Source organism: Triturus cristatus, chromosome 4_2 (genome assembly GCF_964204655.1).
Source record: "Triturus cristatus chromosome 4_2, aTriCri1.1, whole genome shotgun sequence".
In the NCBI taxonomy this organism is placed as follows: domain Eukaryota; kingdom Metazoa; phylum Chordata; class Amphibia; order Caudata; family Salamandridae; genus Triturus; species Triturus cristatus.
Genome location: NC_140586.1, coordinates 853,330,620 through 853,402,708, shown reverse-complemented (window position 1 = coordinate 853,402,708; position 72,089 = coordinate 853,330,620).

Genomic DNA, 72,089 nt, shown 5'->3' with positions numbered 1-72,089 from the left:
TCCTTTACAAAACTCTCTCGGTAAGTTTTTTACGTTTTTCAAATTTACAAATCTATTAGTAACAACACAAAAACACCACCATTGTCCGCTTCGCTAACCAAAGAATAGCAAAAGACCTTTTTCACAAGAATTCCGTCTTTCCCAAGAGCAGCGCTTACCTCTGCCCTACTACGGAATCGTTACTACCGTTGATAAAGTAGCACATCCCTCTATCATACCCTTCTAGCAAGCATTAGATAACTGTTTCTCCAGAATTAAGACACCTAGTTGGAGACCCTATGCTCCTGAGAAATAAGACCAGAGTTTCACAATTAACCGTTATGCCTTTTCATTTACGCACTTTCACACATAAATTGTAGTACATTCACACAGAATTCTGTCTTTCCCGAGAGCAGCGAACAGTCTGCCCTACTACAGAATTATAACACTCGTTAACAAAATAGAACTTCCCTCTACTTTGTCCTTCTAACAAGCTTAGAGAACACCTGCTACCTTTCCAGCGATAAGCGTTATCAGAGTACTTTCTGGCCTCCTGGCACCTAAGACCAAAATTTCACAGGTAACCTTCACTATCATACATACTTCTCTCATACAGAAAATGTCTCTAATGGCAACACATGACGATGCTACCGAATCGAACCCAGACAATGTGTCGTGCAACTTCAATCGTTACACGTTTCCCCTGTGTACCTACAGGACAACAACAATTCCGTCTTTCCTGAGCGCAGCGCTTACCTCTGCTCTACTACAGAACTGTTACAAACTTCTGACTTTCTACATCCCAGAAGCCGTGCAGACAACATAAAACTCGATGCGACTCAACATAGAGTGTTAATACATAAACCGCTACCAATCAATAATCAATATCAATAAGCAATGTACAAGCAATAATCACCTAAACCAAAACAATAAAAACCATCATCCTTCTACAAGAAAAACTGATGCAGCGCGGAATTTCAAATCCTCCCTTCATCACAGACCAAATATCACACTAACACATTCACTCAATGCATTCATTGGTGGGCCCATAACACCAACACTCACACTTCATTCATCCTTGATCTGCTCTTACGGGAGAGATGAGTGTTCCAAACGCTGACATGAAAGGAATACCTTATCACCTAAAGGAAATTTATTTACATAACCATACACTAAATATCCTTAGTCCAGCACATCTTAAAACTGAACCTCAAGATATTCCTTCCACTTAGTCGATAGATCAAATTAGTTGAGTTGGAGAAGTGATTTTATTCCTCTTTAATTTACATTCAAATATTAATCTATTCCCTTTCAATAAATAACCCAACACATTTGCTTGTTAATCCATTATATTGTTTATCTAATTAATGCAAGAATTTAGTTCCATCTAGTAAATTTATTAATTATCACACAAATCACAGAACATTATATTTTCCTATTCCAGCTATCGTTCGTCCTCTAAGTCAGCAGCTTTAGTCGTCAGCACGCTACAGTCCCAAAGTTCAAGTCATGGACCAGAAACTTGCAAATATCGATCAATGCCCATAGAATGTTCGGAAATCTGTAGTTCATCAGAAAATTGGGCAGCAATTCAGTCCGTCAAAGATTCAGGGAAAACAGCTGTCCTGCAGTGTCACCGTCCTCTCCGTCAGCATAACGTCAGGAAAAAAAGAAAAGGTTCTGCGCAAGTCACTACTCTACCATCATTTATAATATAATTAATGTCAAAATGTAACATTTGCTTAGTTTGGGATCTTCTGATTGGCTGGTTAAGATCCTCCGTTTCGGTTTCCCAAAGTCTATGATGTCACACCGTCAGGCATGATCCATCCGGTTATTAAAATTGTCCATTGTCAAAGCTCTTGGCAGAAGTCCAGTCGTGACCTTGTTCGGGTACATAGAGTGTAGGTCATCTTGAGGCCACTGGTACAGGAGCTTGGGACATGGGCACTCGGTCTGAAACCTCGTGGAATGGTTGCTGTCTCGTCGTGTGTGTCGGTCGGCCATTTTGGCTTAGGCCCAATCGGTCAACTTAAGCGAAACAAACACAAAAAGCAATTAAAACATGGAAATAACGAATAAAATGTTTAACCCTCACTAATTCCCCGATGTGTATGTAATTATCTAGCATAATAGCGACATTTAAAGCGTTTATATTCACCCAATGATGTCATCTGGTGCAACTTACAATTACGTCACAAAAGCAACATATATCATGCAATATTCTATTTTTCTAGTATTAGTCTGCGTACGTATATTATTTTACAAATTATTTTAGCCATGCAAAATGCAAATCCCATGTGTAATTCATACATTAGTATGGTTGATTAAGTATCACTCAAAACGCATTAATATTATTACAACTAATAGATTATTCTAATTAGTATGAACATGCAGAAATGGGGGGGGTGTATACAACATTTTGTACTACCCGCTCCATCAATCCCCCCTTTGGTGATTATATCACCACACCATCAAAATTTTGTATTTCTTTTATGGAGTTTTAAAGTGATTTCTTGCTTTTATTCATAACTCAGTTTCCCCTGTCTCTTCTCTTTTCGCTGACTTATACATACTCTCCTTAACTTCCTCTAATTCTATTTCTTCAAATTCTCTCTCTTGTTTCTTATCTTTTCTCCTTAAATTTTCTGACTTTTATTCTTTTTCCGACAGATACACCCTAATCTTATTATTAATACTATGAAAATCACACAGGTTAATGGAAATAAAATTTTACCTAAAAATATACTACCTAAATTTATTAAGAAAGCTGATATTTTCTTTCCAATTTTTTCCCAAACACCTTCAACCTCCAGTGGTGCAATTTCGTCATGCAGTTCAGGTATATTTTTAATATAAATTTTCAAATCTTTACTTTCGTCTTTAATGTAAGTACAACAATGTTGAACTTTCAGCATTCCACAGACTTCACCCTCTTTTGCCAATAATATATCAAGGGCAAGTCGATTTTGCATGACCATGGCACGCATGGCAACCATTTCAGTGTTCACCAATAAAAATCCTCCAGCGGTGCTTGTTGATAAGCGATCCACTACTGTTGAAAGCCTTCTAATTTTGTTTGCATTCAGAGATATTCCCACTGCTGGTATCAATGCTCCAAAGATGTCACCCACAAATTCTGTCCAAGATTCTCTCTTCCTACGTGCTAAATAACTACCTAAACTATGTACACCATCTTCTCCTCTATCCATATAAAAACTCTTCGGAAAAACCAGACCTACATAACATGTGCCATACCAATGGTCTGGCAAACAATAATATTCCCTGTTCCCGCAAATGAAATATAACCCAGGAAAAACGGGATCTTTTCCACCTTTAAATCCCCATCCACCCATGATTCGGTATGTATCATGGCACTCACTATTACCTACAAAATAATTATCATATGCAGTTTGATTCCTTCTAATACACAATTTACCTTTCTGAGGCCAATCTAAAGCAATAGTTGGACTAGCTTCACCTTTCAAGTGTTTTTCCATTTCTACATCCCAGACTGTCTTCTCCACCTTTCCTTCAGATGCCTTTCTTTGCATTTTCAGTCTCCTTTCTTCAACCATATCTAAAAATGTATTTTCCTCTTTCTTTAAACTGCAAGTCAAATTGTTTTTAAATATATATTCTAATGTTAGTTCTTTAGTCTCTAAGAAAAATTCACCTAATACCTTTGCAGGTTTTACCTTGTTTAGCTTGTTAATTGATGGTGGAAGGCGAGGTGGTCCAGGGTCAGGCGGAGGTGGGTCGGGAGGGAGTTCCATGTCTTGGCGGCGAGGTAGGAGAAGGACCGTCCCCCTGTGGTGGCTCTTCGGATGCGGGGGACCGCGGCAAGGACGTGGCCGGTCTATCAAAGCTGGCTGGAAGGTGTTGATAAGTCACTCCCTCCGATACAGAAGCAGGTAACTGCATACAAACGTAGCAGTCCCTTACGTCCATTGTCTTTACATATTCATACAACAATTTCAAAAACACATTATTAGAAAAATCGGTTATAGACCTGTCTTTATGTAAATAGTTTTTATCTATTCTAGTCAGAACTACCTTTTGAATCTTTTCTATATTAGTTTTGTTTTCACTATGTCCTTCTATTGTATCTATAGTAACCTTAAATGAGATCAGGAGAGCAAGTATGCTCCACAGAAGCATTAGTAATCCTGTACAACAATAACACATTTGACACCATCTTCTCAAAAATATACATCTACCCTTTCTACTATCTGTGTTTGCCATTTTTGTTAAAATGGACAGTGTCTTTTGACTTAGCCTCTTCTACTTCACAACTAGTTTGTCTAACCCAAGGCTCTAAGCACCTACTTCGTTCTATCAGTTTTTGTCTTTTTCCGTATTTTATTATCTTTCCATTAGCAACTTTCTGGTCTCATTCAGTTTGGCATCTCATCATCTTTCACTTTTCCCTCATGATCTGAATACAGAATGTCCTTAACATCCGCTTCTTCTCGAATATCGGACAAGATAACTCTCAGGATTTCCGATTCTTCATCCTCCTCAACCACTTCTGGTACAAGCACCTCTGGATTTCCTTGGCTATCCGCCTCTTCTTTTACTTCAGGCAGGGCCACATACGTCCATTCTGGTGACTTATACTTCTGGTTTGGTTTTCTTGTTCTTTTGCTTTCTTTAATTACAATGGTTTCTTCGTCTTTTGATTTCTCCTGACTCGTCACTTCATTTACCTGTTCAGCCCTTGGTGAATTTACTTGTGTCAGTCGATATCGCAATCTTTTTATTTTATTCGTCCAAACGTCGTCTTTTGCTGCTCTTTTCAATTTACTTCCTTTATCATTCTTTTCAGTTCTCCAAGCTCTCTTTCTTAGAACTCGACCTTCAGGTACTTTATCTTAGCTTTCCTCTGACTCTGTTTCAACTTGCTTTTTACTCTCAACAGCTTCTTTTCCACCACTTCTTTTGTTTTCCCTACTTCTGTCCCTCCTCGTATCTCCGGCACGCAATCTTCCTGCTGACTACTTGTCCCTACTTCTAACTGAATGTTGGAGTTCCCTACACCTCCTCGGGGGTCTTCAGCAGTAATCTTTCCCTCGTTCTCTGTATCTGGCACCTGTCCATCCAAATGTGTTATTTCAGGTGGAATTTCTCTCAATCTTTCATCTGGAACTTCTCTTTCAGTAATTTCTTTTATTGTCTCTTCACTGTAATTTTCTTTGTCTTTCCCTTGTCTTTTTATGTTTAAAACGTTTTTATTGAGACAAAACAAACCATGGGGGAGGGGGATAGGAGGCAGGATACATGGAATACAGTCAAAGAAAAAGGGTGCACCTCCAGAGGGTTGGCAATAGGTAGCGCGGTGGATCAGAGGGAAGAACACAGTAAATGAAAGCTAGAAATACAAGCTGTGGAATCCCCGCACGCGTATCCGACCCCCAGATCTAAGCAATAAAACCCCCCCCCATCAACACCTCAACAGAACACAATCCCCCCCCTCCCATCCCCCATCCTCCCAGTAACAAAACAACAACACTCCCCCCTCCCCCCCGTCCTATGGTCCCGCATCAGAGTAATCCTAACCAGGAAGCCCCGCACCCCCCCCCTCCCCGGGGGTCCCCATCTCACATGTAAGCTAGTCCGCCGGGGTCACCGGCGGCGTCAGCCTGAGAAGCCTAAGATACCTCGGGCAGGTGAGCTCCCGGAATTCAGTGGACAGCAGCGCTAGAAAGGGTTGCCATAGCTCTTCAAATTGGTCTATCTCCCCCGCAACCGTAAGCGACAGCTTCTCCATCCCCAGCACATGCCAGAGCCTATGCAACCAACCGGTGATGGAGGGGACGGTGGTTGTGCGCCAGTGGATTAGAATGTTCTGAACCGCAGACCCCAGCGCTATTGCGATCTGCCTACCCCTACGGGACTTCAGTGGGTACATTAGGTCATTGGGGAGGCCCAGCAGGACATACGCCGGGAGTCGCGGCAGCTCTATCCCAAAGTGCTTATCCACCTCGTCCAAGACTTCCTTCCAGTAGGCGGTCAGCACTGGGCAATCCCATAGAATGTGTGTAAGGGTACCCTCCTGCCCGCAGCTCCGCCAGCACCCCTTGTCAGTGTGTTTATGCATTTCAAACAGTCTCTCCGGGGTGTAGTACCAGTACGTGGACACCATAGTAAAGGTCTCCGTAAGGCCCGTGTGGTATGCAGAGTGCCGCGCCCGATACGCAATTTTGTCCCATTCCTTGTGGCTGAGTGTCCTACCCAATTCCCTGTGCCAACGCTCCCTCCCCGGATTGTAATAGTGGAACGGCGGGGGTTGTAGGTATTTGTACAGATCAGTGATCAGTTTAGCGTCGGAGGTCCGAGTAGCCAACCACCTCTCATACGGTGTAATTGGACGGGCGGCGGTGGCACGCACCTGGGGCTGGAGGGCCCAATGCCGAACTTGCATGTAGCGCAATCTGTCCAGCTCCGTCAGGCCGAACTCCTGGCGGAGTTGCTGAAAAGGAACCACTCCTTCCGGGCCATAGATCTGGAAGAGTGCCCTGCAGCCCGCCTGCACCCAGTGGGAGAAAACCCCTGGCTCCATCCCTGGGGAGAAGTCCGGGTTGCCCGCAATGGGCGTGAGCGGCGAAGGGAAGGTGGTGAGGCCCCGGGCCTCGCAGACCGCGTCCCACACACGCAGGGGGACCCGCGTAACAAAGGAAGCGTAAAGATTAGGGGGGCGATGCGCGCGGCGCAGGAATGGAACCTCTTGTAAGGTGCGGCCCGCCACTGCCTGGTCTTGGAAGAGCCAATGTTTGTCGGACTCCCACCTGCTCCACTCCACCAGATAGCGGAGCTGTGCCGCCTGAAAGTACTTACGGAGGTCCGGAATGCCGAGACCCCCCGCTTCCGGAGCAAGCGTGGAGAGGACCCTCTTCATGCGTGGCCTGCGGCCCTGCCAGACAAAGCGGGAGATGTCAGCCTGCATTTGTCGTATCCAGCCCACCGGGGGTTGGAGCGGAAGGGCCCGGAAAAGATATAGTATCTGGGGCAGCACCGTCATTTTGACCGCCGCGATTCGCCCCAGCCAGGACAGCAGGCCTTTGTTCCAGCGGCCAAGCTCGTCCTTGATCTTCCTGCTGAGTGAGGCATAATTGGCCGTAACCATCTCCGGTAATGTAGGCGCCAGCAGAATCCCCAGATACGGCACCGTGGACGAGGACCACTGCATGGGGAAGAGCCGCTGAAGATCCCTCCTGGTTTCCGCAGCCAGGGAAACGTCTAATGCCATCGACTTGCTCATATTCATTTTGAAGCCAGCTACCCCCGCAAAGGCGTCCAACTCTCGGAGGCAAGCAGGCAGCGACCTCCTAGGGTCGTCCAAAGTCAGCAGGACATCATCCGCGTAGAGACTGACGGTGTGGACGTACTGGCCCATCCGGACCCCGACAGCATCCGGATTATTACGAATCCTCTGAGCAAACGGCTCCATGTAGAGGGCAAACAAGAGCGGCGAGAGAGGGCAGCCCTGCCGCGTGCCGCGCTCGATGGCAAAGCCACCGGAGCTACACCCGTTTACCCGCACCGACGCTGAAGGATGCTTATAGCAATTAAATACCATGGTGCGGAACTTATCGCCGATTCCCAGTTTCTTGAGGACCCGCTCAAGATACGGCCAGTGAACTCTGTCGAAGGCCTTCTCCGCATCAACGGACAACAACATCCGCTCCCCCGAGATCCTTGAGGCCTTCTCCAGAACATGCGTCACCCTCTTGGTGTTGTCAACCGTCTGTCTGCCGGGCACAAAACCAGCCTGGTCCGCCTCCACCAGGTCGGGGAGGTGTGGACTCAGCCTGGATGCGAGAATCCCCGTGTACAACTTGAGGTCGACATTTAAGAGCGCGATGGGTCGGTACGAGCCGCAGAGGGCCCGGTCCTTCCCAGGCTTCGTGATTACCGCGACCGTCGCCCTCAGGAGATCCGGAGGGATGGCTCCCGGTTCGGAGAAAGAGTTAAATAGCCGAGTAAGGACAGGGGCCACGGCCGTGCAAAAAGTCTTGTAAAATAGCGACGTGTACCCGTCCGGGCCCGGGGCCTTGCCATGTTTCAGCCGCGCGATAGCTGAAATCACTTCCTCAACATGGATGTCCCGCTCCAGGTGGTCAGCCTGAGCCGGGTCCAGTACCGGGAGGGTCACTGACTCCAAATAGCTGTCGGCATCCCGTGGCGAGGAGGGCTCCTCAGCATACAGCGCCTCGTAGAAGCCGCGGAAGGACTCCGCTACCTCCGCGTCCCCGGAGACAACCCCCCCGTCCGCGCCCACCAATTCTTTCACAACGCTGCGCTGTTGCGCGACCCGGAGCCGGTGTGCTAGGAGCTTGCCACATCTGTCCCCCCCAGTGTAATAGGCATGTTTCAAGCGTAGGGCGGCGTACTCCGCCCTGTCAAGATCCAGAGCCGAGAGGAGCTTCCTCGCTGCCTTCAACTGCCTCCACACCCTCGGCGCCCCCGTACGGCGGTGGACCTGCTCAAGCTCCCGGACTTGAGCTGTCAACTCATCCCTCTTCAGTTGCCGCTCCTTATTCTCAGCTGCAGAGATAGAGATAAATTCCCCCCGGAGGACGGCCTTCAATGCTGCCCACTGTGTCGCCTGCGAGGTGTCAGTGTTGCTATTGTGGGTGAGATAGTCCTGTATGACCTCCCCGATGCGTTGCACCACCGACTTTTTGTGTAGAAGGGTATCCCGGAGGCGCCACACCCCCCGAGAGGGGGAGGCCGCCGGCCACTGGAAAACGCCGGTAACTGGGGAGTGGTCAGACAGGGTCAGGACCCCGATGTCCGCCGCCATGGCAGCGGCACGCATCGGTCCACTCACCAGGAGGTAGTCCAGCCGTGAGTAGGTGCGGTGTGCGTGCGAGAAGAAAGAGTAGTCCCTATCCGTGGGGTGCATAGAGCGCCAGAGGTCGTGCAAGTCCATTTCCGCAATCCGGGCCCTCCCAGCCTGGGACAGTTCCCCCGTCTGCGGGAAGCGCTGCGCCGATCTGTCCTTCACAGAGTCAAAGACAATGTTGAGGTCTCCCCCCAAGATAATGTGTCGGTCTGGGGAAGCAGTGACATCCACCAGTGCGGAATCTAGGAAGCGCTCTTGGTGATCGTTTGGGCTATAAACGGAGCCGACCGTAAATGCTATGCCTCCCAGGCGCATGCGATACGCAAGGAGCCTCCCCTTCTGTTCAGCACACTTATGCAACACCTCCCCCCGAAAGGAGCTCGCTAGGAGAATGGCTACCCCCGCCGTCTTGTTCGCTGCCGAGGAAAAGAACTGGGTGGGGAACTTAGCAGAGCGCATCCTATGGCAATCTCGGGGCAATAAGTGTGTCTCCTGCAAAAGGCAAATGTCCGCCTGCGTCCCCTCCAGCAACGACAGGATCGCTCTGCGCTTCACCGGGTTATTCAGACCCTGAACATTAAGGGTCACTACCTTTAGGCCCGGCATTCCTCACAGGGATCGGGAGCGCCATGCAATGGGCAGGGAATCAGCGGGTGGGGCGCGCGGGGCCGCAGCGCAGGACAAGCCAAAACAAAGCGGGCATAGACCACATCGGACGGGACCTTCCCAACCCCAAAACAACCCCCTCCCCCACCCAGAACACAACCCTGGCAACTAGCCACCCACAAACTCAAACACCCCATAGTCTCAGTCAAGCTCCAAAACGGGCAAGTCCGTAGAAAAGAGCGAAGTGGACGTCCAGCCACTCACCTCCAACCGCTCCCCCCCGCCCCGTACCAAGCATGTAAAGAAGCTGAAGACATCTCCCCCCGGAGTGTGTGTTAGGCCGTCAAGGCCACGCTAGAGGAGCCGGTCGAGTCCCCGGCCGCCGCCCTCAGGGCGTCGGCCATGTCCGCTCTGATGGTAGGGGAGTCCGGGCGCCCCACACTGGTCGCTGAGCGCCGCCTCGTTGACCTCCGCCGGTTCCGTCTCTCCGAGGACCTCCACGATGGCGTAGCTCCCTCCTCCTCCGCCGTCGTGAGCCCCAGGACACCACAAATGTCTTGCAAGGAGCGTAGCTGGTGTAATACTCCGTTCCACCGAAAAATCAGGCGGAAGGGGTGACCCCAAGAGTACGGCGTCTCATGCTCGCGCAAAAAGTCAGTGGCAATCCTAAAGGACCTGCGTTTCTGCAGAGTGATGGCGGAGAGGTCCTGGTAAAGCGCCACCGGCCGATCCCGAAAAGTCAGGGGCTGTTTCCTGCGGGCTTCAGCCATGATACGTTCCTTTAGTGGAAAGTCGGGCAGGAAGGCCAGAATGTCCGGTGGAGGTGCCGATGGCTGGCGCTGACGGCCAACCCTATGCGCCCTGTCAATGCTGATGGGAAAGTCCGCAGCTTCCCCCAGGATCTCTCGGAACAGGGCCCGCAGGTAGCTCCCCAGATCGGACCCCTCGTCCGCAGTCGGCACGCCACGCACTCGGATGTTGTTCCTCCGAGATCTGTTCTCAAGGTCCTCAGAGTGGGCCTGGAGCTCCACGCACTGTTCCCGGAGGCGAAGAACGTCCTGCTGGAGGTGGACTGTCTCCTCCGCTCGCTGCTGGCCCTCCGTCTCCACCGCTTCCACACGCTCGCCAAGGCCCTCCACCTCCCTGCGCACTTCTCGGACCTCGCTGGCCACCTCCCGCTTCAGTGTCTGGAAGTCCTCCCTGAGGGAGCTGAACAGTTCCTCCATAAAGGCCCTCGTGATGGGTGGCTCCCCTCCCGTCACCTCCGCCGGAGCCCGGGAGGGCCCCGGCGAGGGCTGCGTCCTGTCCCGCAAGTGCTGGGCCCTGCCAAGCATGTCCGGCAGGGTACGGTCCCCTTTCTTCGAGCCTCCTCTTCCAGATATCGCTAGCTCCGCAGTCGGGCACCGATCCATGTGCCCCAGGGATGCTCAGCCGCCGGCCAGCACTCGATCTGGTTATCCCCCACGAGTGAAGTCGCTGCGTCACAGGTGACAAAATGGCGGCCCAGTCCGGTCACCGTCAGCCGCAAGAGCTTGTGGGGGACAACCAAGGGGGCCGCAGCGGGGGGGTCCCATCAGCACATCCCTCCGGTAGTCAGCCCAGCAGCAGCGGGGGTCACTTGCATCCAGCAGCCAGGACTCCGGTGACGGCTGCCACCACTGCTCCTTCGGGGACAAAATGGCGGCCGGGCGGAGCAAGCCAAAACGACCAGGCCCGGCGACACCACCGGGGCCCCCGAGGCACCCCACCGCAAAATCAGGTCCACCACCGGCCCCCGTCTGTCACGCACAGGGGCCCAGATAATCCAGCCCCATCAGGGAGTCCGCTGTATCTCGGCTAGGGGTTAAGGCCTCCGCCGTGCGAGGTGTCGCCGCCACCAGTCTGAGTGCCGGGGCACCCGTCTCAGGCCTTCCACACCATCGGGTCCCTTCCCGCAAGGCTCCTGCAGTCACCATCGAACGGCGGGCCAGATCCCCTCCAGATCGCAACTTTCAGCACCAGGCCCAGCCGAGGCGCCCGGACAGCTCTCCAATGCGCTCCGCCCCTCGGGCTCGCCGTCTTCGTTCCTTGATCTCGGTCGAACTTGTTTGGGGGGGTTCCCCCGAGGCGATCCGAACCAAAACCGCACCAATGTGCACCCCTGATGCTCCGCCACACTCCTCTCCCGCGCTGAGCCTCAGCGGGGGGAGAAAAGCATAAGAAAAGGGCTCTAGCTTGGCCGGGCCGGAGGAGCTACGGGAGGAAGCGTCCGCTCACCCCGCCATCTTGGCCACGCCCCTCCCTTGTCTTTTTCTAGAACATTGAGTTCCTTGTTCAGTCTCTGAATCTGAGCTGGTATCAGAAATGTATAACCTTCTTCTCAGGGAAATACTTCTGGGGACAAATGTTAGACTTGGTTTTGATTCCCCCCTTTCAGGGTTTTCTTTTGTTTTTGGCTCTCCGTCATCCGATTCAGTACTGGATTCTGATTCATCAAAATACTCATTTTCTGTGCTATCCACTGGATTTGGAATTCTCAATGTATGACTTGCATGAATCCAGTTTTTCAGTCCAGCACACTTTACAGCTGTTGTTGTGGTCAAAATGACTTGTCGTGGTTTTCCCCACCTTGGTACCAAACAGTTTCTTCTGTGTATTTTTATTCTCACCCAGTCCCCTGGGCTCAGATCATGGGCTTGCTTCTTTTCGAGGGTGGTGGCATCCGCTCCAACCTGATGAAACACTGCGTCAGCCAGGCGTTTAGAGTATTCCAACACCATGTCATCAGTTATAGTCATCAGCTTGGTGACTGGTATGAACACATGTCGCATCGCCCATCCCATGATAATTTCATGGGGGCTCAACCCTGTAGTTCTGTCTGGAATTGATCTAATAGTCATGAGTACCAGAGGCCAGACATCAGGCCATTTCATATCAATGAAAGGAAGGTGCACTCAACATAAGAGTCATATGAACCCATGATTAATGTCCATTCAATATTTCCAATGTATTCCAATTAAGTAAACATAGGCGGCAAACAGCCAACGCTTTTCGTCCCTTTGCCAAGGGACTTCTTCAGGGCTGTGAGAATAACATAAGAGAACACAATTTGTAATACGACAACCAATGAGAAATATACAATAACAAATACACAAACAAATGTACACACCCATGGATAACATTTAACCAAAACAAAACATTAATATTGTCAGTAATAACAAATACATAAAGACCAAAACTAAGAACAGAAATAACAAAGATACATATAACATGTTCACAAAGCAAACATCACATAACATATATTTGGTTTATTAAAATAAAAATTATATATATATAGACCTATTTAATAATTTATAGAATTTGTTTAACTGTTTCAAGAAAATAAAAATAGAAGAAACTTTTAATCCTAACAATGTTTGTTATAATAAGCCGTGAGCAGCAGAGCAAACTGAATTAAAACATTCAGAGTTTTAGGAAGTTAAGATACAAGAAGAATTCAGAACGATTATTTTCAATAAAAATTATTATATAATGAGAAAAAGGAAAAAAGCAAAGATCAAGACAGAAATAAAGAAAGAACAAGAAACAATATGTATAGCCCCAAAAAGTCGTGAGAAGTATAAAATCAATACCATTGTATATAAATCCAGAAATAGATACGATCTATATCAGTAACCAATCAAACACATTTTTTAAATAATAAATTATGTTGATAATCTCACCTAAAGATCAAAGCGATATGTCTAATCTTGCAAGTGCAACAGCTGAATAACCTTAGGCAAGAAGTCCAATTTCCACAGAAAAATCAAAGATTGTGTATCCAAGTCTGGAGGTCCAAATAACAGGTAAATGGACAAATGTCGATTATATTGCAACTGACACATTGCTTTATAAGAGAAGAACATTCTTAAAGCAAAGAAAATTATTTTTTTATGTAATTTTTTATATAAAATATATTTTTTTATATAAAGCGCGAACATTTATATTAGATAAAACAGCGGAATATCAAAGTATGTTGTCATAGCAAGCATCCGTCAATTAGACAGGGACACCAAAAATGCGTATAGATATAAAATTCTCACATGTCTCACGCCAACATAAATCCTGTGCAACCTCTAATAAGTTCCTTATATCGAATGAGTTAAAAAGCAGGTAATAAACCTGAAATCCAAAGAACCATGCGACAGGAAGAATAGCGGATTTCTCACCTGAGATAAATTCAAAGATCATTTCATATTCAAGCGGAGTCCAAGCATCAAAGAGCGATTATGTCACAAAGATTTCTAGGTTACTTTAGTGTCGATTTTCATTGTAATTTATATCTCAATCTGTGAAAAGGAGACCAAAAAATGCTATTTTTAAAAGCTAGTCCACCCATGGCCATTATATCCAAGTCCCCATTGATCATAAATACAGATTTTCTAGACATCCCGATTATTATCACTCTTTCAAAAAGGAGGTATATAGCATGGGGATTGGCAAGTGATCATAATATGGATTCCCAATCAAGTTTCTGAACATCGCTAGAATGAAATAACAACAGCACCCTAACCCTCAAGTTTAGAGTCACTTGTTGTTAAAACAAGCGGAAAGGTGCAATGCGCCAACATAATGACCAACATACAAGATTGTCCGCAATTCACAGCAAGTTTATAAAGGTTAACCCAATTTTAAAAATAATTAAAAAGAGAACCAGATTGATAGAATACTGATGATGATCATACAACTAGTACCCATATTCATAGCAATTTAAGCTAAAAAATTCACCAAAAAGCGCTATCCTTACTTTTTGGGAAAAACCATTATAAGCATAACGTAATAGCCGACTCGATCATTCACTTACGTGTTGCGGTAAAGACGACAGCATGATAACTGACTAGCAAACATTGCCCGCAACTCGCGGCATGTTTTTAAACGATATCCGAATACAACGTAGGGAGACACACTCTACATAAAGACACGCCATAGACAAACAAACATCAAAAGCGGACTGTGCGTGAGTAGTTCCAATACCATCACCATCTTATCATGGCCAACTTAAGACTCAAACATAGAGTGCGCATAGGATTAACAATATAATCTAATTGGATATGAACCTAGTAATTAATTATAAATAAGCATAAGATCAGGACAAAAATTTCCCAAGAATTTATCGATAGATAATATATACGCAGCACATAAACCACAGTCAGCTAAGTTCAAGAACTTATCGAAAGTAACGTCGACAGCCTAATAGCTAAAACATCACGCGTCATCAGCAAGTGTGGAAAATAGAAGAAGGACTTAACGCAGATTAGTCTTGGTACCATCGCCATCTTGGTATGGGCGGTTGGTATGCGAAAAATTAAGAACAATACAACGTACAAACAAGTATTATAAAATAATCTATTCAGATACAATCCTAAGCAATTTTTCTGAGAAAGAAACATGCAGTATTTGTCCAAAACACCAAGTACAAAATGATATTATAATGGGCAAACAATATTAGAATACGATGCAACCTACAAAATATTAATATTGCAATGCATGCTATTTGAAAGTGATCCTAATAAGACCTCTAAATATGGTCATACAAGTAATGCCAAAACTTACAGAGAACCCAAAACGAGTTACCAAAGAGAGTTCCTTTTTTCAGAGCAATCAGATAAGAAGACAGAAATAAGACAGAAATAAAGGAAGAGAGAATAAATGAAGAGAGAATAGAGGGGGGGAGAGAGAGGCACATATACTGTGTCAACATATCGAGTATATATATTTCAACATAAAAAAAACGTCAACACAAATAAGATAGTAAGGGCACCATCGAAATGAGTGTACCTCAAAAATATACATTCAGATAAATTCTCACCCAAATTTTTTATATATGTATCATACATAAGAGAAAACCGACTCTCTATGAAAAAACCGAATCTCTATGAAAAAAAGGGGTTTCTAGAGTCTAATGCTGATCCCAGTACTCATCCAAGGAAATAGTGGAGCTCTTTGTCCGTATTATGGCCCATCTGGGTGGCCCTTAGACGGCATATCCATTTTGCCTCTCTTTGCCTGACCTGGAGCTCCCTATTGCCACCCCTGTTGCCAATTGGAACATGGTCAATACCATGGAACCAAAACATACTATTATCTGGGTGTACTGTCTTATAATGTTCACTCAGGGGGTATCTGTCATCACCATTCAGTATCGCCCTACGGTGTTCCTGTATCCTAATTTTCAATTGGCGTACTGTACTCCCCACATAGATTATTCCACAGATGCATCCCATTACATAGATAACGTGAGTCGTATTACAGTTTATAAAATGGAGTATGTCATATGTTCTTGTTGTGTTATAAGAAAAATTACAGATTTTATTTTTGCCCGAAGGGCAAATATTGCACGCTCCACATGTGAAAAAGCCCTTTGGTTTTTTAGATAACCATGTGGCATTGTTGCTGGTAACGTAACTTGGGCACAAGGAGTTGTGTAAAGACTTACCCCTTTTGTAGGCAACGGAGGGTACATTTCGAATGGGATTTTTTAAACCCGGAATTTCCATCAAGACACTCCAATTTTTCTTAAGTATGTTATAGATTTTCCCACTATTAGTGTTATATTGTGTGATGAATCTAACAGTACTATTCGTCATTACTTTTTTCGATTTCTTTTGTTTCTCTCGGAGTGTGTCCTCTCTCTTTGTATGCTGAATTTTCTCTATTGTTTTGTCAAGGAGTTTATTCTTGTAACCTCTCTATAAAAATCTCTTCTTAGATTCTGCAATATTGTAGAGATAGGTAGTTTCCTCGCTACAATTTCTTCTTCCCATAGAGATTCGGGTTTTTTCATAGAGAGTCGGTTTTCTCTTATGTATGATATATATATAAAAAATTTGGGTGAGAATTTATCTGAATGTATATTTTTGAGGTACACTCACTTCGATGGTGCCCTTACTATCTTATTTGTGTTGACGTTTTGTTTATGTTGAAATATATATACTCGATATGTTGACACAGTATATGTGCCTCTCTCTCCCCCCCTCTATTCTCTCTTCATTTATTCTCTCTTCCTTTATTTCTGTCTTATTTCTGTCTTCTTATCTGATTGCTCTGAAAAAAGGAACTCTCTTTGGTAACTCGTTTTGGGTTCTCTGTAAGTTTTGGCATTACTTGTATGACCATATTTAGAGGTTTTATTAGGATCACTTTCAAATAGCATGCATTGCAATATTATTATTTTGTAGGTTGCATCGTATTCTAATATTGTTTGCCCATTATAATATCATTTTGTACTTGGTGTTTTGGACAAATACTGCATGTTTCTTTCTCAGAAAAATTGCTTAGGATTGTATCTGAATAGATTATTTTATAATACTTGTTTGTACGTTGTATTGTTCTTAATTTTTTGCATACCAACTGCCCATACCAAGATGGCGATGGTACCAAGACTAATCTGCGTTAAGTCCTTCTTCTATTTTCCACACTTGCTGATGACGCGTCACTATGGAGGATGCCCCTTCTACGTTGCAATTGTTAGACTTTTCATAAATATGCCGCGATTCGAGGGCTATATTTGTTTTAGCTATTAGGCTGTCAACGTTACTTTCGATAAGTTCTTGAACTTAGCTGACTGTGGTTAATGTGCTGCGTATATATTATCTATCGATAAATTCTTGGGAAATTTTTGTCCTGATCTTATGCTTATTTATAATTAATTACTAGGTTCATATCCAATTAGATTATATTGTTAATCCTATGCGCACTCTATGTTTGAGTCTTAAGTTGGCCATGATAAGATGGTGATGGTATTGGAACTACTCACGCACAGTCCGCTTTTGATGTTTGTTTGTCTATGGCGCGTCTTTACGTAGAGTGCGTCTCCCTACGTTGTATTCGGATATCGTTTAAAAACATGCCGCGAGTTGCGGGCAATGTTTGCTAGTCAGTTATCATGCTGTCGTCTTTACCGCAACACGTAAGTGAATGATCGAGTCGGCTATTACGTTATGCTTATAATGGTTTTTACTATTTTCCCGAAAAGTAAGGATAGCGCTTTTTGGTGAATCTTTTAGCTTAAATTGCTATGAATATGGGTACTAGTTGTATGATCATCATCAGTATTCTATCAATCTGGTTCTCGTTTTAATTATTTTTAAAATTGGGTTAACCTTTATAAACTTGCTGTGAATTGCGGACAATCTTGTATGTTGGTCATTATGTTGGCGCATTGCACCTTTCCGCTTGTTTTAACAACAAGTGACTCTAAACTTGAGGGTTAGGGTGCTGTTGTTATTTCATTCTAGCGATGTTCAGAAACTTGATTGGGAATCCATATTATGTTCACTTGCCAATCCCCATGCCATATACCTTCTTTTTGAATTAGTGATAATAATTTAGGGCTCTAAACTTGAGGTTTGGGGTGCTGTTTTTATTTTATTCGAGCGATATTTAGAAACTTGACTGTGTATTTGTATTATGCTCACTTTCCAATCTTCATGCTACATACCTCCTTTTTGAAAGAGTGATAATTATCAGGATGTCTAGAAACTCTGTATTTATGATCAATGAGGACTTGGATATAATGGCCCTGGGTGGACTAGCTTTTGAAAATAGCGTTTTTTGGTCTCCTTTTCACAGATTGAGATCTAAATTACAATGAAAATCGACACTAAAGTAACCTAGAAATCTTTGTGACATTATCGCTCTTTGATGCTTGGACTCCGCTTGAATATGAAATGATCTTTGAATTTATTTCAGGTGAGAAATCCGCTATTCTTCCTGTCGCATGGTTCTTTGGATTTCAGGTTTATTACCTGCTTTTTAACTCATTCGATATAAGGAACTTATTAGAGGTTGCACAGGATTTATGTTGGCGTGAGACATGTGAGAATTTTATGTCTATACGCATTTTTGGTGTCCCTGTCTAATTGACGGATGCTTGCTATGACAACATACTTTGATATTCCGCTGTTTTATCTAATATAAATGTTCGCGCTTTATATAAAAAAATATATTTTATATAAAAAGTTACATAAAAAAATAATTTTCTTTGCTTTAAGAATGTTCTTCTCTTATAAAGCAATGTGTCAGTTGCAATATAATCGACATTTGTCCATTTCCCTGTTATTTGGACCTCCAGACTTGGATACACATATCTTTGATTTTTCTGTGGAAATTGGACTTCTTGCCTAAGGTTATTCAGCTGTTGCACTTGCAAGATTAGACATATCGCTTTGATCTTTAGGTGAGATTATCAACATAATTTATTATTTAAAAAATGTGTTTGATTGGTTACTGATATAGATCGTATCTATTTCTGGATTCATATACAATGGTATTGATTTTATACTCACAACTTTTTGGGGCTATACATATTGTTTCTTGTTCTTTCTTTATTTCTGTCTTGATCTTTGCATTTTTCCTTTTTCTCATTATATAATAATTTTTATTGAAAATATTCGTTCTGAATTCTTCTTGTATCTTAACTTCCTAAAACTCTGAATGTTTTACTTCAGTTTGCTCTGCTGCTCACGGCTTATTATAACAAACATTGTTAGGATTAAAAGTTTCTTCTATTTTTATTTTCTTGAAACAGTTAAACAAATTCTATAAATTATTAAATAGGTCTATATATATATAATTTTTATTTTAATAAACCAAATATATGTTATGTGATGTTTGCTTTGTGAACATGTTATATGTATCTTTGTTGTTTCTGTTCTTAGTTTTGGTCTTTATGTATTTGTTATTACTGACAATATTAATGTTTTGTTTTGGTTAAATGTTATCCATGGGTGTGTACATTTGTTTGTGTATTTGTTATTGTATATTTCACATTGGTTGTCGTATTACAAATGTGTTCTCTTATGTTATTCTCACAGCCCTGAAGAAGTCCCTTGGCAAAGGGACGAAACGCGTTGGCTGTTTGCCGTCTATGTTTACTTAATTGGAATAAATTGGAAATATTGAATGGACATTAATCATGGTTTCATATGACTCTTATGTTGAGTGCACCTTCCTTTCGTTGATATAATCTTGGATCTTTATAGCATCAATCATCGACGGATGCTGGAAGTGGATGCACCATTTTGTGGATAAAACTAAATTTTGGGAATTTATGTGCTTAACCTTTGTCTGTCGTTGGTGGCTTTCTTCTGTTTTTATAAAATCAGGCCATTTCATACCTGTGGCTAAACACATTTTCCCTATCCTGTTTTTGATAGTACCATTCATCTGTTCCACCACACCAGAAGCTTCTGGGCGGTAGGCACAATGTAGTTTTTGCTGTACATTCAATGCTTCACAAATCAATTTTATGGTCTCATTATGGAAATGTCCTCCTCGGTCTGATTCAATTGTTACTGGGAATCCGAATCTAGGAATAAATTCCCTCAAAAGTAATTTTGCCACTGTCATTCCATAATTTCTTCTTGTTGGGAATGCATCTACCCATCTAGAAAACAGACAGACAATAACTAGAACATACCTCAACCTGTTACAGGGAGGCATCTCAATGAAATCCACTTGCATTCTGGTAAAAGGCCCTCCTTCTCGACCTATTGTTCCTAGGCTCACTACTGTCTTTCTTCCAGGATTGTATTGCTGACATATTAGCATTCTCTGACAAAGACTTTCTGCTACAAGTCTGAATTTTGCATTGTACCAGGTCTGCTCAAATGACCTGATCATAGCATCTCTCCCTATGTGTCCCTGACCAAGATACATCCGTGCCGTGGCAGACATCATGCTATCAGGCATAACTGGTCTTCCATCCCGATAGCCCCACACATGATCCTTCTCTCTTGGTGCACATCCTGCTTTTACCCATTGCTTCATTTCCTCATCTCCTGCTTCTTCCTGTAATTGTCTCACTTCTTCCCAGGTACCCACAATGTTAGTAAACATCAAAGAACAAGAAATCACTTTCTTCTCCTTGGCCCGGTTTATGGAATTCTGATTACGTGCGCAGTATTGAGCCATGTCGTTGGCATATTTATTGCCAGTGGCGATGTAATCACCACTTTGACTGTGGGCAGCACACTTCACAACAGCCAATTGCCTAGACAGCTGTATCGCCTCAAGCAATTTTCCAACCACTTCAGCATTCTTAATGGGAGTTCCACTTGATGTCAAAAACCCTCTCTTCAGCCATATTTGACCCAAGTTGTGTACGACTCCAAAACCATACTGGCTGGCAGTTATCACAGTCACTCTCACATTTTTCCCAATCTTGCATGCTGTAGTCAAAGCAACAAGTTCAGCTATTTGGGTCGATTTTACTCCTTTCAGGTAGGACGCTTCCATCACTGCTGCAACTGTGCATACCGCATATGCTGCACTCAACACTCCATCATCTGTTCTCAAACAAGACCCATCTACAAACATGACAAAATCACTTTCTGGTAAAGGTACATCTTTTATGTCAGGTCATGGTTTTGTACAGAAATCGAGTACATCCAGACAGTCGTGATCTGCTTCATCTCTGACTTCTACATTCTCAGCATCAAGCAGCAATGTTGAAGGATTCACATTCAAACATCTCACAAGACTTACACTCGTTGCACCTAATATGACTTTCTCATACTTAGTCAGCCGACTGTGTGTCATATACTGAGTACGACTCCTTATTAAAAGGACTGCCACACCATGAGGTACAAACACTTTCACAGGATATCCCATTACAATTCCTTCACTCTGTTCCAAACTCCGGCAGGTAGCAGCCACTGCTTTCAAACACCCTGGTAGGGCTACAGCTACTGGGTCCAGCATTGATGAGAAATATGCAATTGGTCTCCTCAGTTTTCCATGCTTCTCTATTAGAACAGAGAGTGCACATCCATTCCTCTCACTGCAGTACAACTCAAACTCTTTCTCATAATCAGGCATACCTAATGCAGGTGCTTCACACAACCCATCTCTCACTGCTGCCAATTCTTCTTTGTTCAAATCAATGGGATCTCTCACATCACTTCTTGTCAATCGTACCAGAGGTTTTGCAATCAACGAAAAATTGCTGATCCACTGACGACAGTATCCAACCATTCCAAGAAACATTCTCACCTCTCTTTGGGTCATGGGTACTCTCATTCCTTTTATGATCCTGATTCTGTCTATTGTTATCTTTCTCAGTCCATTTTCGATATTGTGGCCTAAATATTGTACTTCTTTCTTGCAAAATTGTAATTTTGATGGTGACACTTTAAGTCCCCCATATGCCAGATGAGTCAGCAAGGCTATAGTGTCTATCTCACAAGCTTTACGGGTTTTCGACGCCACAAGAAGATCGTCGATGTATTGAACTAACACTGAATTTTCGGGCATTTCTAGACTTTCCAAAGATTTCTTCAATAGCTGATTAAATATTGAGGGGCTTTCTGTATACCCCTGTGGAATTCGGCACCAAACCAAAATACGTTTGCCAAAACGAAATGCAAAAATCTGCTGACTGTCATGATGCAATGGGATGGAAAAGAAAGCATGGCATAGATCAATCACTGTATACTATTCTGCATCATGGGGAATCTGATACAAAATCACAGATGGATTTGGTACAATAGGACAGCAAGACACAACAATTTTGTTTATCTTTCTCAGATCTTGTACTATCCTGAACTTCCCATTAGGCTTTTTCAGTCCCATAATCGGTGAATTACATGGACTACTCATTATTTCTCTCAGAGTGCCTTGTTTTCTCATTTTCTCAATCACAGGAGTAACTCCTTTAATTATTTCAGGTGTCAATTTATATTGAGGGACATTTGGATAACTTAACCTTCCTTCACTGTTATTTTTACTGGATCTACATTTCTCATTAATCCCACATCTTCTCCTGTGAAATCCCAAACTTCCGCTTTTACAGACTGCTTCAATTCTTTAGGTAATTCATCAGGGTTAAATACAGCATAGGTTTCAGGAACCTCATTTTCCCTGTTTGCCATTGTCGTTTTATACAACACATCTTCATCCGGGGTCTCAAAGGCTATCCCATCAGGGGTACAGAATATAGTGCAATTCATCTTACACAGCAAATCCCTACCTAATAAATTCACAGGACTGGTATCGCACACGACAAAGCAGTGCATTTCGGAAAATTTCCCTATGCTAACTTTCACTGGCTCTGTAAGATAAGTTTTAATCTGTCTTTTGGATACACCAACTACTTGGATCGTTTCATCCGAGAGAGGAAGGTTCTTAACATCACCTGATCTGACAGTTGATCGAGTAGCACCAGTATTAACTAGGAAAGTAATACTTTCATTATTTATCTTCCCATCTACAAATGGGCCTGTCTGGTCTACTTCTAGAGTTGCGCCAAGTAGGCACTCTTCTTCCTCCCTTCGGCACCGTCAATAACCCTCTTCTGAATCACTCTCATCGCGTTGCAGCCAATACTGCGAAACAGCGCTAGCGCGTGGCAGCTTATTTACCTGTTATTCGTTGTAGAATCCTGTTTTGTTACTATATTTCTGGGAGTTTTTGCTCTGTGGAAAAGGTGGTTTTGGCACCTGATTCTGTTGGGTTACAACCTGCTGCTGTCGCTGCGGTTGACCACTCACCTCATTCTGCACCTGTGGATTCAATGATGCATTTTCATTGTTAGTACTTGGGGGAAATTTACACTCGGATTTCCAATGCCCTATTCTACAGCAATTGTGACATGGGAATTTCTTTTTAGCTTCTTCTATATTAAAATTTCCCTTACCTTTCCCAGGAATGAACTTTTGTCTCGGGCCAGTATTATTTGCTTGTTCCGCTAATTGAGATTCCTGCCTCTCTGCTACCTTTAGTTGTGCCCACATAGCCTTTTCTTTTAATTTTCGCTGTTTTGCTTCAATCTCATCACTGAAATATTTTGCATGTCTCAATACTATGTCTATTTTCTTAGTTTGCCAGTCTACAGTATGTTGTTTTATCATTTCACTAATCTCTGGACGTAGACCATATACAAATCTGTATACAAAATGACTTAAATCCTTTTTACTCAAATGTTCATCACCACTGAAGTGTTTAAAGGCTAAAATCAGCCTTTCGTAATATGCATGTACTGACTCTTTGCTTTCCTGATGTGTTCTCTCAATTTTCACCCAATCTGTCTCTTTAGGGGGTACTTTGTTTTTCAGAAAGGCAATAACCTGTTCATATTTCTTCATTACCTCGGGATCAGGAGCTCCAGTTTTTGGATCTCTAGGGTATTCCTGAGTTGGCCAATTGATCATTAACTTGCACTCTGTCCATAAATCTGCTGGTACTATTATGTCAAATAGACTATTCAGATTAATCCATAATACTTTAGACAACTTCACAAATCTGTCCACTTGCCTACACCACTCGACAGGCTTTTCGTGGGGAAATCGTTTGTAAAAGACAGAATATCCTGTCTTGTCCATGGAACATGCACATATCCTCCTCCTGGAATTTCTTTCATGGGGCAGTCTATTACTACTTTTTCTTTTTCTCTTACAGGGAATGCTGCAAGCATTTTATTTGGGGCATCATCTCGTTTTCGGTACCACCTGCTTCTCACATCACTTCTTGTCAATCGTACCAGAGGTTTTGCAATCAACGAAAAATTGCTGATCCACTGACGACAGTATCCAACCATTCCAAGAAACATTCTCAACACTCTTTGGGTCATGGGTACTCTCATTTCTTTTATGATCCTGATTCTGTCTATTGTTATCTTTCTCAGTCCCTTTTCGATATTGTGGCCTAAATATTGTACTTCTTTCTTGCAAAATTGTAATTTTGATGGTGACACTTTAAGTCCTCCATCTGCCAGATGATTCAGCAAGGCTATAGTGTCTATCTCACAAGCTTTACGGGTTTTCGACGCCACAAGAAGGTCGTCGATGTATTGAACTAACACTGAATTTTCGGGCATTTCTAGACTTTCCAAAGATTTCTTCAATAGCTGATTAAATATTGAGGGGCTTTCTGTATACCCCTGTGGAATTCGGCACCAAACCAAAATACGTTTGCCAAAACGAAATGCAAAAATCTGCTGACTGTCATGATGCAATGGGATGGAAAAGAAAGCATGGCATAGATCAATCACTGTATACTATTCTGCATCATGGGGAATCTGATACAAAATCACAGATGGATTTGGTACAATAGGACAGCAAGACACAACAATTTTGTTTATCTTTCTCAGATCTTGTACTATCCTGAACTTCCCATTAGGCTTTTTCAGTCCCATAATCGGTGAATTACATGGACTACTCATTATTTCTCTCAGAATGCCTTGTTTTCTCATTTTCTCAATCACAGGAGTAACTCCTTCAATTATTTCAGGTGTCAATTTATATTGAGGGACATTTGGATAACTTAACCTTCCTTCACTGTTATTTTTACTGGATCTACATTTCTCATTAATCCCACATCTTCTCCTGTGAAATCCCAAACTTCCGCTTTTATAGACTGTTTCAATTCTTTAGGTAATTCATCAGGGTTAAATACAGCATAGGTTTCAGGAACCTCATTTTCCCTGTTTGCCATTGTCGTTTTATACAACACATCTTCATCCGGGGTCTCAAAGGCTATCCCATCAGGGGTACAGAATATAGTGCATTCATCTTACACAGCAAATCCCTACCTAATAAATTCACAGGACTGGTATGGCACACGACAAAGCGGTGCATTTCGTAAAATGTCCCTATGCTAACTTTCACTGGCTCTGTAAGATAAGTTTTAATCTGTCTGTTGGATACACCAACTACTTGGATCGTTTCATCCGAGAGAGGAAGGTTCTTAACATCACCTGATCTGACAGTTGATCGAGTAGCACCAGTATCAACTAGGAAAGTAATACTTTCATTATTTATCTTCCCATCTACAAATGGGCCTGTCTGGTCAACTTCTAGAGTTGCGCCAAGTACGCACTCTTCTTCCTCCCTTCAGCACCGTCTATAAACCTCTTCTGAATCACTCTCATCGCATTGCAGCCAATACTGCGAAACAGCGCTAGCGCGTGGCAGCTTATTTACCTGTTCTTCGTTGTAGAATCCTGTTTTGTTACTATATTTCTGGGAGTTTTTGCTCTGTGGAAAAGGTGGTTTTGGCACCTGATTCTGTTGGGTTACAACCTGCTGCTGTCGCTGCGGTTGACCACTCACCTCATTCTGCACCTGTGGATTCAATGATGCATTTTCATTGTTAGTACTTGGGGGAAATTTACACTCGGATTTCCAATGCCCTATTCTACAGCAATTGTGACATGGGAATTTCTTTTTAGCTTCTATATTAAAATTTCCCTTACCTTTCCCAGGAATTAACTTTTGTCTCGGGCCAGTATTATTTGCTTGTTCCGCTAATTGAGCTTCCTGCCTCTCTGCTACCTTTAGTTGTGCCCACATAGCCTTTTCTTTTAATTTTCGCTGTTTTGCTTCAATCTCATCACTGAAATATTTTGCATGTCTCAATACTATGTCTATTTTCTTATTTTGCCAGACTACAGTATGTTGTTTTATCATATTACTAATCTCTGGATGTAGACCATATACAAATCTGTATACAAAATGACTTAAATCCTTTTTACTCAAATGTTCATCACCACTGAACTGTTTAAAGGCTAAAATCAGCCTTTCGTAATATGCATGTATTGACTCTTTGCTTTCCTGATGTGTTCTCTCAATTTTCACCCAATCTGTCTCTTTAGGAGGTACTTTGTTTTTCAGAAAGGCAATAACCTGTTCATATTTCTTCATTACCGCGGGATCAGGAGCTCCAGTTTTTGGATCTCTAGGGTATTCCTGAGTTGGCCAATTGATCATTAACTTGCACTCTGTCCATAAATCTGCTGGTACTATTATGTCAAATAGACTATTCAGATTAATCCATAATACTTTGGACAACTTCACAAATCTGTCCACTTGCCTACACCACTCGACAGGCTTTTCGTGGGGAAATCGTTTGTAAAAGACAGAATATCCTGTCTTGTCCATGGAACATGCACATATCCTCCTCCTGGAATTTCTCTCATGGGGCAGTCTATTACTACTTTTTCTTTTTCTCTTACAGGGAATGCTGCAAGCATTTTATCTGGGGCATCATCTCGTTTTCGGTACCACCTGCTTCTCACATCACTTCTTGTCAATCGTACCAGAGGTTTTGCAATCAACGAAAAATTGCTGATCCACTAACGACAGTATCCAACCATTCCAAGAAACATTCTCACCTCTCTTTGGGTCACGGGAACTCTCATTCCTTTTATGATCCTGATTCTGTCTATTGTTATCTTTCTCAGTCCCTTTTCGATATTGTGGCCTAAATATTGTACTTCTTTCTTGCAAAATTGTAATTTTGATGGTGACACTTTAAGTCCTCCATCTGCCAGATGATTCAGCAAGGCTATAGTGTCTATCTCACAAGCTTTACGGGTTTTCGACGCCACAAGAAGGTCGTCGATGTATTGAACTAACACTGAATTTTCGGGCATTTCTAGACTTTCCAAAGATTTCTTCAATAGCTGATTAAATATTATGGGGCTTTCTGTATACCCCTGTGGAATTCGGCACCAAACCAAAATACGTTTGCCAAAACGAAATACAAAAATCTGCTGACTGTCATGATGCAATGGGATGGAAAAGAAAGCATGGCATAGATCAATCACTGTATACTATTCTGCATCATGGGGAATCTGATACAAAATCACAGATGGATTTGGTACAATAGGACAGCAAGACACAACAATTTTGTTTATCTTTCTCAGATCTTGTACTATCCTGAACTTCCCATTAGGCTTTTTCAGTCCCATAATCGGTGAATTACATGGACTACTCATTATTTCTCTCAGAGTGCCTTGTTTTCTCATTTTCTCAATCACAGGAGTAACTCCTTTAATTATTTCAGGTGTCAATTTATATTGAGGGACATTTGGATAACTTAACCTTCCTTCACTGTTATTTTTACTGGATCTACATTTCTCATTAATCCCACATCTTCTCCTGTGAAATCCCAAACTTCCGCTTTTACAGACTGCTTCAATTCTTTAGGTAATTCATCAGGGTTAAATACAGCATAGGTTTCAGGAACCTCATTTTCCTTGTTTGCCATTGTCGTTTTATACAACACATCTTCATCCGGGGTCTCAAAGGCTATCCCATCAGGGGTACAGAATATAGTGCAATTCATCTTACACAGCAAATCCCTACCTAATAAATTCACAGGACTGGTATCGCACACGACAAAGCAGTGCATTTCGGAAAATTTCCCTATGCTAACTTTCACTGGCTCTGTAAGATAAGTTTTAATCTGTCTGTTGGATACACCAACTACTTGGATCGTTTCATCCGAGAGAGGAAGGTTCTTAACATCACCTGATCTGACAGTTGATCGAGTAGCACCAGTATCAACTAGGAAAGTAATACTTTCATTATTTATCTTCCCATCTACAAATGGGCCTGTCTGGTCAACTTCTAGAGTTGCGCCAAGTACGCACTCTTCTTCCTCCCTTCAGCACCGTCTATAAACCTCTTCTGAATCACTCTCATCGCATTGCAGCCAATACTGCGAAACAGCGCTAGCGCGTGGCAGCTTATTTACCTGTTCTTCGTTGTAGAATCCTGTTTTGTTACTATATTTCTGGGAGTTTTTGCTCTGTGGAAAAGGTGGTTTTGGCACCTGATTCTGTTGGGTTACAACCTGCTGCTGTCGCTGCGGTTGACCACTCACCTCATTCTGCACCTGTGGATTCAATGATGCATTTTCATTGTTAGTACTTGGGGGAAATTTACACTCGGATTTCCAATGCCCTATTCTACAGCAATTGTGACATGGGAATTTCTTTTTAGCTTCTATATTAAAATTTCCCTTACCTTTCCCAGGAATTAACTTTTGTCTCGGGCCAGTATTATTTGCTTGTTCCGCTAATTGAGCTTCCTGCCTCTCTGCTACCTTTAGTTGTGCCCACATAGCCTTTTCTTTTAATTTTCGCTGTTTTGCTTCAATCTCATCACTGAAATATTTTGCATGTCTCAATACTATGTCTATTTTCTTATTTTGCCAGACTACAGTATGTTGTTTTATCATATTACTAATCTCTGGATGTAGACCATATACAAATCTGTATACAAAATGACTTAAATCCTTTTTACTCAAATGTTCATCACCACTGAACTGTTTAAAGGCTAAAATCAGCCTTTCGTAATATGCATGTACTGACTCTTTGCTTTCCTGATGTGTTCTCTCAATTTTCACCCAATCTGTCTCTTTAGGAGGTACTTTGTTTTTCAGAAAGGCAATAACCTGTTCATATTTCTTCATTACCGCGGGATCAGGAGCTCCAGTTTTTGGATCTCTAGGGTATTCCTGAGTTGGCCAATTGATCATTAACTTGCACTCTGTCCATAAATCTGCTGGTACTATTATGTCAAATAGACTATTCAGATTAATCCATAATACTTTGGACAACTTCACAAATCTGTCCACTTGCCTACACCACTCGACAGGCTTTTCGTGGGGAAATCGTTTGTAAAAGACAGAATATCCTGTCTTGTCCATGGAACATGCACATATCCTCCTCCTGGAATTTCTCTCATGGGGCAGTCTATTACTACTTTTTCTTTTTCTCTTACAGGGAATGCTGCAAGCATTTTATCTGGGGCATCATCTCGTTTTCGGTACCACCTGCTTCTCACATCACTTCTTGTCAATCGTACCAGAGGTTTTGCAATCAACGAAAAATTGCTGATCCACTAACGACAGTATCCAACCATTCCAAGAAACATTCTCACCTCTCTTTGGGTCACGGGAACTCTCATTCCTTTTATGATCCTGATTCTGTCTATTGTTATCTTTCTCAGTCCCTTTTCGATATTGTGGCCTAAATATTGTACTTCTTTCTTGCAAAATTGTAATTTTGATGGTGACACTTTAAGTCCTCCATCTGCCAGATGATTCAGCAAGGCTATAGTGTCTATCTCACAAGCTTTACGGGTTTTCGACGCCACAAGAAGGTCGTCGATGTATTGAACTAACACTGAATTTTCGGGCATTTCTAGACTTTCCAAAGATTTCTTCAATAGCTGATTAAATATTATGGGGCTTTCTGTATACCCCTGTGGAATTCGGCACCAAACCAAAATACGTTTGCCAAAACGAAATACAAAAATCTGCTGACTGTCATGATGCAATGGGATGGAAAAGAAAGCATGGCATAGATCAATCACTGTATACTATTCTGCATCATGGGGAATCTGATACAAAATCACAGATGGATTTGGTACAATAGGACAGCAAGACACAACAATTTTGTTTATCTTTCTCAGATCTTGTACTATCCTGAACTTCCCATTAGGCTTTTTCAGTCCCATAATCGGTGAATTACATGGACTACTCATTATTTCTCTCAGAGTGCCTTGTTTTCTCATTTTCTCAATCACAGGAGTAACTCCTTTAATTATTTCAGGTGTCAATTTATATTGAGGGACATTTGGATAACTTAACCTTCCTTCACTGTTATTTTTACTGGATCTACATTTCTCATTAATCCCACATCTTCTCCTGTGAAATCCCAAACTTCCGCTTTTACAGACTGCTTCAATTCTTTAGGTAATTCATCAGGGTTAAATACAGCATAGGTTTCAGGAACCTCATTTTCCTTGTTTGCCATTGTCGTTTTATACAACACATCTTCATCCGGGGTCTCAAAGGCTATCCCATCAGGGGTACAGAATATAGTGCAATTCATCTTACACAGCAAATCCCTACCTAATAAATTCACAGGACTGGTATCGCACACGACAAAGCAGTGCATTTCGGAAAATTTCCCTATGCTAACTTTCACTGGCTCTGTAAGATAAGTTTTAATCTGTCTTTTGGATACACCAACTACTTGGATCGTTTCATCCGAGAGAGGAAGGTTCTTAACATCACCTGATCTGACAGTTGATCGAGTAGCACCAGTATTAACTAGGAAAGTAATACTTTCATTATTTATCTTCCCATCTACAAATGGGCCTGTCTGGTCTACTTCTAGAGTTGCGCCAAGTACGCACTCTTCTTCCTCCCTTCGGCACCGTCAATAACCCTCTTCTGAATCACTCTCATCGCGTTGCAGCCAATACTGCGAAACAGCGCTAGCGCATGGCAGCTTATTTACCTGTTCTTCGTTGTAGAATCCTGTTTTGTTACTATATTTCTGGGAGTTTTTGCTCTGTGGAAAAGGTGGTTTTGGCACCTGATTCTGTTGGGTTACAACCTGCTGCTGTCGATGCGGTTGACCACTCACCTCATTCTGCACCTGTGGATTCAATGATGCATTTTCATTGTTAGTACTTGGGGGAAATTTACACTCGGATTTCCAATGCCCTATTCTACAGCAATTGTGACATGGGAATTACTTTTTAGCTTCTTCTATATTAAAATTTCCCTTACCTTTCCCAGGAATGAACTTTTGTCTCGGGCCAGTATTATTTGCTTGTTCCGCTAATTGAGTTTCCTGCCTCTCTGCTACCTTTAGTTGTGCCCACATAGCCTTTTCTTTTAATTTTCGCTGTTTTGCTTCAATCTCATCACTGAAATATTTTTGCATGTCTCAATACTATGTCTATTTTCTTATTTTGCCAGTCTACAGTATGTTGTTTTATCATTTCACTAATCTCTGGACGTAGACCATATACAAATCTGTATACAAAATGACTTAAATCCTTTTTACTCAAATGTTCATCACCACTGAAGTGTTTAAAGGCTAAAATCAGCCTTTCGTAATATGCATGTACTGACTCTTTGCTTTCCTGATGTGTTCTCTCAATTTTCACCCAATCTGTCTCTTTAGGAGGTACTTTGTTTTTCAGAAAGGCAATAACCTGTTCATATTTCTTCATTACCTCGGGATCAGGAGCTCCAGTTTTTGGATCTCTAGGGTATTCCTGAGTTGGCCAATTGATCATTAACTTGCACTCTGGCCATAAATCTGCTGGTACTATTATGTCAAATAGACTATTCAGATTAATCCACAATACTTTGGACAACTTCACAAATCTGTCCACTTGCCTACACCACTCGACAGGCTTTTCGTGGGGAAATCGTTTGTAAAAGACAGAATATCCTGTCTTGTCCATGGAACATGCACATATCCTCCTCCTGGAAATTCTTTCATGGGGCAGTCTATTACTACTTTTTCTTTTTCTCTTACAGGGAATGCTGCAAGCATTTTATCTGGGGCATCATCTCGTTTTCGGTACCACCTGCTTCTCACATCACTTCTTGTCAATCTTACCAGAGGTTTTGCAATCAACGAAAAATTGCTGATCCACTGACGACAGTATCCAACCATTCCAAGAAACATTCTCAACACTCTTTGGGTCATGGGTACTCTCATTTCTTTTATGATCCTGATTCTGTCTATTGTAATCTTTCTCAGTCCCTTTTCGATATTGTGGCCTAAATATTGTACTTTTTTGTTGCAAAATTGTAATTTTGATGGTGACACTTTAAGTCCTCCATCTGCCAGATGATTCAGCAAGGCTATAGTGTCTATCTCACAAGCTTTACGGGTTTTCGACGCCACAAGAAGGTCGTCGATGTATTGAACTAACACTGAATTTTCGGGCATTTCTAGACTTTCCAAAGATTTCTTCAATAGCTGATTAAATATTGAGGGGCTTTCTGTATACCCCTGTGGAATTCGGCACCAAACCAAAATACGTTTGCCAAAACGAAATGCAAAAATCTGCTGACTGTCATGATGCAATGGGATGGAAAAGAAAGCATGGCATAGATCAATCACTGTATACTATTCTGCATCATGGGGAATCTGATACAAAATCACAGATGGATTTGGTACAATAGGACAGCAAGACACAACAATTTTGTTTATCTTTCTCAGATCTTGTACTATCCTGAACTTCCCATTAGGCTTTTTCAGTCCCATAATCGGTGAATTACATGGACTACTCATTATTTCTCTCAGAATGCCTTGTTTTCTCATTTTCTCAATCACAGGAGTAACTCCTTCAATTATTTCAGGTGTCAATTTATATTGAGGGACATTTGGATAACTTAACCTTCCTTCACTGTTATTTTTACTGGATCTACATTTCTCATTAATCCCACATCTTCTCCTGTGAAATCCCAAACTTCCGCTTTTATAGACTGTTTCAATTCTTTAGGTAATTCATCAGGGTTAAATACAGCATAGGTTTCAGGAACCTCATTTTCCCTGTTTGCCATTGTCGTTTTATACAACACATCTTCATCCGGGGTCTCAAAGGCTATCCCATCAGGGGTACAGAATATAGTGCAATTCATCTTACACAGCAAACCCCTACCTAATAAATTCACAGGACTGGTATCGCACACGACAAAGCGGTGCATTTCGTAAAATTTCCCTATGCTAACTTTCACTGGCTCTGTAAGATAAGTTTTAATCTGTCTGTTGGATACACCAACTACTTGGATCGTTTCATCCGAGAGAGGAAGGTTCTTAACATCACCTGATCTGACAGTTGATCGAGTAGCACCAGTATTAACTAGGAAAGCAATACTTTCATTATTTATCTTCCCATCTACAAATGGGCCTGTCTGGTCTACTTCTAGAGTTGCGCCAAGTACGCAATCTTCTTCCTCCCTTCGGCACCGTCAATAACCCTCTTCTGAATCACTCTCATCGCGTTGCAGCCAATACTGCGAAACAGCGCTAGGGCATGGCAGCTTATTTACCTGTTCTTCGTTGTAGAATCCTGTTTTGTTACTATATTTCTGGGAGTTCTTGCTCTGTGGAAAAGGTGGTTTTGGCACCTGATTCTGTTGGGTTACAACCTGCTGCTGTCGCTGCGGTTGACCACTCACCTCATTCTGCACCTGTGGATTCAATGATGCATTTTCATTGTTAGTACTTGGGGGAAATTTACACTCTGATTTCCAATGCCCTATTCTACAGCAATTGTGACATGGGAATTTCTTTTTAGCTTCTTCTATATTAAAATTTCCCAGGAATGAACTATTGTCTCGGGCCAGTATTATTTGCTTGTTCCGCTAATTGAGCTTCCTGCCTCTCTGCTACCTTTAGTTGTGCCCACATTACCTCGGGATCAGGAGCTCCGGTTTTTGGATCTCTAGGGTATTCCTGAGTTGGCCAATTGATCATTAACTTGCACTCTGTCCATAAATCTGCTGGTACTATTATGTCAAATAGACTATTCAGATCAATCCATAATACTTTAGACAACTTCACAAATCTGTCCACTAGCCTATACCACTCGACGGGCTTTTCGCGGGGAAATCATTTGTAAAAGACAGAATATCCTGTCTTGTCCATGGAACATGCACATATCCTCCTCCTGGAATTTCTCTCATGGGGCAGTCTATTACTACTTTTTCTTTTTCTCTTACAGGGAATGCTGCAAGCATTTTATCTGGGGCATCATCTCGTTTTCGGTACCACCTGCTTCTTCATTTATCCACGTCTCCCCATTTTCTCAACAAAATAATTATTTCCTTAATCTGACTTATCCGTCCTGTGGTGTTCAAATTTTCAATATCTTTTTCAGTGAAATCTATTAGATATGGTTTTTGTAAAGCTTTTACCTTTTCAATATCTATACCCCTTTCATTTGCTACTTCTTCTAGCCTTTCGTGCAGAGTTTTCGCTCTCCATGTAATACTTTTGCACAAAAATAGTAATTCTTCATCCTGATAAGTTTTTAATTTCTCACATCTATTGATTGGGATTCTTTGTCTTTTCTCTGCAAGCTTCTTAACCATTCACTTAATTCTTCGGTAGATGGACCTACTGGTTTCTCTACATTACCTTGTTCTGAATCCTCTTGTATCTCTAATATTGACCCCACTGTCGTTGTATGTCTTTCTGCTATATTCTGGCCTATAAATGGGTTACTTGAAATATTTGGTTCAATCATACTCATTGTCTGTCACCATGGATTTTCATTCTGGCTCTGTTTTGGCTTCTCAGCCTGTTTATTGCTATTATAAGGAACTGTTAAACAATGTTCGCTATCTTTCTGTTTATCAAAAATAGGTATCACAGGGCCTATCGTTACTGGAACAGTCACAGCTTCTAGATTTTTAGTCAATTCTCTTATCTTCTCAGTTAATTCTAATGTTGCTTTTGGTAATTCTGCCGAATGTTAACCATTTACCTTACTATCTGACTTTCTATCTACCTCTCTAATGGAATTATTTTTCTCTAAATCTTTTGACTTAATGATTCGTAAAGTCTCTCTCATTGGGGCACTTGGCCTCAACATTTCTGGTTCTGGTTGATACGGAGGTGGATTTTTATAAAACATGTCATCAAGAACATCATCCTCCGATTCATTCACTCCATGCCCTCTTGATTCAACATTATTTCTTTTTTCTGTGCATTTTCTACCTCCAATTTCTTCTGCAATTCTTATGGGAAATAGACCTTCACTCATACTCGCATTCCGCCACCTTACTCATTCAGTCATCATGATTCTCATGTCCATATAATCTACCAAACATGTACCTATATCTTTCGCCACTCCTCTGTCTCTCTCGGTCATGTATCTCATCTTCCCATTCTGTCAATGCTTCAGATTGTGTTGGTCTAGGTCTCGGTTCTAGATTCATCATTTTCTATCTCAAATTTCTCAAAACTGCTAAATTAAATGAACCATGCTCTGGAAATGCCCAGACTCCGACGTTCTTCGTATATTTTACCCAATTGTCTAACCAAATACAAGTATGATATCCATATTTCGCAACCATAAAGGATGCGTGGGTTTTCGGTGGAGGAAGTAATTATCTTTCCCTAGTCACAATCGGTTTGTCCTTCTTGAACCACTTCTTAATTTTCCCAAACCAGGACTTTTTCTCCTTTGCTGGTGGATCGTAATACATATTTGCTGTCTTTCGTGTATCGCTAGTCTCTCCTTACGACTGTACTGTTGTTTTTAACCAATCGTAGCGCGACTCACACTAACGCACCAACCAGAAGCGTCTATGACACTTCTGCAATTCCCCAATCCCAGCGCGACTCACACTAACGCACCAATCTGGAGCGTCTACGTCACCCTGTAATTCTCCACTCCTAACGCGGCGTACACTAACGCACCAATCAGGATCGTCTACGTTTCTAACCGACTGGACAATCCCAGCGCGATCTTTCTGACGTCAGCAGCCGCTACTCTTACTCCTGCTTCTACTGACCCCTCCTTTACAAAACTCTCTCGGTAAGCTTTTTACGTTTTTCAAATTTACAAATCTATTAGTAACAACACAAAAACACCACCGTTGTCCGCTTCGCTAACCAAAGAATAGCAAAAGACCTTTTTCACAAGAATTCCGTCTTTCCCAAGAGCAGCGCTTACCTCTGCCCTACTACGGAATCTTTACTACCGTTGATAAAGTAGCACATCCCTCTACCATACCCTTCTAGCAAGCATTAGATAACTGTTTCTCCAGAATTAAGACACCTAGTTGGAGACCCTATGCTCCTGAGAAATAAAACCAGAGTTTCACAATTAACCGGTATGCCTTTTCATTCACGCACTTTCACACATAAATTGTAGTACATTCACACAGAATTCTGTCTTTCCCGAGAGCAGCGAACTGTCTGCCCTACCACAGAATTATAACATTCGTTAACAAAATAGAACTTCCCTCTACTTTGTCCTTCTAACAAGCTTAGAGAACACCTGCTACCTTTCCAGCGATAAGCGTTATCACAGTACCTTCTGGCCTCCAGTCACCTAAGACCAAAATTTCACAGGTAACCTTCGCTATCATACATACTTCTCTAATACAGAAAATGTCTCTAATGGCAACACATGATGATGCTACCGAATCGAACCCAGACAATGCATCGTGCGACTTCAATCGTTACACGTTTCCCCTGTGTACCTACAGGGCAACAACAATTCCGTCTTTCCTGAGAGCAGCGCTTACCTCTGCTCTACTACGGAACTGTTACAAACTTCTGACTTCCTACATCCCAGAAGCCATGCAGACAACATAAAACTCGATGCGACTCAACATAGAGTGTTAATACATAAACCGCTACCAATCAATAATCAATATCAATAAGCAATGTACAAGCAATAACCACCTAAACCAAAACAATAAAAACCATCATCCTGCTACAAGAAAAACTGATGCAGCGCGGAATTTCAAATCCTCCCTTCATCACAGACCAAATATCACACTAACACATTCACTCAATGCATTCATTGGTGGGCCCATAACACCAACACTCACACTTCATTCATCCTTGATCTGCTCTTACGGGAGAGATGAGTGTTCCAAACGCTGACATGAAAGGAATACCTTATCACCTAAAGGAAATTTATTTACATAACCATACACTAAATATCCTTAGTCCAGCACATCTTAAAACTGAACCTCAAGATATTCCTTCCACTTGGTCGATAGATCAAATTAGTTGAGTTGGAGAAGTGATTTTATTCCTCTTTAATTTACATTCAAATATTAATCTATTCCCTTTCAATAAATAACCCAACACATTTACTTGTTAATCCATTATATTGTTTATCTAATTAATGCAAGAATTTAGTTCCATCTAGTAAATTTATTAATTATCACACAAATCACAGAACATTATATTTACCTATTCTGGCTATCGTTCGTCCTCTAAGTCAGCAGCTTTAGTCGTCAGCACGCTACAGTCCCAAAGTTCAAGTCATGGACCAGAAACTTGCAAATATCGATCAATGCCCATAGAATGTTCGGAAATCTGTAGCTCATCAGGAAATTGGGCAGCAATTCAGTCCGTCAAAGATTCAGGTAAAACAGCTGTCCTGCAGTGTCACCGTCCTCTCCGTCAGCATAACGTCAGGAAAAAAAGAAAAGGTTCTGTGCAACTCACTACTCTACCATCATTTATTATAAAATTAACGTCAAAATGTAACATTTGCTTAGTTTGGGATCTTCTGATTGGCTGGTTAAGATCGTCCGTTTCGGTTTCCCAAAGTCTATGATGTCACGCCGTCAGGCATGATCCATCCGGTTATTAAAATTGTCCATTGTCAAAGCTCTTGGCAGAAGTCCAGTCGTGACCTTGTTCGGGTACATAGAGTGTAGGACATCTTGAGGCCACTGGTACAGGAGCTTGGGACATGGGCACTCGGTCTGAAACCTCGTGGAATGGTAGCTGTCTCGTCGCATGTGTCGGTCGGCCATTTTGTCTTAGGCCCAATCGGTCAACTTAAGCGAAACACACACAAAAAGCAATTAAAACATGGAAATAACGAATAAAATGTTTAACCCTCACTAATTCCCCTATGTGTATGTAATTATCTAGCATAATAGCGACATTTAAACCGTTTATATTCACCCAATGATGTCATCTGGTGCAACTTACAATTACGTCACAAAAGCAACATATATCATGCAATATTCTATTTTTCTAGTACTAGTATGCGTACGTATATTAGTTTAAAAATTATTTTAGCCATGCAAAATGCAAATCCCATGTGTAATTCATACATTAGTATGGTTGATTAAGTATCACTCAAAACGAATTAATATTATTACAATTAATAGATTATTTTAATTAGTATGTACAAGCAGAAATGGGGGGGTATACAACATTTTGTACTACCCGCTCCATCAATCCCCCCTTTGGTGATTATATCATCACACCATCAAAATTTTGTATATCTTTTATGGAGTTTCAAAGTGATTTCTTGCTCTTATTCATAACTCAGTTTCCCCTGTCTCTTCTATTTTGCTGACTTATACATACTCTCCTTAACTTCCTCTAATTCTATTTCTTCAAATTCTCTCTCTTGTTTCTTATCTTTTCTCCTTAAATTTTCTGACTTTTATTCTTTTTTCGACAGATGCACCCTAATCTTATTATTAAAACTATGAAAATCACACACATTAATGGAAATAAAACTTTACCTAAAAATATACTACCTAAATTTATTAAGAAAGCTGATATTTTCTTTCCAATTTTTTCCCAAACACCTTCAACCTCCAGTGGTGCAATTTCGTCATGCAGTTCAGTTATATTTTTAATATAAATTTTCAAATCTTTACTTTCGTCTGGAATGTAAGTACAACAATGTTGAACTTTCAGCATTCCACAGACTCCACCCTCTTTTGCCAATAATATATCAAGGGCAAGTCGATTTTGCATGACCATGGCACGCATGGCAACCATTTCAGTGTTCACCAATAAAAATCCTCCAGCGGTGCTTGTTGACAAGCGATCCACTACTGTTGAAAGCCTTCTAATTTTGTTTGCATTCAGAGATATTCCCACTGCTGGTATCAATGCTCCAAAGATGTCACCCACAATTTCTGACCAAGATTCTCTCTTACTACGTGCTAAATAACTACCTAAACTATGTACACCATCTTCTCCTCTATCCATATAAAAAATCTTCGGAAAAACCAGACCTACATAACATGTGCCATACCAATGGTCTGGCAAACGATAATATGCCCTGTTCCCGCAAATGAAATATAACCCAGGAAAAACGGGATCTTTTCCACCTTTAAATCCCCATCCACCCATGATTCGGTATGTATCATGGCACTCACTATTACCTACAAAACAATTATCATATGCAGTTTGATTCCTTCTAATACACAATTTGCCTTTCTGAGGCCAATCTAAAGCCATAGTTGGACTAGCTTCCCCTTTCAAGTGTTTTTCCATTTCTACATCCCAGACTGTCTTCTCCACCTTTCCTTCAGATGCCTTTCTTTGCATTTTCAGTCTCCTTTCTTCAACCATATCTAAAAATGTATTTTCCTCTTTCTTTAAACTGCAAGTCAAATTGTTTTTAAATATATATTCTAATGTTAGTTCTTTAGTCTCTAAGAAAAATTCACCTAATACCTTTGCAGGTTTTACCTTGTTTAGCTTGTTAATTGATGGTACTTGTGAAAATATGTTATCTACATCTGAAAAATAATACTCTAATTTCCCTGTTTGATAAAATAAACTAGCTATTACACTACATGTTATTCCATAAGTTACTGGAAGGTGTTGATAAGTCACTCCCTCCGATACAGAAGCAGGTAACTGCATACAAACGTAGCAGTCCCTTACGTCCATTGTCTTTACATATTCATACAACAATTTCGAAAACACATTATTAGAAAAATCGGTTATAGACCTGTCTTTATGTAAATAGTTTTTATCTATTCTAGTCAGAACTACCTTTTGAATCTTTTCTATATTAGTTTTGTTTTCACTATGTCCTTCTATTGTATCTATAGTAACATTAAAGGAGATCAGGAGAGCAAGTATGCTCCACAGAAGCATTAGTAATCCTGTACAACAATAACACATTTTACACCATCTTCTCAAAAATATACATCTACCCTTTCTACTATCTGTGTTTGCCATTTTTTTTAAAATGGACAGTGTCTTTTGACTTAGCCTCTTCTACTTCACAACTAGTTTGTCTAACCCAAGGCTCTAAGCACCTACTTGGTTCTATCAGTTTTTGTCTTTTTCCGTATTTTATTATCTTTCCATTAGCAACTTTCTGGTCTCATTTAGTTTGGCATCTCATCATCTTTCACTTTTCCCTCATGATCTGAATACAGAATGTCCTGAACATCCGCTTCTTCTCCAATATCGGACAAGATAACTCTCAGGATTTCCGATTCTTCATCCTCCTCAACCACTTCTGGTACAAGCACCTCTGGATTTCCTTGGCTATCCGCCTCTTCTTTTACTTCAGGCAGGGCCACATACGTCCATTCTGGTGACTTATACTTCTGGTTTGGTTTTCTTGTTCTTTTGCTTTCTTTAATTACAATGGTTTCTTCGTCTTTTGATTTCTCCTGACTCGTCACTTCATTTACCTGTTCAGCCCTTGGTGAATTTACTTGTGTCAGTCGATATCGCAATCTTTTTATTTTATTCGTCCAAACGTCGTCTTTTGCTGCTCTTTTCAATTTACTTCCTTTATCATTCTTTTCAGTTCTCCAAGCTCTCTTTCTTAGAACTCGACCTTCAGGTACTTTATCTTAGCTTTCCTCTGACTCTGTTTCAACTTGCTTTTTACTCTCAACAGCTTCTTTTCCACCACTTCTTTTGTTTTCCCTACTTCTGTCCCTCCTCGTATCTCCGGCATGCAATCTTCCTGCTGACTACTTGTCCCTACTTCTAACTGGATGTTGGAGTTCCCTACACCTCCTCGGGGGTCTTCAGCAGTAATCTTTCCCTCGTTCTCTGTATCTGGCACCCGTCCATCTAAATGTGTTATTTCAGATGGAATTTCTCTCAATCTTTCATCTGGAACTTCTCTTTCAGTAATTTCTTTTATTGTCTCTTCACTGTCTTTTTCTTTGTCTTTCCCTTGTCTTTTTCTAGAACATTGAGTTCCTTGTTCAGTCTCTGAATCTGAGCTGGTACCAGAAATGTATAATCTTCTTCTCAGGGAAATACTTCTGGGGACAAATGTTAGACTTGATTTTGATTCCCCCCTTTCAGGGTTTTCTTTTGTTTTTGGCTCTCCGTCATCCGATTCAGTACTGGATTCTGATTCATCAAAATACTCCTTTTCTGTGCTATCCACTGGATTTGGAATTCTCAATGTATGATTTGCATGAATCCAGTTTTTCAGTCCAGCACACTTTACAGCTGTTGTTGTGGTCAAGATGACTTGTCGTGGTTTTCCCAACCTTGGTACCAAACAGTTTCTTCTTCTGTGTATTTCTATTCTCACCCAGTCCCCTGGGCTCAGATCATGGGCTTGCTTCTTTTCGAGGGTGCTGGCATCCGCTCCAACCTGATGAAACACTGTGTCAGCCAGGCTTTTACAGTATTCCAACACCATGTCATCAGTTATAGTCATCAGCTTGGTGACTAGTATGAACACATGTCGCATCGCCCGTCCCATGATAATTTCATGGGGGCTTAACCCTGTAGTTCTGTCTGGAATTGATCTAATAGTCATGAGTACCAGAGGCAAGACATCAGGCCATTTCATACCTGTGGCTAAACACATTTTCCCTATCCTGTTTTTGATAGTACCATTCATCAGTTCCACCACACCAGAAGCTTCTGGGCGGTAGGCACAATGTAGTTTTTGCCGTACATTCAATGCTTCACAAATCAATTTTATGGTCTCATTATGGAAATGTCCTCCTCGGTCTGAATCAATTGTTACTGGCAATCCGAATCTAGGAATAAATTCCCTCAAAAGTAATTTAGCCACTGTCATTCCATAATTGCTTCTTGTTGGGAAAGCTTCTACCCATCTAGAAAACATATTAGGCATCTCTGACAAAGACTTTCTGCTACAAGTCTGAATTTTGCATTGTACCAGGTCTGCTTAAATGACCTGATCATAGCATCTCTCTCTATGTGTCCCTGACCATGATACATCCGTGCCGTGGCAGACATCATGCTATCAGGCATAACTGGTCTTCCATCCCGATAGACCCACACATGATCCTTCTCTCTTGGTGCACATCCTGCTTTTACCCACTGCTTCATTTCCTCATCTCCTGCTTCTTCCTGTAATTGTCTCACTTCTTCTCAGGTACCCACAATGTTAGTAAACATGAAAGAACAAGAAATCACTTCCTTCTCCTTGTCCCGGTTTATGGAATTCTGATTACGTGCGCAGTATTGAGCCATGTCGTTGGCATATTTATTGCCAGTGGCGATGTAATCACCACTTTGACTGTGGGCAGCACACTTCACAACAGCCAATTGCCTAGGCAGCTGTATCGCCTCAAGCAAATTTCCAACCACTTCAGCATTCTTAATGGGAGTTCCACTTGATGTCAAAAACCCTCTCTGCAGCCATATTTGACCGAAGTTGTGTACGACTCCAAAACCATACTGGCTGGCAGTTATCACAGTCACTTTCACATTTTTCCCAATCTTGCATGCTGTAGTCAAAGCAACAAGTTCAGCTATTTGGGTCGATTTTACTCCTTTCAGGTAGGACACTTCCATCACTGCTGCAACTGTGCATACCGCATATGCTGCACTCAACACTCCATTATCTGTTCTCAAACAAGACCCATCTACAAACATGACAAAATCACTTTCTGGTAAAGGTACATCTTTTATGTCAGGTCGTGGTTTTGTACAGAAATCGAGTACATCCAGACAGATGTGATCTGCTTCATCTCTGACTTCTACATTCTCAGCATCAAGCAGCAATGTTGAAGGATTCACATTCAAACATCTCACAAGACTTACATTCGTTGCACCTAATATGACTTTCTCATACTTAGTCAGCCGACTGTGTGTCATATACTGAGTACGACTCCTTGTTAAAAGGAGTGCCACATCATGAGGTACAAACACTTTCACAGGATATCCCATTACAATTCCTTCAGTCTGCTCCAAACTCCGGCAGGTAGCAGCCACTGCTTTCAAACACCCTGGTAGGGCTACAGCTACTGGGTCCAGCATTGATGAGAAATATGCAATTGGTCTCCTCAGTTTTCCATGCTTCTGTATTAGAACAGAGAGTGCACATCCATTCCTCTCACTGCAGTAAACTCAAACTCTTTCTCATAATCAGGCATACCTAATGCAGGTGCTTCACACAACCCATCTCTCACTCGTTTAAAAGCTGCCAATTCTTCTTTGTTCAAATCAATGGGATCTCTCACATCACTTCTTGTCAATCGTACCAGAGGTTTTGCAATCAACTAAAAATTGCTGATCCACTGACGACAGTATCCAACCATTCCAAGAAACATTCTCACCTCTCTTTGGGTCATGGGTACTCTCATTCCTTTTATGATCCTGATCCTGTCTATTGTTATCTTTCTCAGTCCCTTTTCGATATTGTGGCCTAAATATTGTACTTCTTTCTTGCAAAATTGTAATTTTGATGGTGACACTTTAAGTCCTCCATCTGCCAGATGATTCAGCAAGGCTATAGTGTCTATCTCACAAGCTTTACGGGTTTTCGACGCCACAAGAAGGTCGTCGATGTATTGAACTAACACTGAATTTTCGGGCATTTCTAGACTTTCCAAAGATTTCTTCAATAGCTGATTAAATATTGAGGGGCTTTCTGTATACCCCTGTGGAATTCGGCACCAAACCAAAATACGTTCGCCAAAACGAAATGCAAATCTGCTGACTGTCATGATGCAATGGGATGGAAAAGAAAGCATGGCATAGATCAATCACTGTATACTATTCTGCATCATGGGGAATCTGATACAAAATCCCAGATGGATTTGGTACAATAGGACAGCAAGACACAACAATTTTGTTTATCTTTCTCAGATCTTGTACTATCCTGAACTTCCCATTAGGCTTTTTCAGTCCCATAATCGGTGAATTACATGGAATACTCATTATTTCTCTCAGAATGCCTTGTTTTCTAATTTTTTCAATCACAGGAGTAACTCCTTCAATTATTTCAAGTGTCAATTTATATTGAGGGACATTTGGATAGCTCAACCTTCCTTCACTGTTATTTTTGCTGGATCTACATTTCTCATTAATCCCACATCTTCTCCTGTGAAATCCCAAACTTCCGCTTTTACAGACTGTTTCAATTCTTTAGGTAATTCATCAGGGTTAAATACAGCATAGGTTTCAGGAACCTTATTTTCCCTGTTTGCCATTGTCATTTTATACAACACATCTTTATCCGGGGTCTCAAAGGCTATCCCATGAGTGGTACAGAATATAGTGCAATTCATCTTACACAGAAAACCCCTACCTTATAAATTCACAGGACTGGTATCGCACACGACCAGGCCGTGCATTTCGGAAAATTTCCCTATGCTAACTTTCACTGGCTCTGTAAGATAAGTTTTAATCTGTCTGGTGGATACACCAACTACTTGGATCGTTTCATCCGAGAGAGGAAGGTTCTTAACATCACCTGATCTGTCAGTTGATCGAGTAGCACCAGTATCAACTAGGAAAGTAATACTTTCATTATTTATCTTCCCATCTACAAATGGGCCTGTCTGGTCTACTTCTAGAGTTGCGCCAAGTACGCACTCTTCTTCCTCCCTTCGGCACAGTCAATAACCCTCTTCTGAATCACACTCATTGTGTTGCAGCCAATACTGCGAAACAGCGCTAGCGCGTGGCAGCTTATTTACCTGTTCTTCGTTGTAGAATCCTGTTTTGTTACTATATTTCTGGGAATTTTTGCTCTGTGGAAAAGTTGGTTTTGGCACCTGATTCTGTTGGGTTACAACCTGCTGCTGTCGCTGCGGTTGACCACTCACCTCATTCTGCACCTGTGGATTCAATGATGCATTTTCATTGTTAGTACTTGGGGGAAATTTACACTCGGATTTCCAATGCCCTATTCTACAGCAATTGTGAAATGGGAATTTCTTTTTAGCTTCTTCTATATTAAAATTTCCCTTACCTTTCCCAGGAATGAACTTTTGTCTAGGGCCAGTATTATTTGCTTGTTCCGCTAATTGAGCTTCCTGCCTCTCTGCTACCTTTAGTTGTGCCCACATAGCCTTTTCTTTTAATTTTTGCTGTTTTGCTTCAATCTCATCACTGAAATATTTTGCATGTCTCAATACTATGTCTATTTTCTTATTTTGCCAGTCTACAGTATGTTGTTTTATCATTTCACTAACCTCTGGACGTAGACCATATACAAATCTGTATACAAAATGACTTAAATCCTTTTTACTCAAATGTTCATCACCACTGAACTGTTTAAAGGCTAAAATCAGCCTTTCGTAATATGCATGTACTAAGTCTTTGCTTTCCTGATGTGTTCTCTCAATTCTCACCCAATCTGTCTCTTTAGGAGGTACTTTGTTTTTCAGAAAGGCAATAACCTGTTCATATTTCTTCATTACCTCGGGATCAGGAGCTCCGGTTTTTGGATCTCTAGGGTATTCCTGAGTTGGCCAATTGATCATTAACTTGCACTCTGTCCATAAATCTGCTGGTACTATTATGTCAAATAGACTATTCAGATTAATCCATAATACTTTAGACAACTTCACAAATCTGTCCACTTGCCTATACCACCCGACAGGCTTTTCGCGGGGAAATCATTTGTAAAAGACAGAATATCTTGTCTTGTCCATGGAACATGCACATATCCTCCTCCTGGAATTTCTCTCATGGGGCAGTCTATTACTACTTTTTCTTTTTCTCTTACAGGGAATGCTGCAAGCATTTTATCTGGGGCATCATCTCGTTTTCGGTACCACCTGCTTCTCACATCACTTCTTGTCAATCGTACCAGAGGTTTTGCAATCAACGAAAAATTGCTGATCCACTGACGACAGTATCCAACCATTCCAAGAAACATTCTCACCTCTCTTTGGGTCATGGGTACTCTCATTCCTTTTATGATCCTGATTCTGTCTATTGTTATCTTTCTCAGTCCCTTTTCGATATTGTGCCTAAATATTGTACTTCTTTCTTGCAAAATTGTAATTTTGATGGTGACACTTTAAGTCCTCCATCTGCCAGATGATTCAGCAAGGCTATAGTGTCTATCGCACAAGCTTTACGGGTTTTCGACGCCACAAGAAGGTCGTCGATGTATTGAACTAACACTGAATTTTCGGGCATTTCTAGACTTTCCAAAGATTTCTTCAATAGCTGATTAAATATTGAGGGGCTTTCTGTATACCCCTGTGGAATTCGGCACCAAACCAAAATACGTTCGCCAAAACGAAATGCAAAAATCTGCTGACTGTCATGATGCAATGGGATGGAAAAGAAAGCATGGCATAGATCAATCACTGTATACTATTCTGCATCATGGGGAATCTGATACAAAATCACAGATGGATTTGGTACAATAGGACAGCAAGATACAACAATTTTGTTTATCTTTCTCAGATCTTGTACTATCCTGAACTTCCCATTAGGCTTTTTCAGTCCCATAATCGGTGAATTACATGGACTACTCATTATTTCTCTCAGAATGCCTTGTTTTCTCATTTTCTCAATCACAGGAGTAACTCCTTTAATTATTTCAGGTGTCAATTTATATTGAGGGACATTTGGATAGCTTAACCTTCCTTCACTGTTATTTTTACTGGATCTACATTTCTCATTAATCCCACATCTTCTCCTGTGAAATCCCAAACTTCCGCTTTTATAGACTGTTTCAATCCTTTAGGTAATTCATCAGGGTTAAATACAGCATAGGTTTCAGGAACCTCATTTTCCCTGTTTGCCATTGTCGTTTTATACAACACATCTTCATCCGGGGTCTCAAAGGCTATCCCATCAGGGGTACAGAATATAGTGCAATTCATCTTAAACAGCAAAGCCCTACCTAATAATTTCACAGGACTGGTATCGCACATGACAAAGCGGTGCATTTCGGAAAATTTCCCTATGCTAACTTTCACTGGCTCTGTAAGATAAGTTTTAATCTGTCTGTTGGATACACCAACTACTTGGATCGTTTCATCCGAGAGAGGAATGTTCTTAACATCACCTGATCTGACAGTTGATCGAGTAGCACCAGTATCAACTAGGAAAGTAATACTTTCATTATTTATCTTCCCATCTACAAATGGGCCTGTCTGGTCTACTTCTAGAGTTGCGCCAAGTACGCACTCTTCTTCCTCCCTTCGGCACCGTCAATAACCCTCTTCTGAATCACTCTCATCGCGTTGCAGCCAATACTGCGAAACAGCGCTGGTGCGTGGCAGCTTATTTACCTGTTCTTCGTTGTAGAATCCTGTTTTGTTACTATATTTCTGGGAGTTTTTGCTCTGTGGAAAAGGTGGTTTTGGCACCTGATTCTGTTGGGTTACAACCTGCTGCTGTCGCTGCTGTTGACCACTCACCTCATTCTGCACCTGTGGATTCAATGATGCATTTTCTTTGCTAGTACTTGGGGGAAATTTACACTCGGATTTCCAATGCCCTATTCTACAGCAATTGTGACATGGGAATTTCTTTTTAGCTTCTTCTATATTAAAATTTCCCTTACCTTTCCCAGGAATGAAATTTTGTCTCGGGCCAGTATTATATGCTTGTTCCGCTAATTGAGCTTCCTGCCTCTCTGCTACCTTTAGTTGTGCCCACATAGCCTTTTCTTTTAATTTTCGCTGTTTTGCTTCAATCTCATCACTGAAATATTTTGCATACCTCAATACTATGTCTATTTTCTTATTTTGCCAGTGTACAGTATGTTGTTTTATCATTTCACTAATCTCTGGACGTAGACCATATACAAATCTGTATACAAAGGGCCTCATGTAGGTAGCGAAATACCGGTCGGTAACGGCCGATTTTCGGTAAATATGCCGTTACCGACCGGTATTCAGACAAGTGAGATGTAGGAGTCCAAAAACCACTTTTCGGTAAATATGAGGCGGTAAATACCGATTCATAGTTACCGAATTCTAAAATACCGATTCATATTTACCGAAGACACATTTAACGAATCGGTAAATATGAAGTGGTAAATATGAAGTGGTAAAAATCTAAAATGACATGTAGGAGCAGTCGGTAATTAAGAAATCCAGGAAAATCGGTAAATAAGAGTCGGTAATTAACACGGATGGAAAGCAGGTGGTAACCATCAACAATGCACATAAGCAATCCCAAAATGCAACAGCGTGGACAACATGGCCGCCATGTACGTCATTGCAAGGCGCCTACGTCTACAGGCAGCAGGACTGAGGGTGTGGCGACGGGAGGAACAAATCTACAGACAGCGCATCACACTATTCCAGCTGACTGATGCAGAGATACATGAGAGGTACAGGCTACACCCCGAAACCATCATGGACCTGATAAGGGACCTGCACCCACTCCTGGACCAGCCAACAAGAAGGGCGCACGCCATACCACCACATGTGCAGGTGCTCTGCAGCCTACATCTACTGGCATCCGGCAGTTATCAGGTGGTGACAGCTGCGGTGGGTGGTGTATCCCAGAGTTGCCTGTCCCGTTTCTTCAGGAAGTTCCTGGATGCCATGATGCAGAGAATGCACCACTACATAAGCTTCCCAAACACACAGGCTGCACTGCAGAAAACAAAAACAGACTTTTATCACATGGCACAGTTCCCCCATGTCATCGGCTGTATTGATGGTACACACATCCCAATCTGTCCACCAGCTGATACAGAGCACATCTACAGGAACAGGAAGTCCACCCACTCCATCAATGTGCAGGTGATCTGTGATGCAGGGAACATCATCACAGATATTGTTGCAAAGTTTCCTGGGAGCACCCACGACTCTTACATCTTCCAGAATAGTGGGATCTACACACGACTGAGTGCCGGAGAATTCCGAGAGGGATACCTGCTGGGTAAGTAACAGTGACGCCCCTTGAAACCTGCAAATCAGAGTGTATAGAGGCATGTACCTGATGGTTCCCTTTTACTCATCCAGGCGACAGTGCATATGCATGCCGGTCATTCATCCTCACTCCCTACCTACACCCAGCAACCCAGAGTGAGAGACGATACAACGTGGCCCACAAAACAACACGCAATGTGGTGGAGCGCACGTTTGGACTACTGAAGAGCAGGTTCCGCTGCCTCCACAAGAGCGGAGGCGCACGCCAGTACAAACCCATCACCTGCTGCAAGATAATTGCCACTTGTGCAATGCTGCACAACCTTGCCACGAAAAAAGGTACAGATGTGGAACTAACATATTTTGAGGACAACGAGGATGAGTCAGGCCAGCCAGAGGGCAGCGCAGCTAGAGTGCCAACTGCAATCGATGGGAGAGAGAGACGGGCAGAGATCACATGCAACTATTTCTGAGTAAGTGAGGGGACACAGCGAGTTGTGAGAAGTCATGACGTAGTTTAATGTGGCACCACGCCATGAACACATGAACAGGCCAATCTGGCAATATGCCATCTATACAATGAGTATGTCCAGGGTTACGTCACCCAATGGCAAGTGGATAAGCAGGGCCACATCAATGTTTGCGCATACGCGCTGCAGTGGTGGATTGCACGGCCTGTGCATCCTCACTAGAGCCAACCCCAAGCCGCCTGCTGCTCCTGCGTGCTTCGGGGACGGGGGGTGTGATGCTGCTGCTGGTGTCGATGCTCTCCGCAGCATCCCCTGCAGCAGTTGTCGACGCCTGACTAGTCAATAGCACCCCTAGTGCACTTGTCACCTGCACCATCCCCCGAGACAGGTCGCTGCAGCACTGTGTTAGGCCCTCCTGCATCGTCACAGAGCGCCGGCAAAGTAGGGAAGTCGCAGTTGCCAGACGGTTGAGTGCCCTGCTGGTAGTGTCCCTTCTCTGGCGTTCCCGGCGCCGTGCTTCGATGTCAGCATCTAATTTGCTGCACAACTGCTGGATTGACTGGGACATGTCCCGAATGCCCGCAGCCATGCCGCCAATGTTTGTGTCCATGTTGACTAAGCTTGTCTTCATCACCCGCATGTGCCTCTGGACTGACATAACTGCCTTTGATTGCAGGCGCTGTTGCTTCAACATTTGGCCCTCGAGCCCCAAGAAGACACCATGGCCGTCAGTGGGTGCTGGTGGACTCTGGACACGCGACCTGCGGCGCCCTCTTGCTCCCGTCTGTGCTGCCTGTGAGGTGTGGGGCACAGTGGGATGGCTCCCTTCCTGGGGCCCGGTGCGGTCTTCTGGGCCCATGCTGTCGTCTGACGAGGTGTCTAAGGCTCGTAGCCTGGCTGCTGGACGCCTCCTCATTCTCACACCTGCAAGCGGAGATGTGGCCGGTGAATCGAACATGAGTGGCGATGCTGGCTCTGGTGGTGGTGATGCTGGCTCTCGGTGAGGTGATGCTGGCTCTGTGTGCGGCGAGGCTGGCTGCGTAGGTGGTGCGGCTGCAAGTGGGCCTGCTCCCTGGTCAGAACTCGTGCTGGCTAGAGGTGATTTTTGTGGCCGGTGTGCCGTCTCCCCTGCAGCATGCCCTGCACTGCATGATGTCACATCTGTGGACAGAAAAAAAACATTGGCTCAGTGTCCCCGAAGGGCTGCATTGCAAGCGTCACAATAAATCATTTCACATTCCAATCTGTCCTCTGTCTCCTTGTGCCTCGAGTGCGTGACATGCCTTGTTGCCCTGTAACATTTACGTCATGGTTAGTGTTGCCCTGACTACATCTCCCGGAATGCATTGCCTGTCTGCACTGACACGTGTGGACTGCAGTGTGATTCTCGTTTCACAATGGGGGATGTGGGATAGGGGTAGGGGAGGCTACATTGCTGTGCTTTCGTCTTACCTTGGTGTGTTGCGGCTCTGGCAGAGCTGTCGGCGTCCCCAAGACCCACGACGCTCTCTTGCTCGAGTGTGGCCGCCACCAGCTCCTCCAGTTCGGTGAGGGCAGGTGCCCTGTTGGTTCCACCTCCGGTCTGGCTGGCCTCCTTCTGGATGTCGCCCATCTTCCTCTTGGTCACAATCCTCAGGTCATACCAGCGCTTTTTGAGGACCTCAATGTCCCTGTGGGTCACTCCCACAGCATTGACCTGCGCCTGGATGGCCAGCCATATGTTGCGCTTTTCGGCCTCAGGCACTTGCAGGGATTGCCTCCCAAACAGCTTCTGGTGCTGCTTCACCACCTCCTCCACCAGCACCTGGAGTTCCTTGGGGCTGAATTTGAGCTTCCTCCTCCTTTCCCCTCCGTCTTTCTGTGTTCTCTGGCTGGACATGCTGTTCGTTTCCCGCTCGCACATGCAACTGCTCCCTGCCTCTCCTCTGCACTCCAAGCCTCTCCAGGGTCGGCTAATTATGTACACCTGCCTGGGTGTGGCCACTTCGGCTAATTGTGTACACCTGCCTGGGTGTGGGCAGTTCCTGGTTGGGTGGGCTGTCGTTGCACAGGATTAGCTGTTTCGTCAAGTCATGTGATGTTATTTACCGAATCCGTACGTACCGATTCGGTATTTTCCGATTCGGTAGATACCACCTCGGTATTTTCCGATTCGGTAGATACCACCTCGGTATTTACCGATTCGGTAGATACCACCTCGGTATTTACCGATTCGGTGAATTCCGATTCGTATTTACCGACTGTTACCGAATCGGTAACTGTTACCGAATTTTTAACTACATATAACTTACCGGTTCTAATTTACCGATTCGGTACGGCTCGGTATTTAAGAACCGGTAAAATTTATTTACCTACATGAGGCCCAAAATGACTTAAATCCTTTTTACTCAAATGTTCATCACCACTGAACTGTTTAAAGGCTAAAATCAGCCTTTCGTAATATGCATGTACTGACTCTTTGCTTTCCTGATGTGTTCTGTCAATTTTCACCCAATCTGTCTCTTTAGGAGGTACTTTGTTTTTCAGAAAGGCAATAACCTGTTCATATTTCTTCATTACCTCGGGATCAGGAGCTCCGGTTTTTCGATCTCTAGGGTACTCCTGAGTTGGCCAATTGATCATTAACTTGCACTCTGTCCATAAATCTGCTGGTACTATTATGTCAAATAGACTATTCAGATCATTCCGTAATACTTTAGACAACTTCACAAATCTGTCCACTTGCCTATACCACTCGACAGGCTTTTCGCGGGGAAATCATTTGTAAAAGACAGAATATCCTGTCTTGTCCATGGAACATGCAAATATCCTCCTCCTGGAATTTCTCTCATGGGGCAGTCTATTACTACTTTTTCTCTTACAGGGAATGCTGCAAGCATTTTATCTGGGGCATCATCTCGTTTTCGGTACCACCTGCTTCTTCATTTTTCCACGTCTCCCCGTTTTCTCAACAAGATAATTATTTCCCTAATCTGACTTATCCGTCCTGTGGTGTTCAAATTTTCAATATCTTTTTCAGTGAAATGTATTAGATATGGTTTTTGTAAAGCTTTTACCTTTTCAATATCTATACCCATTTCATTTGCTACTTCTTCTAGCCTTTCGTGCAGATTTTTCGCTCTCCATGTTACACTTTTGCACAAAAATAGTAATTCTTCATCCTGATAAGTTTTTAATTTCTCTGTGGGGATAGTTCCTACTATTAACTCTTCCAGTACCATTCGTAATTTGGCCACATCTATTGATTGGGATTCTTTGTCTTTTCTCTGCAAGCTTCTCAACCATTCACTTAATTCTTCGGTAGATGGACCTACTGGTTTCTCTACATTACCTTGTTCTGAATCCTCTTGTATCTCTAATATTGACTCCACTGTCGTTGTATGTCTTTCTGCTAAATTCTGGCCTATAAATGGGTTACTTGAAATATTTGGTTCAATCATACTCATTGTCTGTCTCCATGGATTTTCATTCTGGCTCTGTTTTGGCTTCTCAGCCTGTTTATTGCTATTATAAGGAACTGTTAAACAATGTTCGCTATCTTTCTGTTTATCAAAAATAGGTATCACAGGGCCTATCCGTACTGGAACAGTCACAGCTTCTAGATTTTTAGTCAATTCTCTTATCTTCTCAGTTAATTCTAATGTTGTTATTGCTAATTCTGCCGAATTTTCACCATTTACCTTACTATCTGACTTTCTCTCTACCTCTCTAATGGGATTATTTTTCTCTAAATCTTGGGACACTGGTTCTGACTTAATGATTCGTAAAGTCTCTCTCATTGGGGCACTTGGCCTCAACATTTCTGGTTCTGGTTGATACGGAGGTGGATTTTTATAAAACATGTCATCAAGAACATCATCCTCCGATTCATTCACTCCATGCCCTCTTGATTCAACATTATTTCTTTTTTCTGTGCATTTTCCACCTCCAATTTCTTCTGCAGTTCTTATGGGAAATAGACCTTCAGTCATACTCGCATTCCGCCACCTTACTCATTCTGTCATCATGATTCTCATGTCCATATAATCTACCAAACATGTACCTCTATCTTTCGCCACTCCTCTGTCTCTCTCGGTCATGTATCTCATCTTCCCATTCTGTCAATGCTTCAAATTGTGTTGGTCTAGGTCTCGGTTCTAGATTCATCATTTTCTCTCTCAAATTTCTCAAAACTGCTAAATTAAATGAATCATGCTCTGGAAATGCCAAGACTCTGTCGTTCTTGGTATATTTTACCCAATTGTCTAACCAAATATAAGTATGATATCCATATTTCGCAACCATAAAGGATGCGGGGGTTTTCGGTGGAGAAAGTAATTGTCCTTCCCTAGTCACAATCGGTTTGTCCTTCTTGAACCACTTCTTAATTTTCCCAAACCAGGACTTTTTCTCCTTTGCTGGTGGATCGTAATACATATTTTCTGACTTTTGTGTATCGCTAGTCTCTCCTTACGACTGTACTGTTGTTTTTAACCAATCGTAGCTCGACTCACACTAAGGCACCAACCAGAAGCGTCTATGACACTTTTGCAATTCCCCAATCCCAGAGCGACTCACACTAACGCACCAATCCGGAGCGTCTACGTCACCCTGTAATTCTCCACTCCTAACGCGGCGTACACTAACGCACCAATCAGGAGCGTCTACGTTTCTAACCGACTGGACAATCCCAGCGCGATCTTTCTGACGTCAGCAGCCGCTACTCTTACTCCTGCTTCTACTGACCCCTCCTTTACAAAACTCTCTCGGTATGCTTTTTACGTTTTTCAAATTTACAAATCTATTAGTAACAAAACAAAAACACCACCATTGTCCGCTTCGCTAACCAAAGAATAGCAAAAGACCTTTTTCACAAGAATTCCGTCTTTCCCAAGAGCAGCGCTTACCTCTGCCCTACTACGGAATCTTTACTACCGTTGATAACGTAGAACATCCCTCTACCATACCCTCCTAGCAAGCATTAGATAACTGTTTCTCCAGAATTAAGACACCTAGTTGGAGACCCTATGCTCCTGAGAAATAAAACCAGAGTTTCACAATTAACCGGTATGCCTTTTCATTCACGCACTTTCACAGATAAATTGTAGTACATTCACACAGAATTCTGTCTTTCCCGAGAGCAGCGAACAGTCTGCCCTACTACAGAATTATAACACTCGTTAACAAAATAGAACTTCCCTCTACTTTGTCCTTCTAACAAGCTTAGAGAACACCTGCTACCTTTCCAGCGATAAGCGTTATCAGAGTACCTTCTGGCCTCCTGGCACCTAAGACCAAAATTTCACAGGTAACCTTCGCTATCATACATACTTCTCTCATACAGAAAATGTCTCTAATGGCAACACATGACGATGCTACCGAATCGAACCCAGACAATGCGTCGTGCAACTTCAATCGTTACACGTTTCCCATGTGTACCTACAGGGCAACAACAATTCCGTCTTTCCTGAGAGCAGCGCTTACCTCTGCTCTACTACGGAACTGTTACAAACTTCTGACTTCCTACATCCCAGAAGCCGTGCAGACAACATAAAACTCGATGCGACTCAACATAGAGTGTTAATACATAAACCACTACCAATCAATAATCAATATCAATAAGCAATGTACAAGCAATAATCACCTAAACCAAAACAATAAAAACCATCATCCTGCTACAAGAAAAACTGATGCAGCGCGGAATTTCAAATCCTCCCTTCATCACACACCAAATATCACACTAACACATTCACTCAATGCATTCATTGGTGGGGCCCATAACACCAACACTCACACTTCATTCATCCTTGATCTGCTCTTACAGGAGAGATGAGTGTACCAAACGCTGACATGAAAGGAATACCTTATCACCTAAAGGAAATTTATTTACATAACCATACACTAAATATCCTTATTCCAGCACATCTTAAACCTGAACCTCAAGATATTCCTTCCACTTGGTTGATAGATCAAATTAGTTGAGTTGGAGAAGTGATTTTAATCCTCTTTAATTTACATTCAAATCTTAATCTATTCCCTTTCAATAAATAACCCAACACATTTGCTTGTTAATCCATTATATTGTTTATCTAATTATTGCAAGTATTTAGTTCCATCTAGTAAATTTATTAATTATCACACAAATCACAGAACTTTATATTTACCTATTCCGGCTATCGTTCGTCCTCTAAGTCAGCAGCTTTAGTCGTCAGCACGCTACAGTCCGAAAGTTGAAGTCATGGACCAGAAACTTGCAAATATCGATCAATGCCCATAGAATGTTCGGAAATCTGTAGCTCATCAGGAAATTGGGCAGCAATTCAGTCCGTCAAAGATTCAGGGAAAACAGCTGTCCTGCAGTGTCACCGTCCTCTCCGTCAGCATAACGTCAGGAAAAAAAGAAAAGGTTCTGCGCAACTCACTACTCTACCATCATTTATAATAAAATTAACGTCAAAATGTAACATTTGCTTAGTTTGGGATCTTCTGATTGGTTGGTTAAGATCGTCCGTTTCGGTTTCCCAAAGTCTATGATGTCAGACTGTCAGGCATGATCCATCCGGTTATTAAAATTGTCCATTGTCAAAGCTCTTGGCAGAAGTCCAGTCGTGACCTTGTTCGGGTACATAGAGTGTAGGTCATCTTAAGGCCACTGGTACAGGAGCTTGGGACATGGGCACTCGGTCTGAAACCTCGTGGAATGGTAGCTGTCTCGTCGCGTGTGTCGGTCGGCCATTTTGTCTTAGGCCCATTCGGTCAACTTAAGCGAAACAAACACAAAAAGCAATTAAAACATGGAAATAACGAATAAAATGTTTAACCCTCACTAATTCCCCTATGTGTCTGTAATTATCTAGCATAACAGCGACATTTAAAGCGTTTATATTCACCCAATGATGTCATCTGGTGCAACTTACAATTACGTCACAAAAGCAACATATATCATGCAATATTCCATTTTTCTAGTATTAGTATGCGTACGTATATTAGTTTACAAATTATTTTAGCCATGCAAAATGCAAATCCCATGTGCAATTCATACATTAGTAAGGTTGATTAAGTATCACTCAAAACGCATTAATATTATTACAATTAATAGATTATTCTAATTAGTATGAACACGCAGAAATGGGAGGGGTATACAAAATGTTGTACTACCCGCTCCATCACAGGATTTTCCACTTAAAAGGAGAAAGATAAAAGAGAGAGAAATTAAATTGGAAGATAATGAGATTGTGGATCCTCAGGGTGAGGATATGTTTGACCCTCTTTTAATACAACATCCTCTTTCTCCGCAGTGGGCTCCGGTGGAGCACGTTGCAAAGTACGTGAGATTTTGGATAAGGAGGGAGATACCAAAAGAGGTCAGGACTAGAATGGGAAGTGAGTGTCCTAGACCTAGTCTGGAGAGCAAGGTTGCGTATACTCCAGAACTTGCGTCATATTTATAATATGACGCATCATGTCGCAACGAAGGACAGATACATCAGCATAACTGACGTATCTGTCGGCGCAAAACGTTGCGCATTGCTGGAGTTGTGTCGGAAGCCTGAAGCAACTCCAGCAATGTTCCTTTCACATGTGGCAAGCCCCATGTGAAAGGGCCTGCGTCACCCTTACGCCTGCCATGAGGCAGGCGTAAGGTTTTGACGCATTGGCGTCCTAGAAGTGACGCAGCGAAATCTCATAGATTTCACTGCGCCACTCCTAAGACCCTTTCTTACGGGGGTACGCCCACCCTGCATACATTATACCTGGCGCAGGTATAATGTAGCGCAGGGGTTAACGAAGTGACGCATCTACATAGATGCGTCACTTTGTAAATATGGCGCATCATGGTGCATGTTTTACGCCACTGGTGCGTCACAAAAAGTGACACACCGGTGGCGCAAAAGTGACGCAGAGGCTCATAAATGAGCCCCTTGATATGTGCGAGGAAGCACATTCTAATAATACTGGAGTTGATGTGGCAGAAATGCGACAATGGGTCCAAAGAGCCATATGTCTTTTGGGGAACGCAAATACGGCAATTTGCTTTGAGAGGAGAAAGTCAATTCTCTTTAAAATTGACCCAAAATTGGCAGACTTAGCGGATAAGGAACCTGGAGAGCGTAGTGAGGGCTTGTTCTTTGAAGACGAGTTCGTCAAGGATATGTCTCGTTATGTCAATACTTTTAGCTCTCTTGAGAAAGCACAAAAGGACATAAGGAGAGTTTTTGGAGTGGCCGGGCGGATGCGGGGTCGATTCCCCGGCCGTGGACAAGCTTTTACTAGAGGGAACTTAAGAAGAAGAGGAAGACCCAATGGTACTGGTTATGGATCCAATTTCTACGAATCAAGAGGGGGACAGGGAACTTTCTTCCCTCAGAGACAGCGAAGCAGGGCCAGAGGAATGCGTTCAGAGAGGCGGACAAGAGGTGCCTCAGGTAAGATGCTTACAAGGCCCTTTCTCTATCCAAATGAAGTTGGGCGGCAGACTAGCCCAGTTTGTTTCGAGATGGAAAGAGATTACAAAGGATCCATGGCTATTGGAAACGGTTTCAGGTTACAGAATAGATTTTTGCAGACGCCAGTACAGGTGAGAGCTCCGAATATTTTGAGATTCTCAGTGGAGATGGAGGATTTGGTGACGAAGGAGATAGAGGAATTAGAGAAAAAAGGAGCTATAGAAGAGGCAAGGATTGTAAAGGGAGGCTTTATAAGCAACATATTTCTGGTGGAAAAAAGGAGAAAGGTATGCGCCCAGTGATAAATTTGAGAGAATTGAACGATTGGGTAACGTACAATCATTTCAAGATGGAGGCGATTCATATGTTGAGGGATCTTTTAAGGAAAGGAGATTGGTTGACAAGATTGGTTTTGAAGGATGCCTATTTGACTATTCCAATGTGCAAGGAACAGAGGGGCATATTAACAAGCCAGGCGATAAAATTATCGCCGCTTTAGCGGCAGAAAACTGCCGCTAAAACGGTGATAATGGGCTTGATAATATGCTCTATGGAATTCCAATTGAAGCCCATGTTAGATGTCCTTCATGTTTAACATGGGCATCAATTGGAATTCCATAGAGCATATTATCAAGCCCATTATCGCCGTTTTAGCGGCAGTTTTCTGCCGCTAAAGCAGCGATAATTTTATCGCCTGGCTTGTTAATATGCCCCAGAGGGACTTCCTGCAATTCAGGTGGAAAGGAACGTTATGGAGGTTCAGGAGTCTCCCTTTTGGGTTGACATCGGCCCCTTGGTGCTTTACGAAGGTGATGGGTCTAGTGGCAGCTTGGTTGAGATCAAGGGGAATACGTTTAATAGTGTATCTGGACGACTTTTTGATCATGGCGGAGGAGAGGAATTTAGCAAAGGAACAGACGGAGTTTGCAGTGAAATTAATAGAGGATCTAGGATTTGTAGTGAACAAAGAGAAGTCTTGTGTGGAGCCTCGGCAGATGATTCAATTTTTAGGTTTTCAGATACAGACGTTGGATTGTGTGTTGAGGTTACCTATGATGAAGGTGAAGAAAATAAGGAAGGAGGTGAAAAGAGCAATGAATTCAAAATGGATTACATTGAGACAGTTAGCTCGGTTGCTGGGTCTATTGTCAGCATCGTTTCAAGTGATTTTTCCGGCCCCTCTACATTACAGGGCTTTGCAGAGATTGAAGGGTCTTCACTTGAGGAGAGGGGCAAAGTATTCTCAGAAAATGTTGTTGAATCAAGAGTCGAAGGAAGAATTGAATTGGTGGTTGATGAATCTAGAGGCATGGACCGGCAGGGCAATTTTCGGAGAGGTTCTGGAAGTAGAGATAGAGTCGGATGCAAGTCTTCACGGTTGGGGAGCACGATGTGGTCTGGTGTCAACAGGAGGAAAGTGGTCAAAGGAGGAGAAAGAGATGCATATAAATTGTCTGGAGCTTCTTGCAGGTTCATTTGCAATAAAAGTTTCATGAGGGATCAGGTGAAGTGTTGTGTGCTATTGAAGGTGGACAATTTGTCGGCTGTAAGGTACATGAACAAATTAGGAGGACCTCGGTCGAAGGGGTTAGCGGACTTGGCGAAGGAATTTTGGACATTTTGCTTAGAGAAGGAAATTGTGGTTCAAGCTCAATATATTCCGGGTCTGTGCAACGTAGAAGCGGATTGGTTTTCAAGATATTTCAGAGATGTGAGCAATTGGAAGCTACAGAGGGGGTTCTTTTTGAGTTTGGAGAAGAGATGGGGTCCATTTCAGGTGGATCTTTTTGCGGACAGACTGAGTTGTCAGATGAAGGAGTTTTACAGTTGGAGACCGGATCCGGAGGCAAACGGAATAGATGCTTTTCTCCAGGATTGGAGAGTAGGAAGAAATTATGTTTTTCCCCCATTCTCATTGATTCAGAGGACTCTGATGAAAATCAGGAGAGAGAAAGCAGAGATGGTAATTTTGACGCCTTTCTGGAGAGCTCAGGTGTGGTTTCCAGATATGATGGATTTGTTGATAGAGGATCCGGTGTTGTTACCAGATTTAAGTGAGATCATTCTGGATCCAGAGGGGAATGTTCACGATTTAGTTGTGAGGAGTCAGTTAAGGTTTGTGGCGTGGTTGATTTCAGGAGAATTTGGCAAGTGCATGGATTATCGAAGGAGGCTGAGGATCTTATCGCTGAATCATGGTCAAAGGGGACGACAAAAGTTTATAGATCAGCTTGGAGAAGATGGTCTGATTGGTGTGTCAAGAGGAATTTGGATTCCGTATCAGCTCGTGTAGTGGAGGTGGTTAATTATTTGTCGGGATGGTATAAGTTCGGATTGACCTACAATACTGTGAATATTAGCAGATCTGCGATTTTAGCAGGGCATATTTTGGTGGATGGTTTGCCAGTTGGGCAACATGTGTTGATTAAAAGGTTAGTTAAGAGCGTAAGGATGGTTTTACCTCCCAAGGCAAAGTATGGTGTTCTTTGGGATGTTTATTTGGTTTCGAAGGTGTTGGATAGTTGGGATAGTAATACGTCTTTGGATATTCATTTCTTATCTTGGAAGATGGCTATGCTTCTTTGTTTGGTTTCTGATATTAGAGCCTTGGAGGTATGCTTCTTTGTTTGGTTTCTGATATTAGAGCCTTGGAGGTGGATTCTAGGTTTTATCAGCCAGAGGGTGTGTGCTTTGAGTTAAGGAAAAGAACGAAGACCATGTCTAGGACAATATTTTATCCTCATTTGGAGGGAAATGATAACTTGTGTGTGGTACAGTGTTTGAGAGAATATGAAAGGAGGACTTTAGTTTTGAGGCAAGGAGGTTGTTTACAACTTTTAATTTCTTATAAGAAACCTTTTAAGCCTGTGTCGTCAGCTACATTGGCTAGGTGGGTGAGAGAGGTGATGTTGAGGGCAGGAGTAGATATTAGTATTTTTGGAGCTCTTTCTGTTAGAGGGGCTATGGCAACCAAGGCGTTTATGAGAGGTTTTAGTTTAGGTGGGATTAGGCTGCAGATTGGCGTAATGAATTTACGTTTAAGAAGTTCTATTTTAAGCCTGTGGAAAATGTGTTGGATAGAGGTTTAGATGAACTTTGAACATGCATAAAAATAAAATGCACAACATTACATCGGTGCCGGCAGCAGATGAGCTATTGATGATTATGGGGAAAGATAAGGGGACATCAGGGTAGGTATAGTGTCAATATAGTAAAAACTATTTTGAAATTGTATGAAAAAATTATTGCGAGAATAGACACCTAGTAGCATATACAAGTATCGGCACACCTTTTATCAGCACGCAATTAGCAGATGGCTATTAGATATAGTAGGATAAGGACGGGAGCTTAGTGAGGGGGTACCTCCTTCTGGAATCTCCAGATAGGCAGGGTAAGGTTATGGGTTTTCCATGGGAGGGGGAGGGGTTGGGTAGGGCACAGGTTAGGTTTGCATTGGGTAAAAAAAAAAAAAAATCCTCATTTTCGTTATCATTTTAGTTTATTTTCTGGAGAGTAGTTATTGTTGCAGAAATGTAGTGTTGAAGAGTGGGAGAAGCTATTGGGTTTGCTTTAGTATGAGGATGGTGATGTTGATGGAGGAAGGATCTTTTTGTCATGAATAATCTGGAGATTATCTCTTGGAATATTAATGGCCTACGCACTAGCCCAAGAAAGAATAAGATAATGCAATATCTTCGTGACTCTGATGCACAGGTAGTTATACTCCAGGAGACACATTCAATGGAATGTGAGCTGCTTTCAGTGGTCAAAAAGAACAGATGGATTGGCCATTGTGTATGGTCCTCGCAAACATCACATACTAGGGGCGTAGTAAATTTTTTAAAGAAATCCTTAAATGTGAGATTAGTTTCTAAGATGGTGGATCCAGGTGGTAGATGGGTTATTGTATCGGTAATCATAGCTGGATCTCCTTTTACTATAGTAGGATATTATGGTCCTAATTGCGATGACCCCTCAGTTCTGAAAACTATCTTCTCCCACTTGCTTTTGTTTCCAGAGCCAACTATCATAGCAGGAGACTTTAATATAGTTTTAGATCCTTTACTGGATAAGTCCCCGTCTAGTAGAGCTGTAGCTCTGTCTAAAACCAGGTCCTTTCTGCTTGATAATATGAAAGAGTTAGGTTATAGAGACATCTGGAGGGTAAAGTTTGTGCAACAAAGAGCAGTTTCATTTCGTAACTATAAATACCATCATCAGTCGAGAATTGATTACATCCTGATCAGTCAAAAATTGGTTAGCTCGACGCAATCTATCTTGTATCTTCCATTTCACCTTTCGGACCACGCGGCAGTCTATTTAGAATTGGGGGGCCTTCTTAAAAGCCCTACGAGAAGCTGGTCTTTTGATCATTCTTTGCTTTCATCGTCAGAGGTTATTAACTCCCTTCAAACTGAAGTCCAGAATTTTATGGATAATAATATTGCCTCAGCCTCCCCTGAGTGGGTTTGGGATGCTTTTAAAGCATTTTTAAGGGGCCTGATAACGAACAAGGCCATATATAAGAAAAAGATCAATAGAGAATTAGTAACTTCATTGGAAGCTGAGATGGTTAAAATACAAGCAGAAATAGGGCTATATCCGGATGTTCCTGCTAACACTCTACAGGAATGGCAGAGCAAGTTAGTTGTTTTGAAAGGGGAATTGGATTCTGTTTTGAATTCACGGGTTCTTGAGAGGTGGGAAGCGAGTAAACTGGCTCTCTTCCAATATGGAGAGAGGGCAGGGAAGCTATTAGCTTGGAAGGTAAAAACCGACCAGGTTAGAAATAATATAGATTCAGTCATTTCTGGGGGAGTAACATATTGTTCTGATGAAGATATTAGACGAGCATTTCGGGATTTCTTTAGCAACATATATCACGAAGATAAAGATATTGAGGAAGTACAAGTGGAGGATTGGTTGAAGGATATATCCCTTCCAGAATTGACTAGTATCTCCCTGGATCGTGAGATTTCACAGGATGAGGTTAGGCGTGCTATCTTAAAATGTAAAAAGGGTAAGGCAACTGTATTGTATTGTATTGTAGGCGGTTTTATATAGCGCGCAGTTACCCTCGGGCATCCCAACTGGTCCGGATGGCCTTCTATCTGAAATCTATATCGCCTTGGAGACAAAAATCCTCCCCTTTCTTACAGCTCTCTTCAATCAGATTCTTCGGGAGGGTCTGTCTCCTCCTACTTCATGGAATAAAGCCTCCATAACCCTTATATTGAAATCAGGAAAGCCAGCTACCAGCTGCGGCTCATATAGACCGATTTCCATCTTACATTCTGACTATAAAATATTTACGTCAGTTTTGTCAGATAGGTTGGGAGCAGTAGTTACGGGGGTCTTGCACCCAGATCAGAAGGGTTTTGTGAGGGGCTGACAACTATATGAGCTGACATATGATCTCATAGCAGCCATTGATATGGCAACGACAGAGTCTCTCCCATTGGCCGTACTTACATTAGATGCCACCAAGGCCTTCGATAGGGTGAACTGGGCATACCTGTCGAGGGTCTTGAGTAGGTTTAACATCGGGGAGAGATTACGGCGAGCAGTGAAACTCCTATATCAGAACCCTTCAGCCTCCTTGTTGGTAAACAGAGAGCTGTCCATGCCGTTCAATATATCCTGTGGTACGCGTCAAGGCTGCCCTCTTTCCCCCCTCCTATTCGATTTATATATTGAGCCCTTCGCCCAACGGCTGAGGGATGAGCGTAATATCAAATCTTTTACTTATGGGGGATGGGAGAAGAGGGTAGCTTTATACGCGGATGATATCCTTGTTTTCTCCTCAGAGCTAAGTACGGCATTCCCCTCTGTGATCGCTTTGGCACTTGATTTTGGGAAAGTATCAGGGTATGAAATTAATGCTTCCAAAACCGACATCATGGTTTGGAATGACCCCGTACCCGTGGCTGGGGCTCAGTTGAGCTCTAGTCTGCGGTATCTAGGGATAAATATTGTTAGAGATATAGATAAAATTGCATCCTTAAACTTTTCTAATGTTGCTAAGGAATGTTGAAGACTTATGCGATCTTGGTCTTCTCTCCCTCTATCTATTTTAGGCAGGGCAAATCTAATAAAAATGTCTTTCTTGCCAAAAATATCCTTTTTGTTTAACACCATTCCCCTTTTTTTTAACCTTCTCTGATAACTAAACTTCAGAGTCATATTAGTTCCTTTATATGGAATGACCATACCATGACCTGATTTTCAACTATATGCATGGGCATTTCAGCTTTCCCATGCCAGGATGCTGCTAAAAATGCCCATAAACTCTGCCATTGGATGTATGTTTGCAGCATTACTTAGTGGAGAGGGGGTGACCCAGCAGGGTTTTTTGTTTAAATTTGGAGACCCGAAATTTAAAAAAAAAAGTGAAATTGTAGGTGTTGCGAGACATGGCAAAAACTTGGGGTAAACTCAGGTGTTCTCTAAAGATTGGCTATTTTATAAATAGGTCACCATTGTGGAACTCGCCAGATTGGTTGATGGACAGCCTTGCAATACCATTGAGGGAGGCAGGTTTGGAGGTCTGGGGGGATTTATTTGTGGAAGGGTGTTTGCTTCCATGGGAGGCTCTGTTATCTAAAATAGGGCCGGGCCTCTCTAGGTTTAAGTTCCTCCAGATTGCAAGTTGGGCACACTCACAGATCTCTGCTAGGGGCAGTTGTATGCTAGGAGGAGATAGTAATCTAGTGACGCAGCTATTGGATAAACCACCAGCCCGAAAGGAGGTCTCAACATGGTATGAGCTATTATTAGAAGAGATGGATGGCGAATTCAAACTGCCAGAGCTGTTGTGGGCCTCTACCATTGCTGATCTGAATATCGAGAACTTGTGGTTTACATCTTTCAAGATCATGTGGGACATAGTAAAACCTGCTTGGCTGCGTAGGAACCATCTTTTTACCCTACATAAGGCCTACTATTCGCCACAGAGACTTTCAAAATTTTCTAAGGGCACTTTAGTGGCATGTCCCAAATGTGGGCTGATAGCTGCCTCAGATATACATATGTTCTTTGAGTGTCCCCTTCTGTCCTCGTATTGGAATGCGATTAGTATATCACTTTCATCCTCTCTGGGCTTTGAAGTCCTGATAACCTCTTCTCTTGTAATTTTTGGAGTCTCACCTGATGTTTGGGGTCCGGCGAAGAACCTTCTCTTCTACTGCATACTGTTGGCTCGAAGAGAAATTTGTAGGAAATGGAAGGACCCGACTCCACCCACCTCGTTGGACTGGCGCACCTCAATTTTACAAACATCTAAAGTTGATCTAACAAGAGTTGGTAATCCTGACAAAAGAAATTTTTGGCTTCAGTTGAATTGGGTGTGATTGGTATACTGGGCGATGGGTTTTTTTTTCCCCCCGTGGTCCAATGATTAAGCTGCTTGGGGAACTCCAGGTGCTGTATATCCATCAGGGCGCCCCCGAGAATAATAGCAATGGGTACTCGACTGCAGCAATATTACCCCCTACTTTCCCAATGGTTGTCTTAGGGAGGCGCAATTTTTCGCGCCCCTATTTGGTAACCAAGGGCGGAAAATGAGGACCAAAAAAAAAAGAAAAAAAGAATATTAGCCTCCGTGTCTTTGTTAAAATCATGATTTTCTACCCATTTATAAGTACCTGCTTCGTGATTTATGCCATTGAGTGTACGTGCGGACTTTGGTACATAGGGAGTACCACATGTCCTGCCAAAAAGAGAGTGATGGAGCATCTAAGGGCCATTACCAATAATGACCCCAAATACCCTGTTGCTCGTCACTTTTTCTCCAAACATGGTTCCAACATTAACGACATGAGTTACTGCATTTTGGAGCATATACCTAGGAATCCCAGAGGTGGGGACAGAACTCTTCACCTCAGACAACGGGAATCCAGGTATATTATTGATTTTCAAACAAAGAGCCCAGGTGGATTGAACATGGATGAGGAAATGTCAATCCACCTTAAACAATGAGGAACCATATAACTGTAATCACAGCAAGCTTACTTTTATGTCTTAACTGCTCCTTTACCCTTCCAGCATACCGTGTTTTTATGCTCACCCATGTACAGCCATTTCTAGCTGTTTTGTCATTTAACAGTCTCTCTTTCGATGTGTATGCTATGCTATGTAATACTTTTTTATTGTGTTAATCATATGAGCTTTGTTATTCGTTGCACTGACATGTTAATTTTTTGTATTATTTACAGGAGAGAAGGAAGGAGCCCTTCACTTTGACTCACCGGCACGGGCATCCTACCCTTTCACTCCATGATTTCACTCTTCACTTGCTCATCACCTCAATCTGTTCCACTGACGGTTACTTGATAGAGCATATGTGCACGCTCATTGGCTAAGATAAGTCCTATTGTTCTAGTCATCACGTACACATTTTATGTTTGTAGAACTATTGCAGTATTATGTTTCTGTCCTCGTTATTTAGCGCAAGCCATAACATTACCAGGTAGTTGCCTGGGCATTTGCCCGGAGATTGTCATTTACTTGACCCCTATTTTTAGCTCACGCATTTTTCGTGTTAGTAGTTGGGGGCACCATAGCCATGGCAACCACCGTTTTCGTTAAATACTACCCGTACAATTTCTTCGGTCCAGCAGTGCAGCCATAGGAATGCTCCGCACTTGTGTAGACATGCCACATTGCATCAATGATTAATTAATTTAACTTTGAATTACGGATCTATTTTAAGTATGCAATGTTTTCCTTTGTATCAATACTGTTTTTACCACTCTAAGATGGCCGCTGCCTGGGCTCTAACTCTTTCTAGTGTGATGACAGCGTAATTTCAATGCTTTATTAGGACTGTTGGGTAACACATTTTCACACGTGATCAAGGCTTGTCGCCGAAACGCGTAGTGTGAATTAAACTCTTGGATTATTTATCTCGTTGTTTCACCTGTTTATTACTGAGAGCGCACAAACTATTATTTCGTTTCATGTGGCCATTTATAAATATGGAAACTCTGCATTTACTGGTCGGTACAAAAATAAGCAAAATCACTTAAGGGACCTTAACGCTGCCGTAGCGTAAATGTTTGGACGTTACAGCAGCTTTTTTTATGGCCTTTTTTTTGCTCAAGGCACAGTATGCACCACCCACAAGTGCTAGGCCTGGGCCTGACACGACTCCCAGATCTCCCCCGCTCCCTGTCCCACCTTCTCTTCACCTGGACATCGACACCGGGGCTCAATCTATCGCGCTCTCTCTGAATCTGTAACTCAGCCAGCAGGAGCCTCAGCCGGGTGAAATTTCACAAGCTTGGGTACAGCAGTCGCCGCCAGGTCCACTGGGGAACCTCCAGATGCAGGTGCTGTAACAGGGCACCCTTGGGCATGAAGTTGTAGCGCTCCCCCCACAAAAGTCTGGCACAGCTCAGAGACCTCACCCTCCACAGCGTCCGGCCAGTGACACATCCTCCTGCCTGTGGTGCAGAGAGGCACGGCCCACCATTGGCAATATCCTGCATGCACCCCAGTGTAGTGGTGGCATGTGTTATGAAAAGCTGACCTTCCTACATCAGTGCGCAGGAGCACCTCTACCGATCACAGCTCCAAGGGGCGCCTGGTTGGATGAGGAATGTAGCTGTTGGGACAGAAAAGCAGAGGCTCCCATGGGGCATGATCCAGGCACCGCTGTGAGGCGATAGTTGTGTTACATTTCTTAACTGTCTATATATGCCGCCCGGCCCCCGGGATGTGGGCTGAATGGCTGTGTGCATTGCTAAACCGAAGAATACGATCGGAGATTGTAGGGGGTGCCGGTTGCCCCGAAGGTTATGTTGCTGAAAATGTTGCAATAAAAAACATGTTTTAAAAAAAAACAGCTCCAAGGGGCGCCAGGCGGTCTTCTCACACAGGTCAGCAACGTGTCTCCATGCGACCTGCAGGATTTCACCACCAGGTAATGGCGATCGCCAATGCCTCAATTTCTACCACACTGACCCAAAGGCTTTGTCCCGACGCGGCCCGCCTCCACCATCAGGCCGCAGCAACTTCACAGCACCTCTATCTCCGGGTCTCAGACAAAGGCCCAGCGAGGGCTACAGGCCTTGGGGACCGTCCACGCTTCAAGGCTTCGGCTGCCATGAAGTTGCCAGCCAAGCGCAATGAAAAGTGATGCATTGTCCACGATTATGCATTTCCTCTTCCCCTGGGACTCTGGCTGGTCATCCTGGCTGTTGGGGGACTTGGGGGGTTGCTTACCTGTACTGAACTTGGCCCTGGCTGCTCCATTCTGCATTCCAATATATATATATTTTTTTGTCAATGGTGGTGAACGTATAGGCTATTTTTTACTCTAGAGGCAGAAAAGTGATGTTGAGCTGACTACTGTGAGTTTTTTTTGTCTCTATTTGGCCTTTTGTCACTTTTCTCTCGCTAGCTGCAACATTTTAAATGCCTTGACACTAGTGTTAGCGGCAGTTTTCACCATGGCTAGCGGATACTATCGCCATGTAGTGACGATTGTAAATACATTGGTACCAAGGCGATAGTTTTCGGTGATACCTGGCGGTAAGAAAATTGTCGCTCGCACTAGTTAGTGACAGCTCTTGTAAATATACCCCATATTTACAATAACGTGGTGAAGCGTGTTGTCATTTTTAAAAATGATTGTTTATGTGCAGGAAGGGGGACGGTCCTGTACAGAAAAAAACAATAGGCAATTTGCTGTTTCTATGTGAAAAACGAGGAGAACTAAAGCATTTCTCCTCAGTCCGCTTTTTTTAAGACCAGGTTTTCCCTGATTTTAATTTTGCTGCTGCCTCCTATTTAAGTTGCTCTTGTAAACAGGGGGCAGTGTCAAAATCAATGGGTGTTGCGGTGGAACGCCCAACACAGCACCCATTGCCCGCCCCTTTCACGCTAAGTTTACCATGAAAGTTGGCATTATTTATAGTCAGCATTAAGCCACGAGGCATATTTACAAGAACTTAACGCCGCATTAGCGTCAATTTTTAGACATTATGGCAGCTTTTTGTTATTGCCTTATTTACAAGCTGTCGCTAACTGCAGTTAGCAGCACTTTTCCAGCCTAAACGTGAATTTTCAACATCGCTACTTCTGTTAGCGGGGCATTACGAAAATGAGATGCAAGGTAGGTGTTCCAGTGAAAAAACTGCTGCGAAGCACGCTTCGCAACATTTACAAGGAAATTCTAGTACGCCGATAACCCCCCAAAACTGCTGCTAACTCAAATTAGAGGCAGTTTTTTAAGACCTGAAAATAGCTGGTCTTAAAATTGGTGCAAACCCATGGGCCCGCATATAAGATGACTTGGTGCTTGACAGCGCTGTAAGGAATATTGCTACGCTGCCATGCGCCACTACGAAAGGTCAGGAATGGGCCCTATCAATAAGATAGGACTCATTTCTGGGCCCCATTCATGAAAAGTGTTGCATCACTGTGATAAACAGCTACTGGACACTTTTCATTGCGCCCTCCTTGCGACACCATGGCTGCACCATATTTTCTGTATAAGGCTCCATGTCACAATCAATGACATACGTCTGGAATCCTGACGCATCTGTCAGTGCTAAAGTCACGCATTGCTGCAGTTGTGTCGCAAGCATGACACAACACCACTAATAAATGGGGCAAGCCTATCCCTATGGCACAATGTCACCCTTACGTCTGCCATGAGCCAGGCGTAGGTTTTTGACACAGTGGCATCCAAGAATTATCGCAATGAAATCTGATAGATTTCACTGCCCCACGTTGCGTGGGAATGAACGCCCTGCATACATCATACCTGACGCAGGTATAATGTTGCACAAGGCTTTACAAGGTTACGCATATACCTAGATGCATCACTTTGCAAAACGGCGCAACGTGGTGCAAAATTCACTCTGCAAGTGTGTCAAGAAAATGACGTACCGGCGCTGTTAAACTATCGAAAGGGGCTCATGAATAAGCCCCCCTGTATTTTTCCCCTATATTGACGCGCAGTGACTGCCATGCGCCAATGCAGACACCCTTGCGCCATGGTGCAAGGGTGACTGTGTTGCGGAGTTGGTTGATGTTGTTCAGGAAGGGACACCTACCTGCACAAAACCTATCAATCCAGGGTATTTCCTCTTTCACTGTGTGCTGCAGAATGTTGCACACATAGAAATAGGGAAAAAAGAGCAAAATGAAAACATTTATACTTGTAGTGCCTCCCAATTGTCACCCTTGGGGTGGTATTAGATTCTGAGGCATTCTCAAGGTTTACAGTTTTTTGTAAACCTGCGAATGCTTCAGATTCCAATGATTTGGCGTGGGAACGCCCACAACAATACCCATTGAATCAGTGGCAGTATAGCGGAGGAGCATCGCCCCCTGCTTTCAAGCAGTGCGAGAAGAAGAAACATAAAAGCATAATATCTTTCAGTTATAACATTTTATGTTTGTGCTGCTTTGCGGGTGGGTGGGGCTGCTGTGCTCTCAGAGCAGGACAGGGCAGGAGTGGTTTCCCACTCCTAAGTACGCAATGACTGTTTGATCAGCCCTCTTGGGCCGCCAAACCCAATCATGTTTACCCGTTATCCATGTAGGCTGCATTACAGTCTGCATGGAGAACATGCTCTGGCCCCCATTCCCTGATTGAGCGTCAAATTAGGATGCTCAAATCCAATCAGAACGCTGCATTGCAGGACCTGGCAGCAAGCTAAATTATATATATATATTTTTTTATTTATAATGCACAACCTCCCGCAATCGAGCCGCCCCTGCAACTCCCTGAAAACCCCATGCACCCACCCTCGCCTCACCACCCGTGAGCCATGCTGGCCACCACTGCATGGAACGCCCCTTTCACACCGTTTAATGCATGAAAGGGCACATATTTCTAAGTCCATGAAAAGCCATGTAAAGTGGCTTTGCGTGGCCTTGTAAAGATGCTGTGGCACATTGTGCAGTCAGAACGTAAAACACATGACGTCACAGCATTGCAAGAGTGCTGCTAGGATAATCGAGGAACTCCCACAATTCATCCTTGGCAAGGTCAACGATGCCTTGTACTTCATGCCATTGCAGCTCGGAGCACCAAGGAGACCACCACCACTACGCCTGACATGCATCGCTTACCTGGACAACTGCTCCATTGCCTTTGGGTGGCGACTGGACCTGATCCCCTCTAAGTGCTGACCTAGGTAGACCAGAACTTCAGCAACAGGAAGCTGGAAACCAGGAACAGCCGAAAGCAAAAGACTCTCCAGAGCAGTGGAGAGGTGTGGCTCACTGGTTAGAGGCGGCAGACCCGCATGCAGAGAATCGGCCAGGGACCAGGGTTCAATTCCCGACGCGGCAGGGTCGTGGACCAGGGTCAAAACGGACTCGATAATTCTCGCCTCGGTACCTACTCTAACCAGGAACACACTCTGGGCATTAAGCTTGCCTCATCTCTACAACGGCCCCCCACAGACGCCGGGGATGCCTGGTTTCACCTTGGAGATACCCAGTTAGGGACCATCTCACAGGGAAAGCCAGGACGGGTTCCCCAGCGGTCTTCAGCGCCGGGACACTTCCGTTGGAGGTAGCTGCGCGCTTTACAAGCTTCCATAACATAACAACATAACATAAGTGCGGAAGAAGGGGAGACGCACAACCAGGAAACATTTAATTAGGATATCTGCCATGCTGCTCCTTCTGCCTCTCTTGTACAACCTGCTGCAGATTGGGGATGACTTGTAGTTGTGGCGGGGATGCCTGCTCCTCCTACGCCTCCCAGTACAACTGGCTCCATGAATGACAGCTTGTTTGCGCAGAGGAGGAGGAGGCCTCGCCATCATCCACAGGAACACCATCCACATCACGACCAACACCGACGACACCCTCGCACCCGCCGAGCACCTGCACTTCCAGGTCCACATCAACCCCAAGACCACCCTCAGAGGCACCCTCATCTACAGACCCCCGGGACCACGCACACAATTCAGCGAAGACATCGCCGACTTCATCAGCCCGCACGCCCTCCCCTCCGCTGACTACATCCTCCTCGGGGACCTCAACTTCCACCTGGAGAAGAACAACGACCGCAACACCACCACCCTGCTGGACAACCTCGCCAACCTCGGACTCAAGCAGCTGGTCACCACCCCCACCCACTACGCCGGACACACACTCGACCCCGTCTTCTCATCCAGCAAGGACATCGCCTACAGCCACGCCACCGGACTCCACTGGACAGACCACAGCTGCGTCCACTTCAGCTTCAGAAGGACCACGATCCACCACCACCAGCAACAGGTTGCACGCAGAAGCTGGAACAAGATCACAGCCGACCAGCTCGCGACCGCCCTGAGCAAGAACCCACCCACCAGCGCAACGAACCCCAGCCAAGCGGCCACCAACCTCACGAAGTGGATCGGCGACTGCGCAGACGACCTCGCCCCTCTGAAGACCCCGACTAGCAGACCCGGTAGCAAGAAAGCCCCAAGGTTCACCGACGAACTCAAGAGCTCCAAGAAGAACTGCCGAGCCCTCGAGAGAACCTGGCGCAGAGACCCAACACCGGACAACATGACTGCCCTCAAGCTTGCCACCCGAAAACACCACCAACTCATCCACGCCACCAAGAAAACCGCATTCAAGGAACGACTGGACAACAACGCACACAACAGCAAGGAACTCTTCAACATCTTCAAA